Below are 68,898 nucleotides of genomic sequence, written 5' to 3' on the forward strand. Positions count from 1 at the left end.
CTCCAATCAGCTTATCAAAGCCACCCTTCAAGTTATCTGGAAGGCTCCCTGGGATGCTCTCCATCTCTCTTGGATCCCCACTGATGTTTTAGCAACTATATAGCTTATTTCCTGGTTAATCACTCTTAATAGGCTCTTCTCTTGAACTGGGATACCCCCTTCATTCCTGCCCTTCCTTCTTCATATGTCTGTACCAAATTTCCTTCTCTGGGAAACCTCTTCTAATTCTTCATTTCTGAACCTTCCAGACCCTTCCTGTCCTCAGGCACAGTCTGGCTGTTTGGGTGCTGGTATGAGTCCCATGTTCTCCATTAGCTTGGGACTCCTGGGCAGGTTCTTTTCCTGCACCCAGGACAGGGATTTGCAGCTCAGCTTGTGCCTAGGGGCTTTGATGGGGACTGGAGGATGAAAATATCTCCCTACTTCTCCCATCCCTTGGCTCCCACCCCATCCGTGGGCCCGCCAGAGCATTGAGGCTAGAGATTTCTTCTTCCTCTCAAGCTCTGTAGGGAGCCAGGATTGTGGGAATTTAATGCCAAGTCCTGGAGGGACTTAGAGGATCACTTTCTCCACTCACCCCCAACAACCACCTCAGCTTCTGTGGCGTTTCTCCTGTTACCTTGTCCTTTTTCAGGTGCAGCTGGTGACCTGGGTCAATGCCAAACACCACAGTCTTGGCCACAGAAAATCACACTATTCATCTTCCTGGTTTAGGGGGAAGGCCAGCCTTTTTCCCAGATCCATGGATTTCTCCATCAAAATTACAGAAGGAAGTTTTATACCGTTGTGTGAAGACGTAGTGGAGTGGATGAGAACATGGCCTTAGAGCCAGAATTCCTGGGCTTGAATCCCAGTATTGCCATTTAGAAGTGATGAGAGATTGACCAATTTACTTCACCTCTCTATGCTTCAGTTTTCTCATCTGAAAAAAGGGAGTAATATTGCAGAGAAATTGGAACTCTATTGCATTGTGGGTGGGAATGTAAAATGGTGCAGTCACTGTGGAAAGCAATATGATGATTCAACAAAAAGTTAAATATAGAATTATCACATGATCTGTCAATTTCACTTCCACATATATACACAAGGAGAGTGAAAACAGGGTCTCAAACAGATGTGTGTACACAAACGTTCATATCAGCATTATTCACAATAGCCAAAGGGTGGAAACAACCCAAGTGTCCATCAACAGACGAATGGATAAACAAGATGTAGTACATTGACACAATAGGATAAGAAAGGTTCCATTCCTTCAGCCATAAAAAGAATGAAGTTCTGAGGCATACTGCAATGTGGAAGAACTTTGAAATAAGCAGGATGCATAAGGACAAATACTGTATGATGTCATTTATAAGAGATGTCTAGAAATAGCAAAGCTGCAGAGACAGAAATAGATTAGAGGTTACTAGGGGATGTGGACCAGGTGGAAGAGGGGATGTATGTTTGGTGGATATGAAGTGTGTGTAAATTAACAAAACGGGATTAAAAATAATCCCTACCTCTTAGGGCTATGTGGGGATTGTGTTATTCAGGACCCTAGAAGGAAACAAAATTCATCCAAGATAGTTGAAATAAATACTAATGAAGGGATTACTTGTAAAGGTGTGGGCAGGACTGATGGAGCAGACAAAGGATGGACAGGCCAGAGACTAGCACCAGCAGGAAGCTGGTACCCCCTTAGAGCTGGGTTGACCAACTGTCACAGTGCTGAGGGTTCCTTCCAGGATGTGGGGCTTTCAGTGCTAAAACTGGAACAGTCCTGGAAAAATCAGGATAAGTTGGCTACCCTATGAGGAGCTGAAAAGAGAAGAGGAAGAAGTGGGATTACTAGATTCTCGAGCTGCGGGAATTGTGGAGGAGGGCTCCTGGGAAAAAGCTGTAATCCTGGAGGGATGCAGCCACCACCAGAGACGTGATGTTGAAGCAGGGACGGAGTGGGAGAGAAACACTGAACCTCTCTGTCTCCCCCCACTCTGAGCTCCTTCCCAACTGGAAGCCAGAGAGCAAGGGAGCAGTGCACAGGGGCCAGCCTCCCAGGGCCCAGAGCAGGGCAGAGGAGAGCAGGGAATGGATCTGGTGGGAAGGTGGCAAACGGAGTCCAACCAGCATGGAGGTTAAACAGGTTATTGCACATGAAGTGCTTAGGCTCCTTTCTGTCACGTGGCAAGTGCTCAGGGAATGCTGGCTATGACCATAATTATTATTAAGTCAGAAAGCCCTACCGCTCTCTGGGGGGTCCCCGAGGACAACGACTGTGTGTCTTCCACCCCTGCATCTTTCCTATGGCTCAGCACCCAGCCTGGTCCACAGGAGGTGCTCAGTTGACATTTGCTGAAGGAGCGATCAGCTGCCTCGCCTCCTTCCTTCTGCAGCAGCGGCGGCATGCAGTCCCCTCTGCGCTTGTGTCCTGCCAGCAGGGAGGGGACTCTGGGCGGGTGACGGTCTCCAGAGATGGAGGCCACTGGTAACAAGGAGCAGCAGGTAGCGGTTCAGGGGAGGGCAAGAAGGGAGGAAGTAGCCTCTCCTGGGGCTGCGGAAGGAAAGCCTGAGCTTGGGTGTCCTCTCTGAGGGTAGACTGGAGGTAAAGGGCTGGAAGAGGCAAACAGGCCTCCCACGCCTGGTGTCTGGGCTAGGACTCGTGAGCTGTCTGCTGGGTGGAACGGAGGCTGTTTCCGTGAGCTCCGTGGGCTCTGTGAGCGTGGGGCCGGGGCTGCCCGTGTGCTCTCACCGGCTCCCAGCACAATGTGTGGCACAGAGTGTGCTGGGTAAATATGTGTAAACAGCTTGGAGGAGTGAATGCCAGCCTCTGGGGTGGGGTAAGATTTGTGTTTTCAGCCTGAGCCCCACTCCCACAGGATGACATCACTCCCTTCCCTGTGGGGCCCGCAGCCACATCCTGGAGCCCAAGCCCCACTCAGAACCAGCTCCACTTCCCACGCTGCGTGGGGAGAGATAGGGAGGTTGAGAAAGTAGCCACAGCCTCAGGGAAAGGAGATAAAGATCAGAGGGAAGTGAAGGCTCAGGCCCAGGATCTCAAGCCATGGCTTTTCCAAAGCACCTGGATGGCAGTCTCTGCTCCCAGGCAGAGGAAATGAGGCCCAGGATATGGAGGGTTGCTTGAGGACACACAGCTCCATGGGGATTCCTCTCCCAGCCGGGCTCCAACAAATCCCCCAGTAGCCTAACTCCAAGCAGGGGGAAAATCTCTCAGGCCTTAGGGATTAATTCCAGGAGTGTCCCTCACCCCCAACCCTTGTGGGAGCCAGTTCAACTTCTTCAGGCAACTAGGAGCCTCTAATACCCTTCTAGTGGCCCTAAAAAGATCCCTGGGACTCAGGGCCTGGTGTGTGCTCTCTGGCTGCCTGCATTCCCCAGCAGTGGGGACGGTGGGGTGGGAGGAGGCCAGGGCTCCTGCTCTGTGGTGCCCGCTCCTCTCTGTTGGGACCCCGGGAGATTACTGGCTGACAGTGGCAGCTCCAGGCCTGGCTGCAGTGTAAGCAGCACAGCCACTGCCATCTCTGCTTCTTTCCTTGGGCAAGTCTCCCAGCCTCTCTGGGTCTGTTTTCTCACTGCAGAGTGAAGAGGGGAAGAGGCAGTCTCCCAAGTGGCTCCACCATCACTCCCTCACCCCTAACGTTTTGAGTCTTTGCTTGGGACTGCATTAGGTCCTAGCAGCTGGGAGGTGGGTAGGGTGTGCTGAGTACTATGGGAGGTATTTAAGGAGCCCTGACCCCTTCTTTTTTTTTTTTTTTTTTTGAATTTTTTTTTTAATCTTCATTTTATTGAGATATATTCACATACCAAGCAGTCATACGAAACAAATCGTACTTTCGATTGTTTACAGTACCATTACATAGTGGTACATTCATCACCCAAATCAATCCCTGACACCTTCATTAGCACACACACAAAAATAACAAGAATAATAATTAGAGTGAAAAAGAGCAATTGAAGTAAAAAAGAACACTGGGTACCTTTGTCTGTTTGTTTCCTTCCCCTATTTTTCTACTCATCCATCCATAAACTAGACAAAGTGGAGTGTGGCCTGACCCCTTCTTTTGAAAATTTTTATTTTAACTTTTGATTGTGGTAACAGATACACAACTTGAAATTTTCCATTTTAACCACTTTCAAGTGTACAATTGAGTCATAGCCATTACCTTCACAATATTGTGCTACCACCACCAATATTCATTATCCTGACTTTTTCATCACCTCAAAGCCCGGGGGGCTTTGGCAGCCGGAGCCTCTGTAACTCTGGGGGCAGCAAGAGCATTTTGCTCAGGGTGGCTGGAGGGGCCTCCTTGGTGGGCTCTGGGAGGTTTCGACCTTGGAGGTGGGCCCATAGGGGGTAAACAATAATCTCCCACCTGTCTCTATAAAATTTGCTTCTTTGAGATCTTTCTTATAAGCTGGCCCCCTCTGAATCAAGCATTCTGGCTCCTCATGGGCAGGGAAGTTGGTCATAATGGGGGTGCTACCTGGGCCTCTGGGGGCTTTTTTTGCACACACCCCTCTTGGATCTGTACCTAGTTCCAGCCAGTATGGGATGATTCCTCCCTTCTAGCCCCCTCCAAAGTTTCTGGCCCCTTCTGAGGAGGCTCTGCCAGGGGGGAGCCCCTGCATCTCCTCTGCCCCCAGAAGGTGTGCTTTGTCCCCCAGCTTTGGGGCACAGCTAGAGGAGCCTGGGCCTTCTCTTACCTTCCCATCAAGGGTCCAGTCCCCACGGTGGGGCGGAGACCCTCTTTCTGTCCTTGCCGCCTCCTTGCCCAGCACAGGGTCTCCACTAGGCTGTCCGTCAGTGTAGGACCGAGAACAGACAGCCACTCTGTTACCTGTGTTCCCCACCCTGGAGGTAGTGGGACCCCACCTGGGCAGTGCTCCTGGAGGGTGGGACTGGAGCAGGCCTGGGCACTCTCTCCAGCAGCCCCTTGACAAGCGTGCCTTCCCTTAACCCCTGCACAGCCCTGGCCCTGGGGCCTTGGCTTAGGACAGGAGCCTGGGACAAACCCCACAGAAGAGACCCCGATTGACTGTGGCTACCAGGGCTGGGTGGGAGGAGACCACGTCAGCCACTGGGCGTGGGGGTGGCCGTGTGAGCCCTTATCATCTCGTTCCAAGTGAGGAGAGCCTGAGGGGGCAGAAGGTGGCATCCTGTCCCTGACAGTCCCAGCTCAGCTCCAGAGATCACAGGTGATAACTAGGAGCAGCTCCTCCCTCCTGCTGGGCCCACAGGGCCCCTCCCCCTCCTCCTGGGGCAATGGAGCAGGAGTGTCTGTGGAGCCCAGGGGCTGGCCCACTTGGGAAAAGATAAAAAACCCGGTCAGGGGCCAGCAGCTCCCAGCTCTCCCCGCCTCTCTCCTGTCTCCCGGCAGCCATGAGGTCCTCTATGACTCGGCGGACCTATTCCACCAAAGAGGGCTTCAGCTCCAACTCTGCTAGTGGAGGGGGCGGGACCCGCACCCACACCAGCTTCAGCTCAGTGATGGTGTCCCAGGGTGGAGGCAGTGGTGGGGGGCTCCTCTGCGGCCCCAGGGTGGGCGGCTTTGGCAGCCAGAGCCTCTATAACTTGGGGGGCAGCAAGAACATCTCGGTCAGCATGGCCAGGGGGCCCTCTCTGAGGCAGGCTCCGGGAGGCTTCGGCCTTGGTGGTGGAGTCTATATGGGCCTGGGGGCTGCCAGGCAGACGTTTAGGCCCACCTGCCCTGCTGGTGGGATCCAGGAGGTCACTGTTAACCAGAGCCTGATGACCCCCCTCAACGTGGAGATCGACCCGGAGATCCAGAGGGTGCGCACCCAGGAGCGGGAAGAGATCAAGACCCTCAACAACAAGTTTGCCTCATTCATCGACAAGGTGGGCTGAGGTGGAAGGGGTCAGGGAGGGGCCTCTTGGCGGAGAAGCAGGGCCTTGAGGCCAGTGGTGGTCTGGACAGAGGCTGCTCTGGCCTTGTGTGTCCTGCAGTGGGGATTTGATGGAATGACTTTTGAGCTCTCCTGGCCTGAGCCTGGGATGCCAAGAAGTGGGCGGCAGGAGATGGTCTTTCGGTCTTTAATGCAGTCGCCCAGGCAGATCTGGATTCTCCTCATGATCCTACCGGCCAAGTCCACCTTGACCATGGTGTAGCCTTTCTTTGCACAATAGCCTTATATCACAATTAAATAATGGATTGTCCTTGTTGTTCTTAGTGGGGTGGTCCTATTTACTCCTGTCATTTTACAGCTAGTACAAATATGGCTCCAGAATTGAACACGTGATCCCAGGCTGAGCATGTGGAGTGCTGGGTCTGTCCCCCGTTCTCTTAGCCTCGGAGGAGGCCCACGGGGCCAAGATGTGATCAGGACCCAGTTGGGGGGCTCCCGGGGAGGGTTCCCTCTTTGCTTCTCCTATTCCTCCTTTTCCTCCTCCCTGTTAGCACCAGGAAGCTCAGTTTGGGTGGACAAACTGTGCAGACGGGACAGCCCTGATGTTGTCCCTTGCCTCCCTGATGACTAGGGCAGCTCTTGTGCTGTTCTTTGGCAGTTTGTGGTCCACTCTGCTGGCACTGTCCACCTTGACCCTGAGACCCCAGCAGGGGGACCATGATGATGATGATCCTGGAGGGTGACATACCTTGGCTCAGCTTTTCCCAAAGGACAACCACATCCCCTCTCTCCCCACAGTGAGTCAGCATAGGGGTTATCATGCCCATTTTTAAGAAAAGGACATGGAGGTCTAGAGAGATCAAGAGATTTGCCCAGGATCGCACAGGTGCTTGGACAGAGGTGGGACTGGGACAGGTTGCTGGACCCCAGTGGAGGGTGGGACCTGAAGCTCTGGAGGTGTGTGGGCCTTCCCGTCATCTGCCCTGGGCACCAAGAGGTCTGGCGACTGCTGACAGCAGGTGCAACAGGTGCAACTGGGGCAAGGTGACTGTGGGCCCGGGGGGCTGTGGGGGTGGGAGCCTGCAGAGGCTGGCGGCAGAGGGTGAGGCAAGCTCTCCCACCCACCCTCCTCACCCTCTCCCCTGGTGACTTCTGGTTCTTTTGTGGGACTGTCCCAGAGGTCACGCAAACAGAAACCTCTTAGAAGCTCTCAGCACCAAGGCCTGGGGGCTGGGGGCCCTGAGAGATTGTCTGGCACAGAGTCTCCGGAGCTCCCGTTAAACCTGCGCCACTTGCTCCCTTCTGAATCTACAGAGGTTATGTTTGGGCAGTAGTATTTTACAAAATATATAATTTTTTTTTAGAAAAAATCTCAAATTTGCAGAAAAGTTGCAATAGTACAACATACTCCTGCATACTTTTCCATTGAGATTTCACTAATTAACATTTTGCCACATTTGCTTTCTTTCTCTCTGTGTCTCTCTCTCTCTGTGTATATGTATGTACATATATGCGTATGTGTGTAAATAAATAAATAAACACATTTGTATTTTTAGCTGATGCTTCCAATGCAGAGCTAGGCTTCAGAAACATTGATGGAGTCCAATGTCCCCAAGACGTGGAGACAGGGAGACCCGGAGAGAAGTGACTTGAATGGCTGAGCTGGGGCTTTTATGTTTATTAAATCTTTAGAGTCTGTCAAATGAGACTATCTTCCAGCAAAGCTGGGTCCCTGCAGGAAGGTGTAGGCCCTGCCCTGGGCCTGGGACGCCCGTTTGTGATTGGCGGCGAGGCTGTGGGCCCCTGTCTCTGGCCCCTCTTGTGGCTGGGGGCTGGTGCCAGCCCACCCTTCTTGCTCTGGCCCAGGTGCGGTTCCTGGAGCAGCAGAACCAGGTGCTGGAGACCAAGTGGGTGCTGCTGCAGGAGCAGGGCCAGAACTCAGGTGTCACCAGGAACAACGTGGAGCCCCTCTTTCAGACCTTCCTGGGCAGCCTGCAGGGGCAGCTGGACAACCTCCAGAGTCAGAAGGCAAGGCTGGACTTGGAGCTGAGGGACATGCAGGAGCTCAACGAGGACTTCAAGAAGAAGTGAGGGGCACTGTCAGGCTGGTGCCATGTGGGCGAAGGGAGGGGACAGTGTGAGAAACCTCCTTGGAGAGGGACAGCTCATTCCCTGGGTCCCGGGAGCCACCTGGGTGTGTGTGTGTGTGTGCACAGACAGACCTGGGTCCCTCAGGGGCTCAGGTCCAGGGCTCACTGCCTCCCCGAGAATTGTCATGTTTGTTTGTATTTGCTCATAATTTACAATAAACTTCATTGTAGAAAATGTGAGCATTCATAAAATTAGAAAGGCTAGCATAATGTTTGCATCACTCAGCTTTGATAATCAACTCATAGCCCATCTATGAGTTATTTTATCTATACCTCTGTCCACTCCTTCACTTTCCTTCTTATTGTGAAGCACAGCTCAGCCAGCAGGTCATTTCATTCACAAATATTTTACTGGATATTCGTAAACTTCATCTGAATATCTTGTCTTAATAAGTTATGCACAAAGAATCATAATTATACCAAACACTTTAAAAACAACAATTCCATAATATAATCAAATATCTGGTCAGTTTTGACTTTCTACTTGTTCTATGAAAGTCATGAATTTTAAAAAAATTTGTTTGAATCAAGATCCAAATAGGGTTCACATGTTATTATTGGTTGACATGTCTATTTAGAAATGTAAGGCCTAGTTTTTCATAACTTTCCCCATAAATTGACATTGGCAATTTCTAAACCTTCAGGTCTCAGTAAAAGCAGTTGGAGAGGAGTGACTTGGCATTCTGTTGTTGCAAGCAAATGCCAAGGTAAACCACTGTCAGCACATCTTCACCTGTTCTATAAAGCCTCCTCAGGGCTCTGATCCAAAGGGATGGCTGCTCTCGATTGCTGTACTATTGCACAAATTCTGTGCCCATTTCCTCCAAAGGGGTCAGGGAGGAGAGAATATTTAGATAAAGACAGTATCCCAAGTTCCTTCACTGACTGGTTGTATCAAAAAGCTGCTTCCCAAAGGCGTTCTTGGACAACGTGGGCTTCCCTAAAGCTGAGCTGTCAGAACTGAGTCTTCTCTACGTAACAGGTACGAGGATGAAATCAACAAACGCACTGCTGCGGAGAACGAGTTTGTGGTGCTCAAGAAGGTGAGCAGGGAGGCGGGGAGTGGGGGAGATGGTCCTTTGACTGTTGGATGTCGGGCTGATGTGAGAGGAATGAGAACCCCGGGGGCTGAGCCTCGCTGTCTCCCTCGCCCCCAGGATGTGGATGCTGCATACATCACCCAGGCGGACTTGCGCGGCAAGATAAGCATCTTGTCAGAGGAGGTGGACTTCCGGAGGCATCTCTATGATATGGTGAGATGACTAATGGATGGGGATAATTTTCATACATTTGTGTACAATTGAGGTCTGATCTAAACTCACCAAAGAAAGTGAATTGGTAGAAGATGGAACTTTAACCCCTTTCTTAATAATAGCTTCCCCACTGCAGCTGGCCCTGATGCTGGAAGAGAGAGGCCCTCCACTCTCGTTCCCTTACCTGCCTTTCACGGCATCGTTAAACTCCTGCTGAGGGGTGAAAGCAGATGGTCCTGGAAACATAGGGAGGGTCCAAGAACATCACAATGGTCTATAAATATCAGTGTGGTCTAGAGGAAGCCATTGGTCTTTGTCACTTGATTCCCTGGCTCCAGTCTGGGCTCTGCCTCTCTGCTTGGTAGCCTTGGGTGGTTACTTCTCTTCTCTAAGCCTCTTTCCTCATTTGAAAAGTGAATAGTGGTGCAGGTTGTTCACTGGTGGAGCAGAGAGTGGGGCTGGATCTGGCCCTCCCTCAGCTGCCCAGACCAGGCGCAGCTGCCTCTGCCTGGAGGGGTGCCTTATCTCAGTTGTACACCGCCCCCCCCCCTCAATGTAGGTGAGTGGTGGCCCCACCTGCCTTGCAGGGTGTCCTGAGGATTAAGGGGACAGCGTGTGTGCTAGCACAGGGCCTGGCATCTATCTCAAGTGTGGTTAGGTGCACAGTCCCTTTCTCTGTATTTAATCTTTTGGATGCTTGCCAGTCCACAAAAAGAAATGAAGTCTGCAAAAATGGGGGTCCCATTTTACAGTGGTGGAGACCCGGGTCTTTCCTTGCAGCTGTGGGCTTCCTTCTAGGGCTGGAGGCTGGAGAAGAGTTCCGGCCTCCTGACACCATCTGTGAGGGCTCTGTCCTCCATCTGTCTGTGGCTTTCCTGGGGCCTGGAGCAGGGACGCTGGCAGCAGCTCTAAGTGTTTCTGCAGGAGCTGAGCCAAGTGCAGACCCACGTGTCTGACACCAACGTGGTCCTCTCCATGAACAACAATCGCTGCCTGGACCTGAACAGCATCATCGCCGAGGTCAAGGCCCAGTACGAGGAGATTGCCCAGAGGAGCCGGACTGAGGCCGAGGCCCTGTACCAGAGCAAGGTGGGAAGGATGACCGGCTCAGTTGTGTGGCTGGGGCTGGACGCAGACCTTCCTCCACGTGAGAGGCCTGGGCCCCGTGGGCCGCTTGGAGGCCTGGGGGTGAGACACACCAGCCTACAAAGGGGTCTCCAGCCGAGAGGGAGGGCTCGGGGGCCGTGGTTACGCATGTGGGCTGGGGATTGTCTGACAGTTCACAGCCACTGCTTTGGCCTCCAGTACGAGGAGCTGCAGGTGACGGCTGGGAAGCATGGAGACAACCTGCGGAACACCAAGAATAGTATTGCTGAGCTTTCCCGCACTGTCCAGAGGCTGCAGGGTGAGGCAGATGCGGCCAGGAAGCAGGTGGGCCTTGGGCCGGGGACCTGGGGTTTGGCGGGGGTCGGGGGTGGGGGTGGTGGAGGGCCTCTCACTGTCATCCTCAGGGACAGGACCTGCTCTTCTCCTGATGGATGGGACACATTCAGCTCCTCAATGGAGCTGCATCATCAAGCTCAGCACCCTCCTTTAACAGAGGAGGAAACTGAGGCCCAGAAAGGGGAAGGGACTTGTTTAAGGTTACAAAACATGTTAGTGGTAGAGCTGGTGGTAAATCCTCTTCCAAGGAGACTGGACTTATCTCCAGGAGGTCAGACCAGGAGGACAAAGGCTCAAGGGTCCAGGTCACAGCTGTTGACTTCATCTAGGGTATGGCTAAAATGTGTGTCCTCCTCCCCAGATCAGAGTGATGCATTTGATTAACGATGAGCTTGTTGACTTATTTTTAATTTTTTTAAATTTTTTAAACATTTTTTATTGTGAAATATAACATATAGACAGAAAAGCAATACATTTCAAAACACAGTTTAACAGGTAGTTCTAGAGCAAATTTCAAACTATTGTATGGGTTTCAGTTCCACAATTTTAGGTATTTCCTTCTGAAACTAAAAAGAAATATCTATATAATGAGTCAGTCAAAATCATTTGTTAAATCCTAACTTCTCAGTTACAACTCCTTCCCCTCATTTGATCATTTTCTCAGTCTTCAGGGATATTTGGGCAGTGACCATTCTAACTTCTTCATGTTGAGAAGGGTTGTTGACATTATGGGGCAGGGGAATGCAACTGGTTGATGTTCTGGGAGAGACTAGTAACTCTGGGTTTCTGGGTTTCTGGGCTTATCTGGTATAGGGACTATTTGGAGGTTTTAAGTTTCTGGAAAATAAACTTAATAAGAAAAACTTTTATAGCATCTTAGATAGATCCCTGGGTTTTCTTTAGGAATATTGTTGGTTGGGGCTTGACATACCGTGGCAATCTGCAATATCTGGCTGAAGCTTTCATGAGAGTAACATCCAGAATGACCTCTCAACTCTATTTGAAATCTCTTATCCACTGGAACCTTATTTTGTAACATTTCTTTTCCCCCTTTTGGTCAAGAAGGCATTGTCAATCCCACAATGCCAGGGCCAGGCTCATCCCTGGGAGTCATGTCCCATGTTGCTAGAGTGACTACATTCCTGAAAGTCATGTTGCATTATTTTTATTTTTATTTTTTTAGTATTATCACATGTTTTTATATATATATATATATATATATATATATATATATATATGTTTATATATATATATATATATATAATTAAATTCAGTTTTATTGAAATACATTCACACACCATACAATCATCCATGATATACAATCCACTATCCACAGTATGATAACATAGTTATGCGTTCATCACCACAATCTATCTCTGAACATTTTCCTTACATCAGAAAGAACCAGAACAAGAATAAAAAATAAAAGTGAAAAAAGAACACCCAAATCATCCCCCCATCCCACCCCATTTGTCCTTTAGTTTTTATCCCCATTCTTCCACTCATCCATACACTAGATAAAGGGGGTGTGATCCACAAGGTCTTCACAATCACACGGTCACCCCTTGTAATCTACATTATTATATAATTGTCTTCAGGAGTCCAGACTGCTGGGTTGGAGTTTGGTAGTTTCAGGTATTTACTTCCAGCTATTCCAATACATTAAAGCCTAACAGGTGTTATCTATATAGTGCATAAGAATGTCCACCAGAGTGGCCTCTCGACTCCATTTGGAATCTTTCAGCCACTGAAATTATTTCGTCTCATTTTGCATCCCCCTTTTGGTCAAGAAGATACTCTCAGTCCCATGATGCTGGGTCTACATTCATCCCCGGGAGTCATACTCTGCATTGCCAGAGAGATTTACACCCCTGGGAGTCGGGTCCCACGTAGGGGGGAGGGCAGTGAGTTCACCTGTCGAGATGGCTCAGTTAGAGAGAGAGAGGGCCACATCTGAGCAACAAAGAGGTACTCAGGGGGAGACTCTTAGGCACCATTACATACACCTTTAGACTCTCCTTTGTGGTAATGAGCTTCATAGGGCAAGTCCCATGCTCGAGGGCTCAGCACATCAAACCGCCAGTCCCAATGTTTGTGACAACATCAACACCAGTCCAGGTGAGGATGTCCAACACATCCACACCTTCCCCCAGATCCTCGGGGCTGGAGAGGGGGAGGCTGTAAATATATTTTTTATTATCTGCCCAAATTACTCTAGGATGTGTCACTATTTCACTCCAGCCTATACTAACCTACTGTATCTCACTTCCTATTCAAAGTTCCATGTTGCATTATTTTTAAAAATCACTTCTGAGGTGCTGGGCTGAGCTGCAGTGAGAGGGATAGTGGTTAGACTTCAGTAAGGACCTTCCCAGTGGTGCTACATGACCCTGCTTGTGTAATAGTGTCTCCTTTCCCAGATGGTTATTTCTCCTTTCCTTCTTTCCCAGTTGGTTGGGGGAAGGGGTTGGGAGTGGCGGTGCCTGGCTTGAGGACAGAGACTTGGCTGGGATGACCCTGAAAGGTGTTACCAACACTTTTCACAACCTGGGCAGTGCCAGAAGCTGCAGACAGCCATTGTGGAAGCAGAGCAGCATGGGGAGCTGGCGCTCAAGGATGCTCAGAGGAAGCTTGGGGACCTGGATGTGGCTCTGCAGCAGGCCAAGGAGGAGCTGGCCCGGATAGTGCGTGACTACCAGGACCTGATGAACACCAAGCTGGCCCTGGACATAGAGATTGTCACCTACCGCAAGCTGCTGGAGGGCGAGGAGAGCAGGTGGGTGGCCCCCCCCCTGCCCTGGTTCACAGCCTTCTGGCCTGGGTGAGTGCCTGAGTAGTCTGTTCTGGAATGGGGGGCAGCGGGGTGAAGTGAGGAACCCAGGGAACTCCCAACTCAGCACCTGCAGGACAGCCTCCTGCTTGTGTTTGCTGCACCTGCCTCTGCTCCCTCATCTCCTTGGTTCACACAACTGTCCCTCTGTTAGTCCTTATGGTGGCTGGCAACCCGTCAGGGCCATGTGGGTGATCCCCCCTTCCAACACGGATTCTACCACCAGTGGAAGCTTTGAAAAAAAAAATTATCCCATCTGTGTTCAGGCAAGGCAAGAAATGGAGAGGAAGTTACCTTAGCCGGAAACTGGGTGACTCCGTTTGGGCTGGGGTTTTGTTTCCAAGTGGGCTGCTGTCTGGGGGCCCCCGGGGAGAGCTGCAGAAGGGACAGGGAGAAGCAGCGAGGTGGCACCGCAGGGTGGCACGGCCAGCCGGCAGCTCTGCCTCGTCTGCACCACTGGCTGCAGGACCTGGGGGAAGGGCCACGAGTGCCAGTGTAGCCACACACACACACACTTTTCTCCTGGTCTTGCCACCTGGGCCTTAACTCTTGCGAGTTGACCCATGGAGGGAGGGAGAGGGTTTTCACTTGGGTTCTGACTCCTCTCCTGGCCTTTCTATCTCCCCTAGGATGTCTGGAGAATGTCCAAGTTCTGTCAGCATTTGTGAGTATTTTATTGTCCAGTTCCCACCCCACTCCCAGCCTGGCCCATCCTCTGTTCGGTTCATTCCATCTGTTCTGGGCCTAAAGCACACTTGCTTCCATCTGAACCCCTGGAGACAGGTTCAGGGGTGCCCAGAGCTTCTGTGTCCATTTGCCTTGGCTCCACCACTTGATTTCATTCCCCTCCCTCACTGATTTCTGGGTGCCACCTGGCCCTCTCGCTGCACGGTTGCTGTGGCTAACCCGGACCCTTTGCCTTGCAGCTGTGACCGGCAACTCCACCACCACGTGCAGAGGCGGCGCGGCCGGCTTCGGGGGTGGCCTCTCCCTGGGCGGGGGTGGTGGGGGCATCACGGGTGGATTCATCTCCAATGTGGTTTACAACCCTGTCAAGGGAGGGCCCGCCTCTGGGGGCACCTCCGTCCTGCGGAAGACCACCAAGGTCAAGACATCCAGCTGGAAATATTAGCCCCTGAGCCTTGCAAGCCAGGGTCCCTGCGATCCTTGCCCAGCCCCACTCACCCCACCCACCCTCCTTCTGAGCAGGGACAGCCTAGAGGACCATGGAGCAAGGGAATTTACACACCACACTATTTGCATGTGATTTTCATTTGGGGAAGGGCTCAAACCTATCCAGGTTTTTTCCTTGGTTCTGTGATTGGGGCGGGAGGAGAGGTCAGAGCCACCAGTTTGAGTGATGCGTTTGGGTGATTTGGGGGTGCCCTGTTGACCACTGAGAGGAGGCTGGGTTTCCCAGTCCAGCTCAGCTCCCCTTACCTCCTCTGCTGGTTTGCAAAGGCCCCTACTCCCCCCCAGTCTCCCTCCAGACCTGCCCCTCTCTGAAACCACCCACGCCCCCCTCCCCTGTTTGCGCCTGGGATGTGTCCCAATAAACAGCAACTACAGCTTGCTGTCGGTGGCTCCAAATCTGTCCTGCTCTGAAGTTGCGTCGACTGGTGAATTCCCTGATGCTTGAAGCAGCAACCACCAACCACTGGCACAACTGCACGCTCACTCTGTCCCAGCCCCCATGCTAACCAAGCACATTAGTGCAGTGCCCACTCTAGGACGTGGGTATCCCTCTCCCTCACATAGCACACAAGAGGACGCAGCCTCCGAGGCAAGGCACAAGCTGCTCCAGGCAGGACCCAGCTACTGAGGTGCTGCCCATCACCCAGCCCTTCCTTGACCCCTACCCAGCCCTCTGCCACCTCTGGGTAGGGCAGGTGGCACGACTGATTCAATGGGGAGATCCTGGGTTTCAGAACTAGGCAGACTTGGGTTTAAATCCCAGATCTGCCTCTTGCTAGTTGGGTGACCTTGGGAAAGTTCCTCAACCTCTCTGAGCCTTTGAAAAAAGCAGATTTGTGATGAGAACATGTGTAAAGCATCCGGTTTATGAGAAGTGGTGCCCCTCGCTCCCCCCACCATGGCTTCTGGTTCTTTCTCTCTCAGCTCCAATATACACATTTGTTTTTAAAAATTTTAATAGTCTGTAGTTTAATTTAGGGTTCACTGTGTTGTGCAGTTCCATGGATTTTTTAAAGAATTATTTTTATTACCATATGCAAACCTAAACTTTCCCCTTTTAACCACATTCAGGTATATAATTCAGTGTGGTGAATTATATTCACAATGTTGTGCTACCATCATCACCATCCATTACCAAAATTTTCCATTGTCCCAAATAGAAACTCTGCATTTTAAGCCTTAATGCCTCATTCCCTAAACATTTTAATTGGATTTTGTGGTTCACAAATACATGACTTTGCCGGTGACCTTTATGGCAGCTCCAGAATTTAGTTGAGGGTGTGTTATCTCCCCATTTTACAGGGGAGGTAATTAAGGCTCACAGAAGTTAAATCTCATGTCCATCGCTGTTGAGTTTGGTTAGGAGCAAGTTAGTGGCATTCCGGACTGCCAACGTCAAGCCCTCTGTCCTTTTTCCGTAAGAGCTGCCCCTGTCCCACCCCTGTCTCTACCACTCACAAATCCTACCCATTCTTCCTCCATTGTATTTCTCAGAGTCACTTTTGTCCTCTTCCTTTCCATAGCTCCCACCCTGAGCCTGGACCTCACGCCTCACCCTACACCCAATTCATTCCCCAATGGCTGATCTCCCTCTTGGCCCCCTCGTGCACCCCAAATCCTGCCCCCAAATCTATTTGCCTAGATCAAGCCACCATCATGGCCCTCCCTTCCTTGGCAACCTCAAGGTGGCTGTTGGCATGGACCCTCTGGTGGCTGTTGGCATGGACCCTCCTCTGTATCCACTCCATTCCTTTAGCTGGCTACTCAGTCCTCCTCAGAAGAACCCAGAAAACCCTGTGAAAGCTTCTACCAGGGTTATGGGGGTGCCAGAAAGGGGATTAAAAAAATCATTGTGACAATAGATACACAACTTAGAATTTCCCATTTTTAACCACTTCCAGGTATACGGTTCAGCAGTATTGGTTACATTCACAATTGTTGTGCTATCATCACCCCCATCCAGTACCAAACCTTTTTCAACACCCCAACAGAAACTCTGTAGCCATTAAGCAATAACTCCCTGTTCCCCACCCCTTGTAACCTATAATCTACTTTCTGTCTCTACGAATGTGCATATTCTGGATATTGAGCCAAACCCTAAACCATGGCTTAGGAACACAAAGGCCTAGCACTTAGCAAAATCAGCTCTACCTCACCAACCTGGGTGGTCCTCAGCTTTGCGAGTCAATCACACTTATAGAGTGAGGCCTCTCTTCTCAGGCATCGATGTGGGACACCTTATAGGAATGATAGCCAGGTGCATGCTGTCAAACCTTCAACTGACTTCTTCATGCCAACCTCATTTTGCAGAGGAGGAAACTGAGGCCCAGAGTAGTTAAATAACTTGCTTAAGGTCACACAGCTAGTAAGTACCAGGGCTGGGCTTGGAATCCAAGCAGTGTGCTTCCAGATCCCAAGTTCATGACTAGTTTCTATACAACAGGGGATATGCTGTTTGCAGAGAAAAAGAATTAGAGAAGTAGGGGGTGCCAGAGTTGGAAGGTACATCATTTTATAGTTAAGAAAGCTGGTGCTCAGACAGAGGAAGGACTTGCCTGAAAGCTTATGGCAAAGTTAAAAAATATATATCAATTTTATTGAAATTAGATTTAGGTCTTAAAAACTGGGAAATAGAGACAGTTGAATCATTAAAACACAAAGATTACATGATGGGCCAGGAGGACCCACCGGCAATAACGTGTTTCTTAGAAATACTTGCTGAAGGCTGGGAATGGTCTAGACTGAGGAGTTTCCAGGCTGAGTGCCTGGAGTCTGAGGACCCCAGGGGCTGCTTTAAGGGTCAGAGGGGAGGTCAGAGGGTGGGAGGGCTCATGGCCCCCTCCTCTGAGCCAGTCAGAGCCCCTCTCCTGTTACCTGTTTTACAAAAGGGGCTAGGCATTTGTCTTTGATTGTAATGATGGCTTTGCTGCTAAACTTTGGGAAACCCCTGTGGCACTACCTACCTCTTCTCCTCTACCCCCACCTGTGTTCCTAAGGAGTCCTTGCCCTCTCACTGCCTTTGATGGCCCCTTTCTTGAAATGCTGATCAGCCCTTTTCTGCAGAATCACTGATCCCCAAGTTGGCTGTCTCCCCAAAGAGTGACTCAGGCCTACTGGGGTGGCCAAGGCTGGGGTGACGGAACCGGACGAGGGCATGGACCTGGCCAGGGAGGCCAGGAGTGTTTTCCCATAGCATGCACCAGGTTTGGGGCCGAGGGTGAAAGAAGATCTTGGAATCTCCATAATCCCAGGGCTAAATGCGAGCACTTGCCTCACCCATCCAGAAAGCCCTAAGCAAACACGCCCTCCCTCCATTGCTCCACACCCTCAGCAGCTCATTCATCAGTCTTTGACAAGGTCAGAGAACAGCTGCCAAAAGAGGAAGGGTCACGGAGGACAATAGTGAAGCTGCAGGGGGGACGGGGGCTAGCTTTTAGCTGTTGCTGCCAGCCAGTCAGTCACCTTGTCTAATCCCTTGCCTCTGGCCCAGATGGGTGGGAGAGATCTTTCCTACTTGCAGGGTAAGAAACTCTCCTCTTTGCCTTTCTTACCTTAGGGTGTAAAAGTGCTCTTGCATAATAAGTTCTTCTGTATGTCTACCTTCAGTTTCTCATGCTACAATTTGAGGATTTTGTGAACTTCTGGCAATTTTGATTTAATAATGAGGCCACAGGATGTGGCTCTAGATAGAACATTCTTCTCTTCGTTTTGGATTTATTACAGGATTGGTAATGAAATTAATTTGGATTTATTTAATTGGAGGACATAGAGTTGGCCCCCCAGGACGCTGTAATACCTTACTGGGTCCTTGTAAAGGACAGAGTCATACAAATCAAACAATCAATCATGTGATGAAATCAAGGGCAGAAAGGAGCTGAGCTGCTTGCTAGCCAAGATCCTGTTGCTCTTCTGTGGACTGTAAACTGTGGGTCTGTATAAGTTGCCATGTATTTTTTTCCCCTGCAGGTTCTATGTGGGGCAGAATCACCAAGATAAGGCATTGTGGTGTAGAGATTAACGCCACAAACTTTGAAATCTGGTATCCTACCTCCACCATTTCCTGGCTGTGTGATCTTGGGCAGGTCACACAACCCCTCTGAGCCTCAGTGTCTGCACCTCTAAAATGGGAATAGCAACACCTCTTTGGCAGGAGCTATTATAAGATAAGCACCTAGTTCCAAGTCCAGCACTTAGAGACTCCGTAACGGTAGTTCTAACTAGGAGTCCTTTCTACCCAAAAAGCACTGCCGACTTTCCCTCATTTTGCTTTATGTCTCAGGGATGGCATAAGCCTCAATTAAAAGTTATCCTTACAGAGAAGTACCTCAATCATAGCCTTCATGGTTTGGGTGTACTGCAGGCCCAAAATAAGGTAGATTATATGTTATGCATTATTCCCCAGAAAACATACAACCCCTTCCACCCTCACTTGCTTTTTGTTTCAGGCACCAGACACAAGTGAATATACCATCCACTCTGGTACAATGTACCCCATAATTTTCTCCTAGTCTTGGAGTATTACAGCCACGGAATACAAGACACAGTGAAAATGTCACCAACCACCTTGGTCTTCAACTCTGCTGATGCAAACCCTCCTCCTAAGCCACACATGTGAGGCAGCCAGGGGTCTGAGCTTGGCTCACGCTGAGATCCTAGTGACCCCTCCATCTCCTCACGGGCTGGAAACTAGACCATTGGACCTTGGCACCCCAAGGGGGGACTCGTCAGTCTCCTCTGCTCTGGCAGCTGCAGCCCCGCTCCGTGAGCCCAGACCTGGAGCAGCTCCTGCCTTCCTTCCCAGCGGTGTCCCACTCCTGGGCTCCAGGGTGCCAATCAGTAGATGCTGGCATGCCAGCATCCTCCAGGGTCCGTTTGGGCCTGCACAGTGAGCTCAGTCAGGAGTGGAGTTCAATCAATTCTGGCTGGGTCTGCTACACGAATTAGACAAACTGATGTGTTCCAGGCCGATGGCACAGGTGAGCGGCCAGAGGTTCCAGAGTCTTTGGGTCCAGATTGATCTGGGTTCAAGTCCCGGCTCCACCACACACTGCTCTGTGACCCTGGGAGCTACTTAACCTCTCTCTCTGAGCATCCGGGTCATCATTTGTCAGCAGGGTTAATGAAACCGATGGCCTAAGGCTTTTAGGAAGATTAAGTGAGAAAATGTATGTAAAGCCTGGCACAAGTTGGCGCTCAATTAATGTTTGTGGGATGGACGAGTGAATGCTCAACCCTCCCCCTTCCATGAGATGGTCTTGACTCTAGAACACTGATCTACACTAGGTTGGCTGACCCATCCCTCGGGCTTTCTCCCATGGACCTCTGCTAGAGCCTGGAGGCCCTCCTGTCCTCACTGCTATAGCCCCTCACCCACTCTCCATTTACTTGGAGGCCTCCTGGGCAGGGACAGGGGGAACTCAGCAGAGGCCCAGGTAGATGGGGCAAGAGGGAGGGGTGCAGGTCGCAGGTAGGCCTGAGAAGGTGGGAGGGGGAGAGGAGACGAGGGTGGAGGTGGGGAGAGAGAAGAAGCTGGCTGGGGGGAGCAGCCCTGGCCAGGCCGGCCTTCTATGTGGCCCTGTCCTTGAGGATGGCTGACGGATCCACTGACGGCTCCCTTCTTGCCCCAGGGTCTCTGCCCTCTCTCTCTACCCTGAGGGAGCAGTTCATTTTTGCTGCAGCCAGCTTCCATTCAGTCAGGGTCAGTTCAAGCCAGTGGGAATTATCCAGGCCCTGGTCACAGCTATTCCTCAGACTTAAGTTCATCTCTAAAATTGAGAGTTCCTGCCTGGACACCTGAGTGAGGCCAGGAGAGGCAGGGGTGGGGGGTGGGGGGGTGGGGGTGGTGCAAATTCACCTAATTTCTCCTTGTAAGTGGCAATGCCAAAGCCTGGGTGGGATGACAATGATGTCTTTGACATACTAAGTGCCAGGTACTGTAGGTCTCTTGTCGCATTATCTGTGAGGCAGGTGTCTCCAGTTTATAGATGGGAGAAGGGGTTAGAGAGGTTATGTGACCTGCCCAAGCCTGCACAGATAGTAAGTGGCAACAGGTGGGATTTGAACACAGCTCTGTCTCCTACCTTAGGATTCAAAACTAGGATTTTGCATTTATCTTGCCCTGAGAAGGGGCCCATAGGTCTCCCCTGACTGCCAAAGGAGTCCCCAGCACCAAAGAAGCCATGAGCTCCTGCCCTGAATGGTGGGGCAGTTATGGACAAGCGGGGTTGCTAAGCAAACAGCTGGGAGGCAAATGGAGCAGCAGGGTACACACAATTAGGACCCAGCCTGGAGAACACTAATCTGAAATTGTGCAAACACAGACCTGACATGAGGCCTGAGAGTGAGCACAAGTCCAGAGGGCCCAAGAATCAGGGTTTTATCAGGGAAGGGTTTTTGCCTTCCTGTTTAGAGGGTCTCTTACTTCTGTCAGCACCTAGCTCCATGCCTGCACATTGTAGGTTTTTTCTTTCTAATCTTTTTTTTTTAATTATTAGAGAAGTTGTGGTTTTATGAAAAAATCATGCATAAATTACAGAGTTCCCATATATCATCTTACTATTAACATCTTGTATTAGTGGGTACATTTGTTGCAACTGATGAAAGCATATTTTGAGAGTTGAAATATTAATTATTGTCCATGGTTAGGTGGTTGGTTCTTGACAATTGTCAAACTGAGATGAGTCTTGATCTAGGTTGGAAAGGCTGTAAGAATGGAACATGGAAGATTTCCCCTTTTGCCTATGTATGTGGGGTTAATTGTGATTCTGGGGGAATACTGATGATAATAAACATACACAGAACTTCTGACAGTTCACAAACACTTCATGAATCATTATCTCACTGTATCCTGAGAGGTGGTAAAGGCAAATAATTGTATTATTTCCAATTTATGGATGAAGCAACTGAGCCTAAGAGAGTGGCTTGCTCAAGGAGTGCAGAGCTGGTAAGTGGCAGGCTGTGCACTTGAACCTAGGGGTGAGGTGAAAGAACAGGTGATGGGTTTTCTGGTCTGGAGCAAGGAGGCTGCCATGAGGCTAGTGAGATGGAAGTACATTGTGTGTGTGTGTGTGTGTGTGTGTGTGTGTGTGTGTGTGTGCTGGTGGGGGAGAGAGGCTGGAGGGCTGGGCCCAGGCAGGAGCCTCTGATCCAGGAGGCTCTGGGACGCTGGTTCAGTTTCCCTGGAGGCGAGTGTGATGGGATCCAGTAGCCTGTGCCCTCTGAATGACTTCTGTAGGTGTGTTTAGTGACATGCTCAGCTGGTGTGAGAAGGATGGGCCTGTGCCAAAGGCCAAGCCCAGATGTTTTGGATTTTTCCCTTTATGCCCCTGTAACCAAGCCCTACTGCTTCAGCACATAAAAGAGACCCAGGCTGAAGGCTCCAGCATTCACTGGCCCGGCCCCTCTTGCATCTCTCTGATAACTCCGAGCCCGCTCTCCTCTCTCCAGCCATGATTGCCAAACAGCAGGGTGTCCGAGGCGCGTCCCGGGGCTTTAGCAGTGGCTCGGCCATCCTGGGCAGGGGCAGGAAGACTGCCTTCAGCTCAGTCTCCATGTCTGGGGGTGCAGGCCGCTGTTCCTCCGGGGGCTTTGGCAGCAGGAGCCTCTACAGTCTTGGGGGGAACAAGAGCATCTCCATCAGTGTGGCTGGGTGCCGGCAAGGCGCTGGCTTTGGGGGTGCTGGAGGTTTTGGGGCTGGCACCTTTGGCACTGGTTTTGGTGCTGGCGGCTTTGGCGGTGCATTTGGGGGCTCCTTCAATGGTTGGGGTGGTTCTGGTTTCCCTGTCTGCCCTGCTGGGGGAATCCAGGAGGTCACCATCAACCAGAGCCTGCTGACCCCAGTCCATGTGGAGATTGACACTGAGATCCAGAAGGTCCGGACTGCGGAATGGGAGCAGATCAAGGCCCTCAACAACAAGTTTGCCTCCTTCATTGACAAGGTGAGCCGTCCTCCCCTTGGCCAGAGAGGGTGGTAGAAGCCAGAGATAGACATCGGGGATTTCAGATGGAGCCCGCCAGGGACACTGGACAAGCCACTGAAGGTCTAAGGGCTTCAGTTTTCCAGCTGTAAAAGCGGAATCATTACTCTGAATCTTTCTCTTTTGTTCCATGGCTGTTAGGGTGCTCAAAGCAGTTAAATGCTTGGAGTTCCCTGGACATGCCATGTGATACTGGGCAAATCATTCAACTTTTCTGGCTCCAGATACCCTAGCTGTACAGCAGTGATCACTATTTCTCTGCTTTTTTTCTCAGAATTTATTTTTGGGAATAACACAGTCAGCTCCATTAGCAATTTGACTAATGGTGCTTCAGTATTGGAGCAGAAGAAAAATCAAGCTGGTTTTCCAAATGAGAGAGGGTCTGAGTCCAGTGATAGCTTTTAGAGTCATCTCTTTCATCCTTCTGGCTCTGGACAAAATTGCTCTTTTCTGGGTCAGTTTGAAAAGAGGAGAAGCTGGGTCTCTTCTTTTAATTAATTAATTAATTAATTAATTTGCATCTGGATTATAATTTTATTAAATTCCATACAGTGAACTAAAATTTTTTTTTGTAGCCCAACTTCCGTCTTCATGCAAAGTCTAGAAATTCAAGTCCTTTGATCTCAATTACAGCCAAGTATTCTGCGTGACTGTGAGCAGATCAGCCCCAGAGAGCTGAGTTCTGCAAAGATTAATGACTGGCTTGATGAGTGTGGCACAGGCAGTCAAAGCTGCCCTGGCTCTCTAAGTCTTCTTAAATGCAAAGATTAATGACTGGCTTGATGAGTGTGGCACAGGCAGTCAAAGCTGCCCTGGCTCTCTAAGTCTTCTTAAATGCCTGGGACAAGAACAAACAATCTTGGAGCAGATTGAGTGGGAATGTTTGCTCTTCTTGCTACTTTGAATAAACCCATGGTAATGTAAAGAGCCTCTGTTGTGACTCTAAGACATTCAGATTTGAAAGCGAGGCTAAGTTTTGGTCCTTCCTTATCTCAGCCCACCTTTTGGATTCAACCTGTGATCAGGAGCCTTTACCTGCTTTCCTTTCAGTTCTGAAGCACATAGACTGGAAATGCATGCAAGCTGCTACCTTGGCTTATAGGGCCAGCTTTTCTCCCTGAGGGAGGGAAAGTTCAAAGGGAAGTCCCCTTGAAGGAAGATGTTCAGTGGAGACTCAGATTATGCCCAGGTTCTTGTTCTTAAATATCTCTACTCAGTTGTACACAGGTTTACAGGGACACACTAGATCCGTTTATAAGTAAGCTTATTTAAAAATATCTTCAGTGAATGTATCTTTCCCTTTGCTTTGGGTCAGGATCACTTTGAATGCAACAGTCCCCAGAATGTGGCTGTTACTTATAATTTTATCTTATTATCTCATTATTTCACAGAAGTTCAATGTTCTTCTCAAGCAGCTCACCCTGGGGCCCTTGGATCCCTGTGGTTGGGGAGTTGTTCTTGGAGCAACTGTCAGGCTCTGCCGCTCTGGCTGTGCTCTGTTCTCCCCACCCCATGTGGCCTCTTTGCTGCTATGGTCTCAGGAGCAGGACTGCCACGTTGACCCCAGTGAAAGGTGCCCTGGAATGGAAACATAGAGGCTCTACCCCGCTGGTGCTAGGGCCTGCTTGGCAAGGATTGGCTGGATTGGGGTTGGCCTTGCCCAGTCCTTCTGCCAAAGCTTCAGCCCCTCATCAGTTGGCTGGTGCCTTTTTCAACACAGGTGCGGTTCTTAGAGCAACAGAACAAGGTCCTGGAGACCAAATGGAACTTCCTCCAGCAGCAGACGACCACCACATCCAGCAAAAATCTTGAGCCCTTCTTCGAGTCCTTCATTAATATCTTGAGGAGGCAGCTGGATGGCTTGGTCAATGACAAGGGGCGCCTGCAGTCTGAGCTGAAGATTATGCAGGACAGCGTGGAGGACTACAAGAAAAAGTACATGGGGAGGAGGGAAGGGATGCCACCCAGCACGCACATCTGCCTGGCCATGCCCCAGGCTCCTGGGCCCCTCTCCGTGGTTTATATTCTTAGGCTCTGAAGAGATCCTAAAAGGGTCAGGAAGGCGCTCTAGTTTATTCTCCTGCATCCACATCGTTACATTTTAATGGGGTGAGGTCTAGGAAACACAGGATGCCCCAAACAGTTAATTAGTTATAGATTCAGGGAGCTGGGTTTGTCATATAAAAACAAGATCAGACACCAAGCAGATGACAAGCAGTATAGCATGGTCAGAAGACTACGGGGTGTAGAGACAGGTGTACCTGGTTTGAATACTGATTCTTCTACTTACCAGCTCTGTGACCTTTGTTAAACTGCTTAACTTCTCTGCATTTCAGTTTTCTTCATCTTTAAAATGGGATAATATTTCTACCTTACATGTAGGAATTATATGACATTAAATGAGATAGAAAAAGCCAGTAGTATAGTGCCAGACGTATAGTGATCACCTAACACATAGCAGCTCTTTTTATGCTCACTATAGGATGGAGTTAAGAAAATACCACCCTGCTCTTTCAAGTCACTCTCATACCAAATGCACGGAATTGGAGTGATGGCAACAGTTTATAAAGTTTAATCTGCTAAATGGCCAAAAGAACAGCCCTTCTGTGGAAATGAAATCCACTAGATCACTGCTGGTTCTTCTCCTTACATCTTGTCTCCGTAAAACATTCTTTTTCAAGTTTGTTTTTCATATCTCTGAATAAACCAGAGCCTAGACTGGTACCTTGTACATGGTAGTTACTCAATAAATGGAGGTTGAATGAATATCTGTATGAACATGGAAAAAGGTAGCCAATGACCTGGGTATTTCCAAGAAGCTACATATTTAGAAAACAAGCAGCAGAGATCTGAGAAACACTAGTTCACTGTGGGGCTTTTGTCTCTTCCTACCTGTCCCACCCCCCAGGTATGAAGACGAGATCAACAAACGCACAGCTGCTGAGAATGACTTTGTGGTCCTCAAGAAGGTAAGAGTTGGAGGAGGGTAGGAAACTGCATTCAGGGTGCCCCTTCCTTTTGGGAGTGGTTGGATTGTGGGTTTGGTCCGTCTCTACCTCACTCTGCCTCACTCGGTGCTCTCCAGGTCTATGCAGCCAAAGGAAGTGGGTGACTGAACCAGGTTCTAAAGAATTAAGGTTGAGAAGAAAGCCCACCTGGATAATTAATCTCCAGGTCTGCAAGTGGATTTAGGGGCAGAGTATATCAAATGATTGGCCCCTCACCACCTCAACAGATACTGAGTAGCCTTTCCTAAATGCTGCTAAGAACACCTTTAGGTGTCGCTTAATGCCCCTGCCCCCCATTGTAATTCGTGCACCCTATCACCTACCTTCTCTCCTCCTCTGCAGGATGTGGACGCTGCCTACATGAACAAGGTGGAGCTGGAGGCCAGAGTAGAGGGCTTGATTGCTGAGATCAACTTCCTGAGGACCCTTTATGAGGCGGTGAGGACTCCTCTCCCCTCCTCTCCAGGAAAGGGAATCCCCATCTGTGAGGCAGCTGGTTGGATTTCACGGTTCTTTGAAAGGACTCCAGCTCCCTCACTTCAGGGCAGTGGGCTTTAAGCAAGGTCATGGATAGCAAGGGTTGAAGTGAGAGATTCAACTGGGAGGTTCTCAGAACCAGATGTTGTCTTAGAACAAGTGATTAGATCTAAAGATGGCATGGCGTAGTCATTGCTGTCTGACATTCCTCTGGTTAAATGGATCCATGCCATTCCCTTTCAGTCAGCATGTTGAGCACTCACTGTATTAGACATGGAGAGTCTTATGGTTTCCAGCGAGCAGTAAAGACTGCAAGTGTTGCTCGCCTGTCCTGAGAAGTCATCAACTACTTGGTTCCTATGTAGAAATATACTCCTCCTCCCCCCACCCCTATACTCTGGGAAAGCCAATTCTTCTTGCATCTGAGCTTTGTAGTATGGCTGTTTCAAGGACAACAGCAGATTTCTGGTGACAGAGGAACACTTTCCTGGGGATCTGATGGGAGACTTTTGCCTTATAGGAGCTGTCCCAGATGCAGACTCAGGTCAGCGACACGTCTGTGGTCCTCTCCATGGACAACAACCGTAGCTTGGACCTGGACAGCATCATCGCCGAGGTCAGGGCCCAGTACGAGGAAATTACTCAGAAGAGCAAGGCCGAGGCTGAGGCCCTGTACCAGACCAAGGTGGGTATTGGGGATCTCTTAGGGGAATGGCTTGCAGGATTCTGCTTTAATGTCTGAAAGTATGCTACCGTTAACTTGAGACCAAGAGAAGAAGTCAGAAATGAACTGATTTTTCTAGACATCACCAATCCTGGCCTGATTTGGGATTACTTGATGTTTGTATTATCATGTCACCTGTAGCCATTCTTGCTGAGAATGGACTCAAACACCTCTAACCCCCAGTCCCCTGTTTCTCCTTGGGTGTTAGGTCCAGCAGCTGCAGACATCTGTTAACCAACATGGTGACAACCTGAAGAACACCAAGAGTGAGATATTAGAGCTCAATAGGGTGATCCAGAGGCTAAGGGCTGAGATTGAGAACGTCAAGAAGCAGGTAAGTGTCATCCTCTTTCAGCCAAAGTATAGGGCCAGAGACCTAAAGCCAGATGTCTCCAAAGTAGACATCCCAGTAAATAAGGTTTCTTAGCTCTTCTTTATTGGGTTTTGCTCATCTTCATCTGATTGGTCTGGTGGGGGAATTGGTGGGCTTTGGTTGGTGTCAATGAAACGCATAAGAATCATGGAAGGTGGAAAGAAGGACAGCACAGAATCCTGACATCTTAACCCAAGGAAAGCTGGCTTGGGAGAGGAGACAGGGTAGAGGCCTTGAGGCAGGATACTGATGACTGCCTGTTCAACACCCTTGTGTGCAGCTTGAGACCCTGCAGGCATCTGTGGCTGATGCCGAGCATCGTGGGGAACTGGCCCTTAAAGATGCCAGTAGCAAGCAGATGGAGCTGGAGGCTGCCCTGAAGCAGGCCAAGGAGCAGCTGGCCCAGATGCTGCGTGAGTACCAGGAGCTGATGAACGTGAAGCTGGCCCTGGACGTGGAGATCGCCACCTACCGCAAGCTGCTGGAGGGCGAGGAGTGCAGGTGAGGGGAGCAGGAGGGCAGGGTGGGAGCACTAGGGACAGAGAGGTCCCATGAGTTTGCACCTCTTCTGGGCCACTTGTTTCAGTGCTAGATTGGTGCATTACAAACCAGGAAAGTGTAGACACCAGGTTCACACTCAGGACTTAACATTTGGCTCTTTAAGGATAGGATAAGATTTTCTGAAAGGGAATGAGAAGAGGTGGCTGATGGAAATCAGAATCCTTGTGAACATAGTAAGCACACATAGTAGGTACTTGGCATGTGCTTATTGAGGGCAGCGTAGCTCTGGGCTCTGCTGTACCTCATCACTCGTTCTCTCCCCCACAGGATGTCTGGAGAATGCCAGAGTGCTGTGGGCATCTGTAAGTACCTTCCGCCCACACCATGGCCATTTGTTCCCCCTGGTTTGGGCAGGGCCTCCTGGCTGTCAGCACTGTTGGAATAACCCATGTCTTTTGCCTTTCCCACAGCCGTGGTCGGTGGTGGCATCAGTGCTGGAGGCATCAGCGGAGGACTAGGCAGCTGCTCCAAATTTGGCCTGGGCGGTGGCTTGGGTTCTGGTGCCGGAAGTAGCTTTGGGTTTGATGGCGGTTTCTGTATCAATTCTGGAGGCAAGATCATCTGTACCACTAACATGTCCAAGAAATCCTATCGGTAGAGGATATATGGTCCCCACAGCACCCCCAAGCCCAGCTGGGCCCAGCCCTGGTGTCTCTGTGCTTCTTTCAGCCCTGTCTGCACCCTCTGTCTCTGGGACTCATCTTACCAGTGTCACCTCTACTTCCTCCTGGGGATTCTCTGCTCCCAGGGTGATCTTCTCTTCTGGGGCTTGGACTCTGCCCTCTTGGGGTATGGCAGTTCTTTTCAGTTCAGGCCTTGTGACCCACCTGGATTGGGAGAGGTGTCATTTGACCTTTCACCTCCCATGGACAGAGGAGATAAATAAAAATAAATGACCAGGAGCCTCATCTCCAGAAATATCAGGGTCACGCATGTCCCCTCCCAGACCAACACCATCTCTAGCCAGATCCTGGATATCTGTCAATGTTAGGACCAAACTCATTCTCCATCATCTGGCAGCAACTGGCCCTGCAAGGTCGGGACAAGAAACACTAAGTGTCCCATCAACTTTCTCATCCCCAACTCCATCTTCTGGTGTATCTTCAATAAAATGCTTGTGTCATTCATTTTTGAGCAATTGTCTTTGTTCTCTGGGAAGAAATCTGTGTACCCAGATAATTCAGGCAAGAGTGGACTCTGGGGCCTGAAGGATGTGTTGATACAGATCAAGGCCATCGGGTAATTTCTCAGATCTCCACTTCTAAGGTGTCCAGATTATTGAGGGAGAAGTGCAGTGTTTGGAGCCTGAAGACTGCCTATAGAGCAATAGTCACCAGAAGACTTGCAATCCTCTTGGCGTACAGACTCAAGAGACAACCGACAATGAGAAAGAGTGCCTGCCGGAGGGCAATCCCCAGGCAGCACCCTCTCAGTGGAGGGCCTGGAGTGCACCTGGACGAAAGGACTCTAAGTCTGAAGATGTAGGGGTATCTGACAGTAACGAGAAGGCAGTCTAGGGTCTTCGCTGAATATAGGACAAGAGGTGGAGCAACTCATGGGGAATGTTTATACTCAGTGTCTAGCAAGGCCTCCCTCTTTTCATGAAACTCCATGCATGGGGCTAAATTCCACTGGACAAATGAGGCTTTCAGGAACCTGTTCCAAGAATCAACCAGGTCATGATTGTTGGATGGAGGAGTGAAGGAATGCCATTCTCATGGAGCTTTCATGCTTTGCTCACTTCCCATCTCCTCAGTGTTCCTGGGATTATGTCTAGGCTGCTGTCCCTGAGTGGTGGAGAAATGGGGGAGGGGAGGCAGGTCTTCCAGAGCAGTGGGAGGTGAAGCTGTCTGATTTTGGTTGGTGAAATGTAAAATGAGGGAAAGGATAGTCAGATTGGACCAATCCCAAGACACCCTGAGCCGCATAATCTCCCTGTTTCCAGAGAAAGCTTGCGCAGCTTTCTGTCCCAATCCCTCCCACTGCAGATGCAGTATACACTTTCCCTTGTTCATCCATTTGGTGACTCCCATTCTTGATTGTCAGAGAGATCCTTCTGACTCCAGTCCCTCCAGTGCAGTGCCCAGGGGAGAAAGCAGGGCATACCGTTTGCCCAAGGAAAGTTCCTGCCCAAAGGGCCTTCATGCAGACCCCAAAGTCTGGCTCAAGGTTGCCTCACCTCTGGGGAAGCCAGGGCAGAGCAGCAAAGGGTTAATCTCAGGAGCTTGCTCTCCTTTTCTCAGGAGCAGAAGCTCCCTGGGCTGGAAGGCCCTGTCCTCCAGGAGCCCAGTCCTACTCTCCCCATTGTCAAGGTGCTCATTGCCCCATGGGTCAGAGCAGGAAGTCCTTGCAGCCACATCAGGTAGCCTTGACTTGTTCCCACCACTGCACTTCTGGGAAGAATGCTGACTTGGTTCTTTTCTGAGTTTTTGCAGAGAAGAGGAGTAGTCAAAGGTTCTCAAAGTTCACCTATCAGAAGTGTGTAGGTTGTGATGGGCCACAACAAAAGGCAAGCTGGCTGGCTAAGGCATTTCTCAGCAACGCCCTGCTAGGTCTCCCCAGAGGCCTCTTCTGTTGAAGGGGATGATCTGTACAGCAGTCAGGCTGTAGAGGGTTTGTGTGTGTGTGTGTGTGTGTATGTGTGTGTCTTAGAATAAACATGCTTGTATTTGTAGGCCCATGGCTGTATGCGTGTCTTTGTGCTTTTTTTAAAAATTTACATAAGAAGACTCCAGTTTTACATAAAAGAAGACAACAATGCATGTTGGCTTCTATTTCCAGAATAATCCAGGGGAGTGGATCTTGGCTATGACACACAGGCTTAGAGCTGGCTGGCTAATCAAAAGGGATTATTTGGTGAGGAGAAATCCACTTCTGAGATAATAGGCACCACCCTTCTCACAGATCCTTTGAATTGGATCCTGGCCAGCTCTCTCTGTTCAGGGAACCTATGGTGACACAGGTTGCATTACTTCCCCTTTCAGAGTCCTAATGCCTCACCCCCCTTTTTCCCTCAATGCTCTATCTCTAGGTATAATGAAGTCATTTCTCACATCTTATGGGTCCGACTGTGGATAGCAAATCTTTAACTCAATTTATTTGGTCCATCTGCCCTGATCCCTACTTCCAAGCCCTTGGCTTGCAGCCCTGGCAGGAGAGGCTCCCTTGGTTTGGCTCAGACTCTCAGGTCCCAAGTGGCCACCACATTTGCATGGGTCCCTTCCCCTTCACCAAGATCCCCTGCTCTGGGCCCAGCCATCTCAGTTCTAGAAAATCCTTGCCAACACTACTGAAGTCTCCCTATCTTGTTAGTAAAACGAAAGGATATAGCCAAGAGAGGTTTATTTAGTGCTGTCCCACTGTGTGATTTTGGTTTAGCTCCCTGTTGGGTTGCAGAGGACCCCAGAACAAGGCACGCCCACTACCATGTCTCAGGTGGATGGTCAGAGTTTAGTGAGAAGGAAAGAATTGAGGGAGTTGTGCCCCCTTCCCTGATCCCCAGGGCAATAGTAATCCAGGGACAAGAGGAAGGAGCAGGCTGAGGGGAAGAAGCCATTTTAACACCTGCTCCAACTTTTTGCTCTGTGGGCCTGAACAGGCATCACTTTATCCCTTGGAGAGGAGGCTGGCAGTGGAGGACCATGGTCATGAAGAGTCTTGGTGGTGGTGAGCACCCAGGTCTCAGGTCCATTAATGTCCATGGTTTCCTTGTTGGCTTTGGGTGAAGGTAAAATTGTTCTACACCTGAAGTTGTTTTACTTAAAGTGTTGTGGAGTGATTCTCAAGAATATGAAGGAAAAGAATGTTGAGAGGCTGGATACGCTAAGAAGAGGTTTCCTGGGGAAAGGGTTTTTCATTGCCATTTGCCAATCACCCATCCACCATCCACCCATCTACCCATCTACCCATCACCCATCCACACACCTGTCCACCCACTCACTCATTCATTTACCCAAGAACTGTCAGTCTTTGAATTTTGAAGGTCAGGGAACATGCTTTATTCATTTTTATATTCCAGGGCCACTGTGCCTGCCATATAGTAGATGTTTTTCAATGAATGGACAAACATTTATTGAGTGCCTACTTTGTGCTAGGCAAGGTGTATCTAAATACAAATAAGAGTCAGACTCTAATTTCAAGGAGTTTTAAATTTAGATGATAATGTATAGATAAAAACATGCACACAAATAACTTGATAACCAGATAGAAAAAGAAATGCCCTTGGGAGTTAAAACAAAGGCTGTGGGGGTTGAGAGGAAGGTGAGATGCCTTCTAGTTTTGGGCGAGGGGGTTGGCCATTGCAGGAGGCTTCCTGCAGGAGGTGGTACTTAGGAGGGGTATAGAAGGACAGGTAGAGCCTGGGTGCTAGAAATGGGGCCTGGAGTGGGGGTGGTGCTCTCCCAAAAGAAAGGACTCTTATCTCCTCTAAGAGGAAGTCCTTCCTTCTGGAAGACTTTCAGAAGTGTCTCCCCTCACCCCGGCGCCCCTGTTGGACCACCCTATTGTGCTGTCTCCTGTCGGCTTCCTCGGGCTGGGTTCTGATTGCACACCTTTCCCTGTTCAGGGTCCTGTGGGGCTGCAGTGTTTCCTCCAATAGCCCGGGAACTCTTCCCGCTGTGAATCTACTGGCTCAGGGCTCAGCAGGTCAACTAGAGAGTATTTGCTGAGCACCTACTTTGTATCATGCCCCACGCTAGGCCTGGGAGATATAAAGATTATGACATTGTCCTCACCCTTGAGGAGGACAGAGTCTAATGTATGTGTTCACGAGAGGGAGGGGGGTTTGGAGGTGCCACCCACCCAAGACACATTAAATATAGATCCTCCAGCCTTTCAGGAGAGTGTTAACGGCAGTGATAGATATAAACATTGGGGCTTTGGAAACACAGGGGAGAAGCATTTATTTGCTTAGCCTAGGAATTCAGGGGACACTTCCTGGAGTAGCTGACACCTGAGATAAGTCTTGAAGCCTGAGAAGGAGTCAGTCAGGTGAAAGGGGCACGAACCTGGAGTCGGGGTGAGGGTGCCGGAGAGAAGGCTGCGAAGAGTAAAGGCAGGGAGAATGAACCAAAGCAGTTCAGCAACACTCAAGATTAAAGGCAGGGAACGGTGGGAGAGGAAGCCGGAGAGGTAGGTCGGGGCCAGGGCTCTGGAGGATCATTGTTTGGCCCATTGTCCAACTTGTTTGGGGCCAGAGTTTTGTCTTCAAAGAACTAGACAAGCTCAGACCGAGGTGTGTCTGAGAGAACAAGCTCGAAACGAGCTGGGGAGGAGACTCTGCCAGCTGCTTTTGGGGTGTGGCCTTTCAGCCCGCAATGACTTCTGGACTCATATCTGGGAACTGCCACATCTGCACTTCATTCCACTTCCACATAGCACTAACGCTGAGCCTTGCAACTGCTCTGCCTCCTTTTCCACTCTTGTGTACTGTAAGGAAATGTTTGCAGGGGCTGAGTTTTTTTTTTTTTTTTTCGGTCATTTTTTTTGCCTCTTGGCAGAATCATCTCTCATCTACCACAATGTTAATTCATTCCTTCAACATTTATTGAGCACCTTCCATTTGTTAGAGGTTCTGAGTCTGCTATTTCTGAATCTCTTTAGGTTAATTAAAAATATTCCAGTCACCTTCTTTCCTACCATGATCAAACCCTCTTCTTTAAGTCCAACTGGCTTCCCTCAAATTCCTCAGTGGAGAGAGTAAGACCCATGCTTTTCAAATCATTACACAGAAAGACAAGTTTAAATCTCTTTTTAGGTTTCTCTTCTCCCGGTTAAAAGATCACAATCATTTTTCCTTCCCCCTTTTATCTTTTGTTTCGAGCAGCCTATTCAATGACTTGCTAAGCTCTTTTGGGATTCTATCAGTGGGACAAACACAGATGTAAGCGGTCAGCTCTTGTCATGTGGATGAATCTTACACAAATAAAGGCTTCTTCCAGGCAAACCATGTTTCCAGGTTTACTGTCGTGTTCATCTTCTCTGTAAGTGCTTGGTGGATGCCATTCTTTCTATCGACTCTCACAGCAGGACGTGGAAGGTAAGACTAGGGGGCTGGTTTCCCTCCTGGAAGCTGCCTCCGGAAGGTGGAGCAGGTCTTCACCCCGACCGTCTATTCTCCACACGGCAGCCACGTTGATCCTTCTAAAAGCCAGAGCACCTCTCGCCTTTGCTTAAAACCCTACAATGGGTTCCCCTCTCACCCCGAGTAAAAGCCGGCCCTACTCAGCCCCCACCGGGCCCTGAGTGATCCGTCTCCTAGCTGCCTCCTGCCTCATCTCGCAGGCCTCTCCCTTTTCCTTGCCGGGCGTCAGCCACACTGGACCCCTTGCTGTACCTCACACACTCCCCACACTCCTGCCTCGGGGTCTTCGGGCTTGTGGTTCCCTCTGCCTGGCAGACCCTTTACCCAGGGGTCTGTGTGTCTGGCTCCTTCATTGCATTCAGAATTTCTGCTCAGGACTGCCTAGACTGCTCTTTCTGCAATAGCACCCTCGTCATGTCTACCCCCCTTTTTGGCTGCTTTTCATTCATAGCACTTCTCGCTGCCTGGCAAATCATATATTTATTTCTTTGTTGTCTTCCCCACCCGGGAATGTGAGCTCTACAAGAGCAGGGACTTCATCTGCTTTGCTCACTAGTGCACTCCCAGTGCCTAGAACAGTGCTTGGTATACAGTAAGTGCTCAGTGAGTGCACTGCATGAATGGACAGAGGCAGGGCAGGCAGAGCAGGCTGATGTTTTGCATCTATGGAAGAAGAAAGACATTAAGGACATGATGAAGGAAATGGAGTGCTTGGGTTGCCACAGGAGCCATTAATGCATGGTATCAACCAGAGATTCTCCCAGAGCAGGGAAGAGGCCCTATTCTCATGTTAGGACAGAAGCACCTTCCAAAGTGACACAAAGTGGTAAATACAAAATAAGAGCTAGCCTTAACTGAGTCCTAACTCTGCTTAAGTGCCATTCTTTTTTTAAAAATTTTTATTTAATTTTATTGAGATTATTCACATACCATACAATCATCCAAAGAATACAATCAATTGTTCACGGTACATTATAGAGTTGTGTATTCATCACCACAATTAATTTTTTTTCAAGTTTAGAACATTTTCCTTACTCCTTAATTACCATTCTAAGTGTGTACCATGTACTATTTAATTAAGTTCTTGCAACAGCCGTGGAAGATAAAGCTTCTATCATTTCCCCTTTACAGAGGAGGAAATTTAGGCTGGGGGAGGTTCAGTGACTTGCCCAAGATCATACAGTTATTAAGAGGTAGAATCAGGATTCAAATGCAGGACTGCTTGACTTCAAAACCCATATCTTACCCCCAGGCATGTTTGACACCAGCTACAAGCTAAAAAAGGGACTAGAGTGTTAACCTGTATTGAAGGCAGCCCAGAGTCCACATCACAGAGAGTAAGGGTCCTCCTACAGGTTTTGGTGCACATTAAATCACCTCCTGGTAGTCTATCCTAGCTAGGCATCACAATTTAACAAAGCAAGCAGAGTGGGTTCACAGAAGAGTCCTAGAAACCATGAGGGCTGGGAGCAGCAACGGAATACATTTAACCTGGGGAGAAGTTTCTGGGAACTCAACAGTATTTTCCAATATGGGAAGGGTTGTCATATGGGAGGTGGTGAAGTTTGTGGATATTACAATGCAAGGCCAAATGACAGCAATCCATTGCAGTTCAGTTCACATCCACTGAAGGAATGCCAGGGCGAGACGCTGAGGGCTACGAAGGCAAGGAAGACAGATAGTGACTGCACTCAGAGGGTTACAATCCCATGGGAATCCCAACTCGGTACAGAAAGCACTCTCTAAAGGGCAGAGCTATCCAGCAGGGCAAGGGGCCTGTTCGCCCTGATTTGAGACCTACGGCTGGAAGTCCCCCTACTAGGGTGGCTGGTATATTATCACAAGGGTTTTGAGAATCTAGATATGTGCAAATGTCTGTAGATTGAATAAATGCTTTGCTTTTCACATATATGTACTGCCATCTTCCGAATGTATGTGATTAAAAAAATGCAATCTTCTTTAAAAGGACTGCTAAATTCATAGAAATGTAAGTCCTCAAAGGAAACTGAAAGTGTAAGTTCTGGCACGTGTGAGCGTCAATGCAAGTTTTGGATGTTCAAAGGGGCCTTCGGACCCAGAGAGGGGTGGTGCTGTGGTGATGGTGGACAGGTGCGGGAGTCCACTGCTAACCCCAAATTCACTGATGCCATGAAGAGGAGGGAGGCTTCCACTGGATCAGAAGGTGTTAAAGCTAGATCCAAGGAGACCTCCCGCAGGCCAGAGTAGTGCTTTGCTGGCCTGGGCAAGTCAAACGATTTGATGAATTGCCTTCCATGGGGATCCTAAAGAGTAGGAGAGGCCAGGTGGGTGTCTGCCTCGGGGGGAGAGGAGTGGACTGGACAACCTCCTGGCTGCAGCATCCTGTGCTTCTGATTTTACACATTGCAACCCAGTGACTCATTCTTTTCTCCAGGCAGAAAGTACTTAGGACACTTTGCTAAAAAGCTTCGAATAATCCTGGTGAGTGCTGGCCAAAACTCCATTTCCTCAAAGCATTTATCAGCTCCCCCAAGTTTGGAGGGCTGGACCCAATCATCAAGAATTTCAGCTCACTGGTTCCCTCCTCCCTTTCCATCGCTGCCATCACTTATGACTCTCTAATCAAATTGACGTTCGAGTCCTGCTCATGTTCTCCCCAATCTTGTTTTGCTTCCTGTCCCGTCATGGACCAGGCCATGTCTTCTCTGTTACCCTGACCTCAGAATAAGTATGTATTATGTCCTTCTTTATACTCCTCCTACCTTATGCTGGGGAGGTTCCAGATCTAGGACTAGCTGATGGCAATGGTGATTGTGACGTTGCTTCTCAAAGCTTCTTCTCCAAGTTAATTCCCTCCAAAGGAATGGCAAACATGGCTCTAAATCAGTGGGCTCTGGCAATGGCTGGTGTCTCCCCCCGTGGGAGCAGCAAGGTACCCTGATCCACTATGGGTTCAAGAATTCCTGGAGACCCTAGAGACCCACTGCCCTGGACTTCAGACTGCCACACATGGCCATCCAGCAACCTCATTTTTGTCTGGCACAAAAGGCAGGCCCTCCACCTTGTTCTCATCGTGTTCTCAGCATCTCTCCCCCAATCCCTCTCTGCTCCAGCCAAGCCTATCTCCTCATCAGATTGGGCAGGGCTCATACTTGCAAATATCAGATCCAATCTGTCAAATGTAAACAGAACATAGCTTACTGTTGCTCATGAAATCTCTGGGTGCTCTGGACCCTGCAACCGTGTTCAGCCACATCTGGTAAAAACATTGTGGTCTCTGCTGCTTTGGTCTATCATGCTTGGGGCTGGGTGACAGAGCTCCACCACTGCCTGCAAAGAACAGATATCCTCATCACTGGGCTCTCCAGAATGATCAACTCCTCTGCCACAGCCACCTCCTTACACTGTCCACACCAGAATCCAAGTCTCAGAAGGGTGCATCTCAGTGGAAGACTCTAGGTCACAGGTCTGGACCCTAGCTGCAAAGGAGTCTGGGAATGTGTTTTCTGGCTTTTACCTTTAGGAAGGTGGGGATCACAATGTGGGAAGTTTGCCAAATGTACTCAGTGATGCTGGGTATCCCAAAATGACAAAGTCCACCATGGTCTCCACTCCTTGAACCCAACCATGCTTATTTTCAAAGCTGAACCTTGGCTCCTGAACACCTAGGCTGGAATACCTTTCTCTCTGTTCAAATCCTGCTCTCCCTAAAAGGTTCAGCTTATGCTTCTTCATGAAGCCTTCCTATATGATTCCATTTTTTACTGCTGTTTTGATACTTCATATTTTCACAACTTTCCTTTTCCTAGAAGATAGTCATGATCCAAAAAGCTGCTGCCTCTGAACTAAAGCTTGGGGTAGAAGAGGAACTCAGGAGGCAGATTTGCCATAGTTCTGGGTTTTGTTTCCAGGGACGGAGTGGAAGAGGTCATACATATGTATGTATATATCTATATATATATGTGTATATGTATCTATATATGTATATGTATAAATGTGTATATCCATGCATGTGAACATATATCTATATATGTGCATATCTATATATGCATATAGATGTACATATATATACAGTTTTACATGGTCTTGTATTGTTTGGCCTGTCTAGATTGTGAGCTCTTTGAAAACCACTCTACTTCTCTCTACCACACAGCAACCTACAGAGTTGATTGCCCAGTAAATATTCTTTGTATTTGTTCACTGATTTCTCCTTTTTGGACTGGAGCCAAGGCCTGCTCCCCCACACCCTGAGTTGTGGAGTTGCTGTTTTCTGTATAGAAGTAACACAAAGCTGTGCTCATATTCCCTGTGGAGCCTCAATGGACACTTTGCAAATGGAATCATCGCTTTATTGGATTGATTCTTTTGACAGGTAGGAAAGCTGAAATTCTCAGTGTGTTGTATTCACTGACTTGCAAACAAAAATAGTCTTGTTCATGACTGAATCTCGAGTTTCCTGTTCCCTGGGACTTGGGTTAAAACCAGAGAAATGTCAAAATGCAGAGAGTGAGAAAGACAGCCTTTGAGAAGTGCCAAGATGTGCAATAGCATATAGTCTCTGAGAAATTAGCAAGATGAACACTTGGCCCATTGAATTGTTTCAGTCTCATCAAAGTGCTTGGTGCTAACTTCCTTTTACTCAGAAGATAGTCATGATCCAAAAAGCTGCTGCCTCTGAACTCAAGCTTGGGGTAGAGGGAGAACTGAGGAGGCAGATTTGCCATAGTTCTGGGTTTTGTTTCCAGGGATGGAGTGGGAGAAGTCATCACTTTGTCCCCAAACCCAGCCCAGAGCTGGGCACATAGGGGGCACTCAATAACCGTGCGCTGATCATGGAATGAATTCTGTCAGCCCTTCTCATAGGAAGTCACAGCAGTCGTTAAGAACTCTCCTCGAATCCTAGGGTGGGCTCACTCTCTCCACCACCCAGAGAACCAGAACCTCTCCCAGCCCACCTTCTACTCCATCCTTCCCAGAGCCCAGAGAGTAACCCAGCTCTGGCAGATCCTTGGGGCAGGCTGGCAGGCAGACTGACAGCTGCTGAGCACCTGACACAGTTGATGATGCCTTCTGGGTCCTGTGAGACAAAGCTAGGAGGTGGTCATGCCCAAGCATGGGCCACGCCAGGCACCACCCCCTTGCCAGGTTAGTCTGCCACCTTAGCACTTTACCATTTCAGATTATTTTCAAGGTGTGTTTAGTAGCCTGGAACAAACTATTGCCTCAGAGGCAAACCCAACCCATAATATTTGGGATTAATTATCTCTTTTGTTTGAGCCCAACAACCTCCACAGATGTATATAAAGGGATTTGTTCTGCAGAATTCTTCAGTCCCCTTCCCTCTTCCTCTGACTCTTGGTGTCCCTGCTTCTCTCACATTTTCCCTTTCACCAAATTTTCTCACCATGAACAGACAAGTCTCCAAGAAGTCCTTCAGTGGAGGGAGCCAGGGCTTCTCTGGCCGCTCTGCCGTGGTCTCTGGCAGCAGCAGGATAAGCTGTGTGGCCCGCTCTCGGGGAGCCAGCGGAGGGGCCTGTGGGTTCCGGAGCGGAGGTGGTGGCTTTGGCAGCCAGAGCCTCTACAACCTGGGTGGCTACAAGAGCATCTCCATGAGCGTGGCGGCCGGTGGCTCAAGGGCTGGTGGCTTTGGTGGAGGACGTAGCATCTGTGGCAGTGGCTTTGGAGGTGGCTACGGAGGTGGCTATGGAGGTGGCTTTGGTGGTGGCTTTGGGGGTGGTAGAGGAATTGGAGGTGGCTTTGGAGGAGCTGGTGGCTTTGGAGGAGCTGGTGGCTTTGGTGGCCCTGGTGGCTTTGGTGGTCCTGGTGGTTTTGGCCCAGGTGGCTTCCCAGGTGGAATCCAGGAAGTGACTATCAACCAGAGCCTCCTACAGCCCCTCAATGTGGAGATTGACCCCCAGATTGGGCAAGTAAAGGCCCAGGAGCGGGAGCAGATCAAGACCCTCAACAACAAGTTTGCTTCCTTCATTGACAAGGTAAGGAAGGGGCTCACTGGGTCTTTGAGTTTGACATGCAGATGTAATCAGTCTTGGAGGGGCCAGTTTGGAGTGGGGAGGGATTATGTAGAAGGCTAGGGTCTGGGATGATATTCAGGGCTGATGACCTTGTCCACATGGCCAAATGAGTGAGGGGATAGAAAGACAATGGCCCCTTATTTGGGTAAGAGCATCACCAAGTCCTGCTTTTCTGAATCTGCTCAAATCTCCCACCTGTTGCCTTATCTAGGCCCAGTCTGCAAAACCAGAAGCCCTGTGCTGAGCTGAGCTGAGCTGAAGCTGGGGTTGTAAGGGCCACAGCCACTGGCAGAGAAGGGTCTGACCTAGAACTGGGGGATACTCAAATGTGAGCTGTCCTCTGAGGCTTTCCAGGTGGCCCTTTTCACTACATGTCATGGTGTAAAGGAGGCTGATGCCCTGGAGAAGGGATTAAAGAGGTTTAAATGGAACCTTAATACCAAAGGGGCTATTGAGAAGTTGGTCACTCACTTCACACCCTGAATCAACCTCGTCAGGAAGAGAAGGGTGCCAGGTGACCTTCCCCAGGCGAGGATATCTCACAGTGGGCTGTCTCTCTTGGGGCTCAAAAGAAGTGTCATGCTGGATCATGGCATTTCAATGAGTATCAGGTCCCAGTGATTCATATCCTTTGAAGGACTGGACTTTCAGAGGAGCCCTAGCTGGAGATACTGCTGCTGAGGTTTATGCATATTTTTGCAGTGCACACTACATTTTTGGAAGTTCAGATACAGTTATGAAGTGCCCAGGAACACTGAGGAGTGTTCTTTACAATTCTGCTTCCAAGCAGGGGATCCTTTCAGTTCCCCTTGCCCATCTTTCTTCCTTTTGCAACTCTCCAAACCATGCTGCATCTTTAGTGCCTTGGATTGATGCACCTATCTGACGATAATCTCTCCAGCGATAGGAGGAGCCTGTCTTTGGGCTAGGGAACCAGGAGATACAGATACTCAGTTCTACCCGAGTTAAGACCCCAACCCTCCTCTGCTACAAGTGTTGCCTGATGTTGCTTTCCCCAATGCATGGCAGGTGCGGTTTCTGGAGCAACAGAACAAGGTCCTGGAGACCAAGTGGAGCCTCCTCCAGCAGCAGGGCACAAATTCAGTCACAGGCCCTAACAACCTCGAACCCCTTTTTGAGAACTACATCAACTTCCTGCGGAGCCAACTGGACAGTATTGTTGGGGAGAGAAGCCGCCTGGACACAGAGCTGAGGAACATGCAGGACGTGGTGGAGGACTTCAAGAAGAAGTGAGCGAGGGGCGTGGAGTGGGAGGGTGCCATGGTCACTGTCTCAGAGGCCCAGCCCTCACTGCATTCCTCCTGACCACCGGGCAATGGTGTTGTCTGGCCTATTTTCCTCTCCATATATTCATGGAGGAAAGTTTGGTTTGTAAAGTTCCCTCCTCACCTTCCTTCTCCAAGCACAGCCCTTGACAAATAAAATTGTGTCAAGAGGGACGAGTTTTGAGTTGAGGAAGCACTTCCTCCTGAACCAGTTTGGAGGGGCTTGGGGAGGATCCTGGTTCCAGGATCTGAGGCGTCTGGGCCAACTCATGGTAGAGGTCTGGTTTGCCTGGGACTGAGGGGTTTCCTGGGAGGTGTGACTTTCACTGCTAAAACAAAGACAATTTCCCTGGGCAGCAAACTGGGATGGTTCATAATACTACTAATACTACATAATACTACTAATAGGAAGTAGTAAAGAGGATGTGATCATCTAAGAGGGGTGGGATAGGCACAGGGTAGGAGAGATGAATGCTCAGGCTTTCAATGAACAGTGGTGTTAATGACCACCTCAAAACCCAAACTCAGCTATTTCATTTTACCTTTCACAGATATGAGGATGAAATTAATAAACGTACAGCAGCTGAGAACGAATTTGTAACCCTGAAGAAGGTAAGGGCTGTGTGTGAGGTTCCATGTTATCATAGTTTTCCAGTGGGGTTGGGGAAATCTCTTCTTACTTCACTGCCACAGAACTGCCAATTTTGGGTGGTTGGAGGAATAAGCAGAAACCAGGTGCATCTTAGCCTAAAATGATCCCTAAAAGAACCAGTTCATTTATCCTTAGCTTTGAAGGAGGACTGAGCCAAAACCATCCCAATGAGATGAGACTCTCTCCTTTACAGAGAGAGAGGTCTGGGCTGAGGAACCATCATCAGCACTGGTCTTTTCTGACTCCTCGGTGCAGTTGTGGTTTGTTTTCTGGTCCTTGGTGGAATAAGGCCTTTATGCATCTGTCTTTCTCTCAGGATGTGGATGCTGCTTACATGAACAATGTGGAGCTTCAGGCCAAAGTGGATACCCTGATAGGTGAAATCAACTTCCTGAGGACCTTATATGAAGCGGTGAGGAGGTTTCCTACTTCCAGAGCTAACTAGGGGACAGAGGGAGGGTGAGATGTTTTCAGATTTGAGGCTGAAGCATTTTGGTATCTAGATGATCTGGGATGAACTGAGAGAGGAGGTCCCTTGGGAGTTCTGCAGAATTGGCTGCAGATATGGGGCTCTCTGAGTGGTTGGGGGCAGAGTGGGGACAGATGCATATTCAGAGCTTAGAATCAGTGACTGGGACTACTGGTCAGGAGTCTTGTGGGGCCTCTGTGTGCTTGTCGCAGAGGCCCTGAGACTGAACAGGCCCCCTGTGTGTTGGCAGGAGCTGTCCCAGATGCAGACTCAGGTGTCTGACACCAACGTGGTCCTCTCCATGGACAACAACCGCTGTCTGGACCTGGACAGCATCATCGCCGAGGTCAAGGCCCAGTATGAGGACATCGCCCAGAGGAGCAAGGCCGAGGCTGAGGCCCTGTATCAGACCAAGGTGGGTGTTGGGCACCACTCAGGGGATCTACTGTGGGTCTTGGGTGGCTGTGGCCTGAGGGGCTGCTGAGTGGTCCATGGATAGACCTCTCTTCATTCTATACTTTAAAGACATCCCTTTCATAGTCCGTCATTCAGTTGCAGAAAGTCCTGCCTGCCTTCTGGGGGGAGCTGGTTCCGCTGTCTCTTGCCAGGCCACATGGGGTAGACTCCAGCCAGGCTGAATAATGTCACCAAGTTTGCTCAGGGACTGCAGGGTGGGAGAATCTTCTACTGCAACAACCTAGGTGTTCCCTTCCTGCTTCCTTGCAGGTGTCCTTGCTGAAACATAATTCAATGTCATTTTAACAAATATTTACTAAGCACCTCAAGGTTTGGCAGGTGATGTTGAGGCTCTAGAAGCAAGTCAGGTAAAGTTGTAATAAAATTCCATGTGCTGTTCTGTTCTCCAGTTGGGAGAGCTGCAGACCACGGCTGGCAGGCACGGTGATGACCTGAGGAGCACCAAGAGCGAGATCATGGAGCTCAACAGGATGATCCAGAGGCTGCGGACGGAGATCGAGAACATCAAGAAGCAGGTGGGATGGTGATGGACATTGGGGCCTGGGCAGCCTGGTGAGGGGTGGAGGCCAGGATGTCAGGAATCCTAGCCTGGAATGGGCTTCCAGAGGTGACGCAGGCAGCATCCACCTCCAGGGAATTTGAAGACTAAGTGAGTCTAGATGGCTGGTTAATCCACAGGGACATATCTCCACGGATGGAGACAAGATGGAGGTGCTAGGGGAGGGGTGACGTTGCCTAAGTTTAAGATGCTTACTGTGGGATAGTCCATTCTCAGACTCAGAGAGCCTGTGACATTCTTACTACCCTCCCCCTTCTCTTACCTCCCCCCGCCCCAGAATGCCAACCTACAGACAGCCATTGCAGATGCTGAGCAGCGTGGGGAGATGGCCCTCAAGGATGCCCGGGACAAGCTGAATGAGCTGGAGGTCGCCCTGCAGAAGGCCAAGGATGACCTGGCCCGGATGCTGCGTGACTACCAGGACCTAATGAACACCAAGCTGGCCCTGGACGTGGAGATCGCCACCTACCGCAAGCTGCTGGAGGGCGAGGAGTGCAGGTGGGCCTCCAATCCCATCTTCTCCCATCCCCTGACTCAACGTCAAATGCTGAGGCCAGCTAAGTGACCAAGTAAATTGGAGTGGAGGTTTCTTAGGACAGTCAGGTCCCTACCTTCCACAGGCCTTGCAGAAAATAACTTGCCTTTACTGGCCCTCTCCCTCCATAGATAGCCGAAGTACACGTGCAGCCCATGTTCTCCACCCATAGAAGGGTGGAGAAAGGTTACTGACCTGCTGGGCTTCTGAATTCAGTTCTTGTTGTGGCTCATCACCTTGATCCATGAACTTGTTGGAGATTTGCTTTGTGACAGAACCATCCTTTTCTTGCTTTCTCAAACAGAATGTCTGGAGAGTGCCAGAATGCTGTGAGCATCTGTAAGTAGCCAAAGTAACTGTGACGATGAGAGTTGATTCTCAATTATCTGTGCTAATCCAGGGTGGTAGCAAATAATTATTTTTATGAACGTTGGAGGGTTTTTCAGGAATAGGGTGGGGGGTGGTAGTGGTGGTGGCATCAGATGGGGAATATCCAATTGGGATATGTTAAGGGAAGGAGAAATTCAGACCTGATAATTTCCAAGGGCGACATCAAGAGTTGGCCATCTGTAGAAGAAACCATTGGCCAATTCATAATGCCCTAACACAATGGAAGTGAATAACGGTCATCCCATGCAAAGCTGCCTTGGTCTCCTCCCAGTTATCCTGGGCCCAGTGAGTCACTATTACAATACAGTGACATGGGAGCTGGGGCACTGATCGCTGTACTGTCCTCTCCCCCTGCAGCCGTGGTCAGCAGCAGCAGCACCACCTCTGCCTCGGCAGGTGGTTATGGAGGCGGATACGGCGGTGGCTTCGGAGTGGGAGGTGGTGCAGGCAGCGGCTTTGGCCTGGGAGGTGGTAGCGGATTCGGCTGCGGCAGTGGTTTCGGTGGCGGCAGCGGCTTTGGCTCTGGCTCCGGGGGTCGCTGTGGGATCAGCAGCGGAGGATTCAGCATCGGCAGTAACCGGGGCGGCAGCTCCAGCAGCGTCAAGTTCTCCCAGTCCTCCCAGCGCCGCTAAAGATAAATGGCACGCTCCGCATCGCAGCCACCCCAGCGCCTCCCCTCCCCATCGCCCCTCTCCGCACGACATCAGCAACCCCCGGGGCAAGCGGCTCTTTGGAGCTAGAAGGCTGGGGGTCTCTCGCTCCTCCATCCAGGTCCCTGGCCAAACCCAGCCACGAGAATTTCAGGCTCTTCTCTCCGTGGCTCATCTGAGATTGCCCAGGTGTGGCCTTCCGCTGCCCTTGGGGTCCTCTCCCTGGGTGGGATGGTCACCTTAGTTCTGATGTACATAACATGCTGCTCCCTCTGTCCCTCCGTTCTGTCGCCAATAAAGTGCATTGCGTTTCACACCGGGCCTCTGAGTTTTCTCTGCTTCTCTTGTCATCTCCCTGGTCTCCTTGCCTTTCACCTTTGTCACATGGCTCTGCGGCCACAGAGGGCTGGAGCACTAGTCCTCTGAAACCAGGGCAGCGGTCCCTACGGCTGTTATATGGAATCTAAATGGGCAAGTTCTGGCTGTTCATTTACTCTTTGACCACGGTGGCAGGGTCCCTCCACGAGGCCGTGTGGCTTCACAGTTCTCAAGGAGGAAGACTGGGCTAGGCAGGTGTCTGTCTTCTCCCTGCCCTCTCTGATTTGGGGGAGTCTAAGTGGGTCTTGGGGTGCTGAGGGGCTTAGAGAATTTCTTCTCATGCTGCCAGCCCCCACTCCTGCTGGCATGCTGAAATCCTTTCCCCATCAAGGCCCGCTGGGGAAAGTGGGAGCTGCTAGAACCCCAGAAGCACTGCGAGATTCCCTGAGAGTGGCCCATTTCAAAGTCTGGGCCAGTCCATCGAGAAACACTACAGTAAGGGGTTCCATGTCCACTGAATCTTAGTCTTCTCTCTTTGGAGCACACAGAGTTTCTGATAAGCCCTGTAGCAAAGAAAACCTGTTATCTTTCTTTAGCCCAGCATTTTCCACAAAGGATCCCCCTCCAGGTAAATAGCTATTAATATCCCTCAAAAACACCCTGCACTGAGCATTGCCCTAGTGTGCTCTGGGCTGCCAGTTGTGCACCCCCACCATGGGAGGTGCTGGCTGGTAGAGGGGCCTCTGCCCTGGCATCAGGAAGCCCTGATGAACTGTTAACTGGCCAGGAGAACAGGAGGTCACAGGCTGGACTCAGGCTCAAGGAGTCCACGACCTTCATCTGTAAGGAGCAGCCAGAGGCTGGGAGAGGAGCAGCACTTAAGGCCACACGCCGTGCACAACTGAACCAAGTGTTCTGAGCTCCGAACTCGTTCCACTTGCCCCCCGGAATCCGAGGCTGAAGCTACTCTGCTGCCCGGGAACCCAGAGAACACACAGGCGGTGGGACTGAAACATATAGCCAGGCAGGCCAGGCCAGGGAAGCAATATTTTCCATCCTAGGCCAAAGAGGAATTTATTTCAGGGAACGGGAATGACAGTTAAACAAACAGAAACAGCAGCAGAAGGTTGAAGAGATTCAGTATGGAAATTCACTATGGAATTGCCTGTTCCATTCTGATCCTCCAGGAAGGCTTTTTGAAGAAGGTGGAATGTAGTAGCTGTTGCCTCAATTTTGGGCAGAAAGGTGACTTTTCGGGTTGGCATCCCTCTATGGAAAAGAGGTTGGTAGATGGGTGGTGAGACTCGGTGCTGACCAGCCTAGAAGGTTGGCCCTATGAGCAGGTGCCTGGCTTATTATGGGGCAGCTGCTTCACCCTGGACCAAGCGTTCATTAATTCCTTCCTTCATTTATTCAACCAATATTCATTAAGCATTTACTCTCTGTCATGTGCTGGGTTAAATGGTAGAGATACATTAGTGAGCAGAAATCAGACATTGCCCCTGCTTTCATTCTAATATGGCAGCTCAACAAAAGCCAAGTAAACACACAAATGAATACAATAATCTCAAGTTGTGACTGGTGTATGGAGAGAAAAGCAGAACAAATTGCAGTGGGGAACTGACAGGACTTGCTCATGGAATGGATGCAAGGGGTAGGAGAGAGGGGAGATTCAGCCATGAAACCCAGATTCCTGGTGTGAGCGTGGGTGGCTGTGGTGCCATTGACCTAGGTGGGCAGAGGGATGGGAGGATGGATGGGTCTGAGGAGGAACTTCAAGAGCTCTTCTTTAGACAAGCGTGAACTGCTCACGAGACAGCCAGATGGAGATGCCCAGACTACAGTTGGAGATGTGAGTGTGGCATCAGAGGGGAGGCCCATCAGGGCTGGAGAGTCACCTTTGGACACTCTCAGCATAAGGATTGTCAGGGTAGTTTGTAAAGCCACAGAAACTGATGATCTCAAAGAAAGAGGGAGAGAGAGCCAGGATGAGCCCCAGGGAAGCCAGGTATTTAGAGTCACAGATTGGAGGACAGTCAGCCAGGCAGTAGAGCCTGGTATAAGCTTTCAGAGTGCCTCCACTGGAGAAGCCAAGGAGTTTCTAGATTGGCTCCCAGGAAAGCCCAGAGCAGGCCCGGCCTTCCTGGGGACACTGCTCTCAAGTCCCCCATTCAAACAGTGGCCTCTTTTCCTTTGCTGCTCCTCTGTGGACTCGAACCTATGCCCACCGGCCCTTGTTCAGCATGCGGGGGCTCCCGGGAGACCACCACTCCCTAGTAGCCTCTAGTGGCTGGGGTCAGTCCGTGCAGCTTCTCAAAGGACAGAGTAGCCAAGGGTGGACTGGCATTCATTGTCATTCCTGGTGGAGGCTTCATTGTCTAGAAGGGATGGCCAGGACGGGTGACCTTGACGCCAGGACCCGAGACTGAAGGAGGAGTTAGCTCCATGCTAAGGGGGACGCTGGTCCCAGCCCTGTCCTGATTGTTTCTAATCCAGGCTGAAAACACCCCCCAGGAAGCTTTATCTGATTCTGAGTGCAACTTGCCTCCTTTCGCCTCAGCACTTACCTAATTTCTTTGTAAAATTACATGTTGATTTTTTGAGTGCTCTTAAGTTTCTGGGCTTGGGTTTGTTTTCTTGTACTTGACCAGACTTTTCATTCTCCGAGTAGGGAGGAAGTTGGTGCTCTGCCGACCATCCTTTTCCAACCCTCTAAGGCACGTTGTGTGTCCACAGTGGGGAACTCACAGATGTCGAATGATGCCAACTTCTATGTCTGGGGCCTTAAACCAGGACTTGGGGGTCATTGGTTAAGGGCTAAATACTTCTTTTTTCCCTCTCTGCTTAGTTCCATATCTCTCTTCTTGGGTATGGAATGGTACATCCTCCAGTTATGACACGGAGCAACCATGTCCTCTATCCATTCCTCTTTGCCATGTACCGTGAATGCCCCACCCCACCCCCCAACTGAAAAGTATGCTCAAAACAGCACCATCCTGTTGTAAGAGCTTGTCAGCTCACCGGTTCACACTTCCCTTGACATTAAGGAGACCAAGGTGTGTTTTCGATTTCAGGTTATTTCCTTCTATCTCCGCCTGGAACACACGCTACAGGCCAGAGCATGTATCAACAGTGGTGGTGACACATTCACCAAAAGCGCAGTTAAGGAAACCAGACGCTTGTTTCCCAGAAGAATCTGAAAGAAATTAAGCACTTGCCAGTGGTGGTCAGGGTTTGCATATAAAGCTTTGTATAATTTGTAGGTTAATCTCTACTGTGCCTCTTTGTTTTCCCTGCAGCTGGGTGGGTTTTTTTTATTTTAGCCAACCATCAGAAATTTCATCTTCTGGGATTTGGGCTGCCTCGTTTCCCTGCCTTTTAAGCGTGTTGGTCCAGGTCTATTCTCTCTCTGCTGACAAAGACCAGAAATGAGGACACTTTGCAATAATCTTGGGACGACTGGGAAAAACTCACTCAATCAAGTTCTGAAAATACTTCTTTACATATTGTAACTCTATTTTATCTGTACCACTCTGCCTCCCATCCCCTCTGGCGTGAAAACTGCACAAGGCACATCTCTGTTTTGCCTAAGATCAATCTAATCACCGCCAACTCTGCTGGCCCAGGCTGAAGGCTGAAGGTGGGTTGAAAGAGGTGTGGTGGGGCAATCTGACACCCCGGACTCCACAGTGACTGAATGGTGACAGCTCCGCCGACCCCTGGAAAAGATGGGGGCAGGAAAGGATGGCTCTAGATGGCATGAAAGCAGTGTTCTCAGCTGGTGTTATTGTCCCCCTCCCCACCCCCAGGGACATTTGCAATATCTGGAGACATTTTTGGTTGTCACAACTGTAGGGTACTGAAGTCCTCTAGTGAGTAGACACCAGGGATGCTGCTAAACGTCCTACAATGCACAGGACTATCCCCTGTGACAAAGAATAATCTAGCCCAAAATGTTAATATTGCCACTGTTGAGAAATGCTGCACCAAAGCAAGAGGTCCCCTCTCCTTAGAAAAGCACCGTCAGCTAGAGTGATAATGGTTAGAGCTGAGTGAGTATAAAGTGTATAGACTCTTCTGAATTTGAGAAAGGCATAAAATTTTAAGTTTTTTGGTTTGTTTTGAAATAGAAACGCTCTTTTATTCTGTGCGAAGATATAAGAAACAACCTTGTGGTTGTGATAATGTGGCCTTCTGCGGGTATGTTCCAGACCTATGCTATTGACTTGTGCAGTGCTTGAGGTTCTGGTATAAACCAGGCTGTTTTATGCCCTTATGCCTTTGCTAATCTGCACCTTCCACCCGAAAGCCCTTACTCGTCCTTGAAGATCACTCAGGCACTGCCTCCTGAAGGCTTTCTTGGACGCTACATGGCACGGAACATCTGTCTGCTGTGCTCCCATGGCACTTGCTTTCCCCTTTTTATCACATGCCACATTGTATTAAAATGACTAGTTTTTGTATCCGTGTCCCCCACTAGAATGGAAGGTACTCGAAGGGACAGATGTGCCCCCCAGTGCCCAGCACTGAACCTGGCACACGGCAGGCAGGCACCGTGAACTTCCCTGAGCTAACGATGTGTTTGAAAAGGGCAGGGTAGACTCTCAAAGCCTATTGCTGTCCTGACAAATTTAACACAAACAACATGATTAATTAACTTTTGTTCGGTGTTTCCTGGTGCAAGTTACAGATGGGGCATTTTGCACTTGTCATCTCATTTAATCCTTACAACCATCACAGGAGTCAGGTGGTAATTATCCTCATTTTCCAGACGAGGAAACCAGGGTGTACAGAGGCAGAGCAGCTTGCCTGGCATCTCACCGCCGGGAAGTGGCAGCTCTGGGCCTCAAATCCAAAGCCTACACTTGTAACCAAAGTGCTCTGCTGCCAAGAGGGGTCTGTTGACTTCTCAGCCTCCAGGATGTCCTCTCTTTTACCGGCACCCTTGGCACCCTTGGGGGTGTGGAAGGTCCACCTGCTCCTCTGGAGAATTCCGATCTCTAGAGGGAGAAGCCCGAGGGATTGATGGGCGGGAATACCTTGGTAACCATGGCTGCTTCTTCTCTTTGATGCCAAAGAGGAATTCATAAGGTTTAAAACTATTTCATTAACATAGGTGGAGGCTTCAAGACAGACATATTCATCACATTCCATGGGTGGTTTCTTTAAATGTCAAAATGAGCTTTTCACTTGAGGGTGTAATTAACTTGCAGAAGCACCCCCTGCCCCACCGCTGCACCCCCCCCACCAAAAAAAAAAAAAAAAAGTCCATGAATTTATGGCAGACTTCAGAGTTAGAAAGTCTGATTAAAATTCCAGTCAAGTTAACCTCACTAAACCTCAGTGTCCTCATCTGTACCATGTGATTGACGATTCTGACCTTGGAGAGTTTCTCTGGCAGTTAGAAAGGATACTTGTAAAAAACCAAATTTAGGGTTTGTTATACGGCACTTAGTCAATGGGAGCTATTTTGATATTCTGATCACTGATAGGCAGTAGGAGGCCTGATCTTTACCAAAGTACCATTGATAAAGATTTCAAAGAGAAATTATTTTCACTAAAATACAGTCCCCTCAATTCTGAGAAGTATGCAGCAGTGTGATAAACGTTGGTTGATGGATTGCATTATTGATGAGCCCCTGTGCTGGGAACCTTGCTTGCCCAGGCAGGGAAGAGTGGCTTTTATGTAATTCCCAAAACAGATGCTATGATGTCTTGCAACTTTATGTGAAAATGATCATGAACTTCAATGCTGCATTGACCCTAAACTGATCTACCCCTTCAAACTCCCTCCTTCAGCCTCCAAACTCATACCTCCAGGAGGGCCTTGGACATGGGCATCATCACGACAGGGCCACCGGGCGTGGGGCACCTGCTGTGCACTGAGGGCCTTCTGACATGACCTCCTCCAGTCCTCACTGCAATCCTATGAGGGAGCTATGGCCATCCCCAAGTAGCAGACAGAAAACTAAGACCCAGAGGGTAAAGGGACTTGCCCAAAGCCGTGCAACTGAAGAACTGGGATTGGAACACAGGCCTGTCTAACTCCAAAGTGTCTATGCTTTCCACCTCTCCCAGCTGCAAGGGAAGCTATGGAGGAGGGGCTGTCATTGGAGTTCCAGAACATCTAGCACGCCAATGACAAGGATGAGGTCCCCATCCCATGGCGCTTCCTGAGGGGAAGCTCTTCTTGAATTAGCAGTACACTGATGGCTTTTAGGAAGACCCAGCCGGATCCACAGCTGGGAAGAAATATATCTTGATGGTAGAGTCAGACCTCAGGGCAAGTGCTTTCTCTCCACGGTTCAGGGAAGTCTTCTTGACCTTGACTTTACACTCAGACTCCCATGGTTGGTCTACCTCCACATTCTCATCCATCTTGATGGGAAATTGGACTAGTGTTTCCCCAAGTGTATTTGACAGAATGTTAATAGGGGTTAAGACAAAAGGTTTTGTTGTTAAGTATGTTTGGGCAGCTCTGATTAAGTAAATGAAAAGGGTTCTTTTCTGCAGGACTTCTTAATTTGAGAATGAACTTTATTAAAACCCTGAGAGAGACACAGAATTTGCATTTCCCAAATTTATTTGGTCCCAGAACCCTTTTATCAAGGCCATGCTGAGGCACAGACTACTGCCCTGGACAAGCCCTGGGTGAGATCCAAGTATGAGACAAGAATTTAGTAGTATTTTAATCAAGAATATTTTAATCAAGTCTAGAGATAAGACCAAATTTAGAATAAATTGTGCTTACTATCAGCTAAGACTTAGTAACAAAGGGACCTGATTGTACTTATTGAGCTTTAGCTATAAAGGGAGTGTATTAGTCAGGGATCTCTAGGGAAACAGAATCATTAGGAGATATCTGCAAAATTGAGCTTTTATGAAAGTGTCTCACACAACTGTGGGGATGCGCGAGTCCAAATTCCATAACACAGGCAGCGAGCTCACAACTCTGATGAAGGTCTTCAATGAACTCCCCAGGAAGGGCTGACTGGCTGAAGAAGTGAAGGTTCTTTCTCTTCTCCCTTAAAAGTCATCAACTGATTGGTTAAATCCACCTGATTGAATTCTCTCATGTGGAAGACATGCCTTTCATTGATGTAATCACTCAGAGATGCAGTCAATTAATTTACGATTTAATAAACCAGCCTTCTGGTTTATTTACTAGCTGCAAATGTCCTTGCAGTAATGGTTAGGCCAGTGCTTGCTTGACCAGACACCTGGGCATCATCACCTGGCCAAGTTGACACATGAACCTAACCATCACAGTGAGCTTGTTCTAAACGGCAATACATTTTACTGTTCATTTTTAAATAAAATTATTTCAGTAGTGAGATGTTTTAATTTTAATATGATAAAAAGGAGGAAAGAGTGCTGATACTGAGCCGGGAGGAGCACACTCAGAATGATTGTTCATTTTCCTTGTTTTGAGAATGAATGAACAATTAACTTGAAAATTGAATTTGCAAATCTATATGTATAAAGGAGCAGCAATTATCACCCTTCCCCTCAGCAGCTCCTGGGTAGAGAGGGCTGTCTGCTCACTTTGACCCAGTGGTGATTCTGTCTAAGGGTTCATCCTTCCACTCACAATTACGTTAGAGGCAACTCTTAAGTGTTCTCACTGCAGTTTGAACACTGGAGCACAATTTGGTTAGAGGGAATAACTCTGCTTGGTGACAATTTTCCCGATTTTAAAATGGGGAAATGAGGATCTAGAGAGGTCAGCCACCTGGCAAACTTTACCCAGAAGGTTCCAGCAGGGGAGAGAGTAGAACTGAGACAGCCCCCGTAGATACCACCACTCTTAAAGATTCTGCAGTGGATAAAAGGAATATTTCTGAGGATGGCAATTCTGGCTTTGGTCAATTGCTGAGCAAACAACCTTGCCCTGCTAAATAAGCGCTGCTTTGGCAGGCTTGGGAGACATGGATTAGGGGAACCCAACCCAGAACTGTGATTTGTGCTCTGCCCATCTCTCTCTCTATCACTCTTCCCCAGCCTATGCCAGCCACACTTAGGAAGCTGCCACCTGCTGCCCCAGAGCTGGAGCCAAGGGAGGGAAAGGAAATGGGAGACACTGATGTCTGATCTGGCTGCTTTGGGCTCTCACCTGGGGCTTCAGATCAGCCTGGCTCAGCTTTCTTTTCAGGAAGGACATTTGATCTTCTGCCTTTAAAGGAATTACAAAGAATATGAGCAAAGTCTTGCCAGGAGGGATTGGCATCCAATTGATGGGTGGAGTAAATATGTCATAGAAGAATCCAAAACAGGAGCCCCTTTGTGGATTACCTATAGATGGATAATTATTCAAAAACGTCAGACATTTATTGCTGGACACTATGTATTTTAATCTCAAGAACAATCCTGCAGGGTAGAGTAGAAGCCTCATTTTACAAATAAGGAAAGAGAGGCTTGAAGAAGTCAAGTACTCTGTCCAAGGTTACTGCATAGTGACAGGTAGATGTGGGATTTGAACCCTGGTCTTCTAAAGTCCACGAAGACAGGTTTTCTGTTAGCCCACAGCTACCTTGTGCGGCATTTCATAATTTCCAAAGGACTTTCACTTCTATTGCATCCTGCGTGGCTCAGCACAAACACTGAGCTGGGAAGGGACTTGACAGATAAGAACACAGACTTAGGTATTAAATCATAACCCCCATGGGTCTGTCTCAGTGGGAGTCTCTATCTTGCTCTATATACTACCCTGGGTTGGCCTCCTTACTCTCCACTCATATTTGACTTCCTCTTCCTACCATTCTCCGATGAGTTTCCCAGGGGTGCAAAGTCATCCTGGGAAGAGCCAGGATTCCCTTCCCCTATGTCCGGTAGTAGAATACTGGCAGTAGTAGCTAAACATACAGCACCTACTGTATGCCAAGCCCTGTTCTAAGCATCTTATCTTCACTTATTTCACGCTCACAATAACCTCATGGATTGCCTGGTATTATTATCCCCAGTTTACAGTTGAAGAAACTGAGACATAAAAGTTAAGTAACTTGCCAAGTTCAAATAGCTAGTGAGTGGTAGAGCTGGGCTTCTAACCCAGATAGATTGGCTCCAGACACCTGGCAGAATAGACAACTGAGAATGAGTTCTAGAGTCCTGGAAATTGCTGACCTTAAGGTTCTCCAGGGTCATTCAGACCAGTCCTCTGCTCTCATTTGGCTTGTTGGGAAACCATCCCAGAGAGATGGAGGGCTTGCTGCCTTTGACTGGAGTCCTGGAGGTCTGCCAACCACCCATTTCTCTGGGAGTCTAGAATCAATCCCTCCTGCTTCTGTCATAGCTTGTGAGGTCCTGTATGTGGAAGACAACCTGAGAATTCACTTTTGCCATGTGTGGTGTGGTTGGGTACGGAGGTGGGTGTTGCAAGGGGATGGGGGATGGTTGAGCTCTCAGGAGTCAGAGCAGTTATGTATCTGTGTCCTTGCCCTCCATTCCTTCATACCGTAGGCTCAGATGGAACATCCCTTGGCAGGACCCAGGCCTCCCAAACTTCCGGAACCATAAGGATTACATGGGAGGTGATGGGGGCTTGTTAAAAATATAAACACTCATGCCCTTCCCCTGGAGTTTTTTATTCCTTAGGATTGTGGTAGGACCTGGGGCTGCATATTTATATTCTTAGACACCAATTATCAATCATTAAAACATGCTTGTGGTGTGCTTATCTTATATTAGAGGCTGGAGACTTAGGTTGAGTAAAACTCAGCCCCTTCTCTTGAGGAGCTCAGAATGTAGAGGAGATATACTGACAAGTAAACAGGTAAGTACAATTCTTTATGTCAGGGCATGAAGGGAAAACTCAAGGGTGTGGTGGGAAAATAGGGAAGGGTATCTAACCCAAACAAGTGGTAGTGGTGGGAAGAGATCCTAAGGGCACCAGATCTGAACTGGGAACTGGATGCAGCACACATTCCCCCACTCCCATCCTAAGAGGAATGGGGTCCTTGAGCTGACTCAACCAGCCTGCTGTGGGGGGGTCCTCCATTCTGTCCCCTCTTGCTTCTGGATCCAAACATCACTTGCTCTCAGTGCAGGATGGTGGGTAGAGGGTCTTGGTCTGGGACCCCTCCCCAGCACATGTCCCCTCTCCCCTCTGACTCCCCAAGATGTATACTTGTTTGCTCCATATCTTGACCCTCCCCTTTTTCCATGGGTCAGCCATTTGCTCTCCACTTTCGTTCCTTTCCCATAAGCAGCTTTTCCCAGCTCGAACTACAGGCCTGCTTAGGTGGATGCCTTTGGGAGGGGCTGAGGAGGTGGTAAAGTGGACCCTGTGAGGTCAATGCACACCCCTCCAGCCCTCCTTCCACCTCACCGCACTCCAGGCCCTCCTCTTGACACGTCTCTGAAGCGGTGGCCATAGGGGACATGCCATCGAGAGGCCATGCCGGTGGTGGGAGAAACAGCTCAAGTCCCCTGCCTGAGTCCCTGGGCATATTGGCACTGCAGGGAGTGACCCAGCCCACCTGGAAGAGGTTACCCATTCTTCACGCCCTGTGTCATGGGGCTTAGCGGCTTCTAATCCCCTTGTGTCTAAACCCAACCCATCCTGCTGTACCAGGCACTGCTTGGGTTCCCTTAGACCCTTGAAGAAATCACGTGAAAGGAGGGAGGAGAGCTCCAGTCTTTTGTCAACTGAGGCAAGTTTGGGTGATTAAGTTAAGAAAGCAAAGCCATTTGGTTCAGAGGATTATCTTAGAGGTGTGTTGGGAATTTAGAAGTAACTTATTGCCTGGGAGGCAAACCAAACCCAAGATGACTCTCAGCTAATTGCTTGCGTCTTCTTCTATCAAGCCAAACTTCTTGGTATATAAAGACCAGTCTCCTCCGTCGTCCCTATCCTCTGCCTTCATCCCTCTCAGCTCTTGCTACGTGATCTCTAGCTCACCCTCAAGCTCTCTCACCATGAACAGACAAGTCTCCAAGAAGTCCTTCAGTGGAGGGAGCCACGGCTTCTCTGGCCGCTCTGCCGTGGTCTCTGGCAGCAGCAGGATGAGCTGTGTGGCCCGCTCTCGGGGAGCCAGCGGAGGGGCCTGTGGGTTCCGGAGCGGAGGTGGTGGCTTTGGCAGCCAGAGCCTCTACAACCTGGGAGGCTACAAGAGCATCTCCATGGGCGTGGCGGCCGGTGGCTCCAGGGCTGGTGGCTTTGGTGGAAGACGTAGCATCTGTGGCAGTGGCTTTGGAGGTGGCTATGGAGGTGGCTTTGGTGGTGGTTTTGGTGGTGGCTTTGGGGGTGGCAGAGGAGTAGGAGGTGGCTTCGGAGGAGCTGGTGGTTTTGGTGGTATTGGTGGCTTCGGTGGGCCTGGTGGTTTTGGTGGCCCTGGTGGCTTCAGTGTTCCTGGTGGCTTCGGTGGTCCTGGTGGCTTTGGCCCAGGTGGCTTCCCAGGTGGAATCCAGGAAGTGACTATCAACCAGAGCCTCCTACAGCCCCTCAATGTGGAGATTGACCCCCAGATTGGGCAAGTAAAGGCTCAAGAGCGGGAGCAGATCAAGGCCCTTAACAACAAGTTTGCTTCCTTCATTGACAAGGTGAGGAGGGCAAAGCCCAGGGTTGTCATGGAGGGTTTGGACTGTCCAGGGAGTTGGTGTAAGGAGATGCCGGTGGGATCTGTCAGGCTTGGAGGTGGGAGTGTCTAGTTCTTATCTTGATTCTGCTTTGCCCCTGTGGGACAGTGAGGATGTCTCTCTTCCTCTTCAGGCCCTGTTTTCCTAGCTGTGAAATGGGGGACAGATTTCTACTCCATATTTGTTGCTAGGGATAGGACCAAGACAAATGATATTTGGATCCAAATGGACATTTAGCTGTTTTGAAGAATGGGTCCTTAGCCATGAAATTATTACAATTAACTTACAATTACCTCGAGAAGCAACTGCTGGGTAATTCAAACTAGCTGGTAATCAAACTTGCATTAGCACGAGTCCTGGGAATGCCTCTCACTGATGAGTATTGGCAGCAGGCTTGTGTCATATGCTCCAGCTGAGACGGAATTGAGCTGCCTTGTTGGGGAGAGAGGGATTGGGCTGGGTCAGCAGGGGATAAGCCTATGACTTGAAGCTAACGCTGGGTTAGTTGCATATCGAGTAATTGAAAGGGGGGGTCTTCATATGTGAAATCACTAAGAGAAAATTAGACCCATTTCACTATTTTCATTGCCTTTATGAAGGTGAAAAAGCTTACACTTAAAAAATAATTAGAAATAACTTTATTGATGCTGACCTCCTTTAATCATATTCTGAAGGCTTCTAATAGACCTAGGGCAGAACAGGGCTTGACTCTGAGCTTTGTCACTTGGTAGCCATGTGACTCTGGGCAACTTACTTAAACTCGCTGAGCCTCAGTTTTCTTGATTAGAAAATGGGTACAAGAGCCCATCTTTTAAAGATGGTTGTCAGGACTAAATGAGACAGAATATGTGAAAATAGTGGGTTTAGAGTAAGCACTCAACAAATTCTAATTCTTCCCTTTCTAAATCCTCATACTTGTCAAATTCCAAAAAACAGAGGCTATTGCAATATTGAAGCACTGGGTCCATTTGCCATGTTTCAGAGCCCCTTGGGAGGGATGCCCCCTCCGCCACCCAACTCAAGAGGCTGACCCTTTTTCTTGCCTCCCCTGGTGCAGGTGCGGTTTTTGGAGCAGCAGAACAAGGTCTTGGAAACCAAGTGGGAACTGCTCCAGCAGCAGCCCACGGGCTCCGGCTCCAACAACCTGGAGCCCTTGTTTGAATCCTACATCAGTGTCCTACGCAGGCAGTTGGATTCCCTTCTGGCGGAAAGGGGAAACCTGAATAATGAGCTGAAGATCGTGGGAGACCTGGTAGAAGACTTCAAAAAGAAGTGAGGGCCCCACAAGGGCAGTTTCCCCTCCTGGGGGATTAGCACGAGGGCTTGGCTTCAATTTGGGATTTCAACCACTCCTTCGGTCAATACTCTTGGATAAATTTATTGAGTGAAGTAGGACTGAGAAGGAGGGGGTGAGGCTCCTTGGTGGCTGGTTATTATGCTTTTTTCAGGTCCTGGCTCCCTCCTACACCGGCTCACACTGACAAGAGTCCTTCCAGAGTTTAAAGCCCTTTAGGGTGGGGAGCCCTCCACACTTTACCGTACATGGGAATTACCTTGCAGGCTTATGAAAATGCATGTTCCCATGACCGTGTCCTAGATATTCTGAATCAGTAGGTGCAGCACAGTTTCCAGGAATCTGAAGGTTTGATTGCTCCCAGGGATTCTAGGCAGATAACTTCAATTTGTAAAGTCCTCTTTCAATGTTTCCCCCTTTCTGCAACTACACCTGGCCTCCTCTTGCATGCTCAGAGTTGTAGTTCACACTCTCTGAGGTTGGCAAGGGGTAAACTGGGTCTCTCGAGGTGGGGAGAGAGTGCCCGTCATCTCCAGGGGTTAGGACCCAAGGGGATTGGCAGACCTGCTCTGGGGAGCCCCCCCCCCCAATTCAATTGCACAAATCCTGGTGGGCACCCACTCCGTGGCAGGCTGCCTGCTGGGCACTGGGAATCCAGGGGCAACTCAGATTCACATTTCTTAGAATGCAGCTTTTCTCCTAAAATCATTTTAATTCTTCAATCTTTATGGATTTCAAACTCTTCGTGGGAGATTTTAGTCATTAACAGGCAGAAACTTAGTCTTGATGCTTTTAGAAGACATGAGTTCATCCTTATCCCAAATTCCTATGAGAAATAACTGTCACAAAGGAAAAGAGACACAGAGAAAAGACAGGCAGAAACACCAGATCTGAGCAAATCTCTCCCAGGATCCTATGTGCCCACTTTGTGCTTTGTGAAGTCAAAGAGCACAGGCTAGAGATTGGGCTCCTTGAGGTCTCCCCCCACCCCTGCCTGCCTGTCACCCAGACTTGGAGGGAGGAGAGCAAGGCGGTGCCCCGAGCTCTGAAAGGTCCTCAGGAAGGACCAGCTACATAATTTGCAGAATCCAGTGCAAAATGAAAATGCAGGGCTCTTGTTAAAAACTTATTAAGAATTCCATTAAACCGAGAGTGAGGCCCTGCTGAACACCTTTGAAGCTGGGCCTGTTTTTGGGAGAGGAGATTCTACCCAAGTGCTTTCCTTCACTTCTGAAATGTCACTGATGGCATGTGTGCCTCTTTCTCTTCCAGGTATGAAGATGAGATCAACAAACGCACTGCAGCAGAGAACGAGTTTGTGGGGCTCAAGAAGGTAGGTGAGCTCCCTTCCTGGGACCTGCCCCCATGGAGAGCTGTTCTGGGCACAATAATCCTGTGCTCTGTGTGGGTTTCCTGACAATTTTTCAAGAGGTGTTTGCTGAAGGGATCTGCTCTGAATATGTTGCTGGTGGGGACTTAAAAATGTTACATGACTAATGAGATGATGAGTGATGTGAACTAATAAAGAGCATTGTATATCTAGCACTAAAAAAAGAAAATACAGGTTTTCAGCCTGGATGTTATAGATAATAACAAGCAACAAATATTCATAGCTTGTTTAAACCGGCCATTATAAAGACTCCTATTAGGAAGTAGGTTTTCTGGTACTCTATAACCAGAGTCACATTTTCAGGAAATATGATTTTTCTGCCCTAGAAATAGATGCTTACTTTGTGTCGGGCTAATATGGTTTGTATTTTGTTAAAGCATTGGGATTTGATTGGTCAAAGCAATTAAAAGACAGAAAATCACTTTGATTTTCTTTTAAAAGGAAAGGGAGGGAGAGGAGTCACACTTGGGAGGCAGATACAGGCATGGGGTGGTTGGGGGGGTGGCAGAGAGGAGAGGTGAGGGCTTAGCAAAGACACACTGGGGGAGGGGAGGAGAGGGTCATTGCCTCGTCTGACCTTCCTCTGCAGGATGTGGATGCCGCTTACATGAACAAAGTGGAACTGCAGGCCCGTGTGGACAGCCTGGCAGATGAAATAAACTTCCTGAGGAACTTCTATGATATGGTGATTCCTTTGTTGGCCAACTTCTAGAGCCTTCCTACCTGCATCTTCCCAAGCATAACTTTAGGGGACAGTTATGCGGCAGGCTGCCCACCCAGCAAACAACAGGCCTCAGGACTCAGCTCCACCCACCCACGAAATGCTGGCTTAGCTCCTCCAGCCTTCACCGCCCTGGCCCACAGTCCTCTAGGGGCAAACCGAGGGAAACCCACAGAGTAGACCCAGAGGCTGATGCTTCCAGGCTGACAACCTGGTTATATTTACGCATTCCTTTAGCCTGTAGTTGTCTGGCTTCCCTTAGGCTGCAGCCAGACCTGAAATGCAAGTTTAGTTTTCTCACTGTCCCACTCCTGGCCCCATCCTTGGGTGTCTCGGCTGGTAGAGGATTCTTGGACTTTTTGATTATCCTCCTCCCCTGGGGCCAGGGGCATGTGAGAGTGGGCATTCGCGTTCCCTGTAGGAGCTGTCCCAGATGCAGACTCAGGTGTCTGACACCAACGTGGTCCTCTCCATGGACAACAACCGCTGCCTGGACCTGGACAGCATCATTGCCGAGGTCAAAGCCCAGTACGAGGAGATCGCCCAGAGGAGCAAGGCCGAGGCCGAGGCCCTGTACCAGACCAAGGTGGGTGCTGGGCACCACTCGGGGATCTATTGTGGCCTGAGGGACTGCTGGGTGGCCCGTGGGTAGACCAAGACATCCCTCTCTAATGGCCAGTTGTTCAGATGCAGAAAGTTCTGCCTGCCTCCTGGGGGGAGCTGGTTCCACTGCCCCCTGCCAGGCCACATGGGATGGACTCCAGCCAGGCTGAATAATGTCACCAAGTTTGCTCAGGCACTGCAGAGTGGGAAAATCTTCTACTGCAACAATCTAGGTGTTCCCTTCCTGCTGCCTTGCGGGTGTCCTTGCTGAAACACAATTCAATGGCATTTTAACAAAGGTTTGGCAGGTGATGTTGGGTCTATAGAACCAAGTCAGGTAAAGTCGCCCTTCTGTTCTCCAGTTGGGAGAGCTGCAGACCACGGCCGGCAGGCACGGTGATGACCTGAGGAGCACCAAGAGCGAGATAATGGAGCTCAATAGGATGATCCAGAGGCTGCGGGCAGAGATCGAGAACCTCAAGAAGCAGGTGGGTCCAGGACTAATGGAGAGGCTCTGGGGGTCTTCTGGACTCTGGGAGAAGGTGGAACAATAGCCTCTGCCACATGCTTTCTCCATTCTTTCATGGTGTCACATGTGGGAGAGCAGAATCTCTGGGAACCTCCATTCTCCCAGATGTTTCTCCTGGAGGCTGGGCTTCCTGCAGGGCTGCCTAAGGAGAGCTGGTTGTCCATTCTGGTTTGCCCAACAAATCTTGCAGCTGCAGTGGTGGCCTTAAATTATTCAACTCTCACACTCTTCACAAAGCATCCTATTGCTGATTTGTATCATTGGAATGAAGTGATTAGGCAAAGGAGATTTTAACAGTTTTTCAAAAAAGATCAGAGACTTACCAGACCATTTCTACCTTATCAGCCTAGGAAAGCAAAGCAGTGTTCCTTTCCTTGATGAGATATGAACTAACTTTAACGGGTCAAAGATGAATGAGCCAATTGCAAAATCGATTCCTGTTTTCTGAGCATGCTCTACTGAGATTTCTAAGCAAGGGGAGGAAGCAATGCTGGATGGGGAAGAGATCTCCTGTCAGGAAGACCATGTGCTTGCTTGCTGGTCACCATGCTAATCGGGTCTCTACCTGCCGCTGCCCCAGAATGCCAACCTGCAGACAGCCATCGCGGAAGCCGAGCAGCGTGGGGAGATGGCCCTTAAGGACGCCCGGGACAAGCTGAATGAGCTGGAGGCCGCTCTGCAGAAGGCCAAGGACGACCTGGCCCGGATGCTGCGTGACTACCAGGACCTGATGAACACCAAGCTGGCCCTGGACGTGGAGATCGCCACCTACCGCAAGCTGCTGGAGGGCGAGGAGTGCAGGTGAGGGGCAGTGGGGTCAGCATTCTCCAGATAAGATTTTAGAGTAACTTTTGATAATGAAGAGTGAGGGCAAGTTGACAAGGAGAGAACAACTCAGACAGAGGGTGAGGAGTCTCTTGAAAAGAGAGAGTTAAGGATTCAAGCCCCACTATCTTTTGCCAACTGAGATCATCCACATCTCATCATTATAATGGACATCAATATTGAATTACATACTTCTATTGATCCTCACTATGTGCAAGGTGCTAGGAAAATGTTTTGGAGCTATGACAAAAGTTATAAACCTGTGCCATCCACCGAACTTTCTGAGACAATGAAAATATTCTATATCTCTGCTTGAGATGTGGTCAGTGTGTGTGAAGAACCAAGCTTTTAATTTAATTAACTTAAATAGCTACATGTGGTTAGTGGCTACTATATTGGACAGCTCAGTATAGAATCCTGCCACCCCTCCCACCCCTGGGGCTGAGTCCATCTGGGCATGTGGTCGATACCCACATACTCTTGGAAGATAACACAATATCAAGCAGCAGATGAAGGCTTAGTGAGTGGATTTCAAATGCCAAAGGAGTGCCAAGAACTGGGGGATCTCTCAGAGCAACCCATGTTCAGAGCCTCTATCCTCAGGCAACTCCCAATCAGAAGAAGGAAGCAGAACCCAAGTAAGAGATGAAAATTTAAGGAATTTTGGTGGGTTTCTATGGAAAGGTGAGGTTAAGTGAATTAAGAATCATGGATGAGGAGGGAGTGGTCAGTGCCAGGGGGTCCACATTGGTGAGGTACACAGACACATTCCACACATGCTTGGCTGTGTGAATGTGCCTGTTCTGTGGACAAGATCAAGGCACAGGAAGATGGGCAGCATGAGCAGGACATTTTCAAAACCATGTGTTGAATATCAGCCCCTCTCCTATTTTACCCACCTTGAACAATCCCTATCACCACCACCCTGGGAAGGCTCATTGGTGAGGATTTCTTCTTTCTGGAAGAGGAAAATTGGGAATAAAAAAAATTTGGGACTGAGTGGAGAAGGAAGGTCAGGGCATACTAAGGTGCAAAGATCATTTCAGCAGGGGAGGAGAAGTGAGGATGGGCTCTCAAGTCGGGGTTGGTAGACAGAGTAGCTTGTTGGGAGTGGAAGGTCTTTGGAGCTGAGGGGAAGAAGGCAGGAAGATGGAGGGATGGAGTGTGGTTGGTGGAGGTGCTGGAAGTCTCAACCACTGAAGCAGCCCCCTTTCCTGGGGAGATCTGGTCATGGAAATGGACTTGGAATTGCCTTTCCTTCTCCAGGAGCTTGGCCCCTACTAGGGCAAATGGGAGGATGTGGCTCCCAAGGTTACGTACCCTCAGTTCTTTGACTATGGACTCATTGCTGAAATAATTCACTTCTCTCTTTTTAGGATGTCTGGGGAGTGTCAGAGTGCTGTGAGCATTTGTAAGTAGCCCATTCAAAAACCTTCCCCCTGGGTTGTAAAAGGGGAAGCTAGAAGCATCCTCATTTCTTGACCTTCTGGCAGGAGGTCCTGACCCACCCACAGGAGGCCAGGTCAACAGACAGCTCCTAGGGTCTCAGGCCATGGCCACACACTCTGCCCCTAGTGTAAGCTGGCAACCTCTCAGCCCAAAGCTAAAACCGGTGGTCTTGAGAGTTCCTAGTTTGGAGAACCAGAAATTTCTGTGGATACTTCTGGCTTATGTTCTTGGGAAAGGACCCAGAGGGCCAGGCTCACTCTCATTGTTTCCAAACTGAGGCCTTAGAGGGGTTGAGTGTCTTTCTTTAAGTCATGCAGTCAACCAGGGTAGAATTGGGGACGAGATCTAAGCCCCCAGCTTCCCCAGCCTCAGCCTGAACTGAGTGTCTGTCCCCCCTGCAGCGGTGTTCAGCAACATCACCAGCACAAGCAGCAGCTCTGGTGGCAGCCGTGGAGGCTTTGGAGTGGTTGGTGGCAGCAGCATTGGCTACAGAGGCAGCAGCAGCAGAGGCGGCAGCAGTGGCTATGGGGGAGTCAGTGGCACTAGCAGCAGTGGCTATGGAGGGGTCAGCGGCAGTAGCAGCAGAGGCTATGGAGGAGTCAGTGGCAGTAGCAGCAGTGGCTATGGAGGCATCAGCGGCAGCAGCAGTGGGGGCCGGGTCAGCAGCGGGGGCTACCAGAGTGGCATCAGCGGGAGCAGGCTTGGCAGTGGAGGCAGCAGCTCCGTGAGCCAAAGTGGATTCAGCTCCAGCTCTGGTGGCATCCAGACCTCTGGAGGAGGTGGCTACAAGTCTGGAAGTGGAGGCAGCACCAGCATCCGCTTCTCCCAGACCACCAGCTCCAGCCAGCAAAGCTCCAAGTGATCCTCCAGGCAAAATCTACAGCCCACTTTTTCCCCGCTCAGTACCTCTCACTCTCTGCCTGGCATCTACAAACCCACAGCTCAACCTCTCTTTTCCTCAATTTCTCTGGAGAAGGGGCTGAGCTCCTGGCTCCTCTGTCCCAAAGACCTTCCTGGGCGAGGGAGATCCAGCTGCTAGTCTGGGATGACGATGACCTTGATGAGCCCCTGTGATGACCCCTGACTTTGGACGGTATCACCAGAGCCCAAACAAGTCTTGGTCTTTCCAGTCTGGCTTGTCTTCGTTCTATACCATCTTCCTCTCCCACTGGAAGGTGATGGTCTGAAGCCAGCATGTCCCAGCTCTGCCAGAGGAGTGCAGTGCTGTGGGGGTCAGTGCTGGAAGGTGGGATGGCCAAAATCTCAGACTGGTGGTTTCCAGGGCTCCCAATCCACATCTTATCCTGACTCACCTCTGTCCCCTGAATTCACTGAGCTGTGGGTCCTCTTTGGTGAAGAGCATGTTGCACTTTCTTTTCTCAATAAATTGCACTGTATTTCACACCCTGGTGTTTGGGTTTCATTCAAGAAGTCAGCAGAATAAACCAAGGCCTAAGAGTGGAGGGAAATGGGGTAGGGCTTCTGCCAGTTCGGTAATGGGTATAAAGGGAACTGAATAGTCTTGGCTTTTCCTTTACCATTTTATTGGGTTCTTGTGATAGTTCTGTCCAAGTGTAGTTACAGAGTTTACATGGGGACCCCAAGGAAGTATCTCATCCACCATCCTACCTCTGGGCAGGCCTCCAAGATCCAGTCTTGGAAGAAGAAGGTCCTGCAGTTCATCAAGGGAATACATTCCACTGGGAATCTTTGCTCCTTTGGTGGCTCCTTTGCTCCAGCTCCACCCCAGCTAGGCACAGAGCAAATTCTCATTCTGTAAACACAGATCCCGGGGTTTGAAGGGTCAATCCATAACACCCCTCTTCCCTGCCCAGCTTCTGAACCAATTAAAAATAAGACAAAAGAATAAGGCAAATGGAAAACCAAAATACTGCCTTCATTACCAACAAAGCAGATAATGTGGCTTGTATCTTGGGTGAAATGGGTTTCCTATTACAGAACCTCAGGATTAGCCAGATTTCCCACCTGGGCAGAGGCAGCACGGGGCCACCATGACCTTCCCTACAGGTCAGACCCCTCATGGTGGATAAGGAAGAACACAGGCTTGCTCTGGGCCACCACATCCCAAGTGATGAAGGGGTGGCACTGAGGATGCCCACTTCTTCCTTCCAGACTCACTAACAAGGTAAGAGAGAGGCCCCAGAGGAGTGTTACACTAGCTCACTCCAGGTGGATGTAAAATTAGGAATGGGGAAGATGCCTTCCTATCTTTATACCAGCAGTTCCCAGCTATTCTCAGAAAGCTGAAACTCAAACCCAGGGGTGACAGGGATAATGAGGCAGCTACTAAGATTTTGTTAGGGATACTAGGGGCTTCAGCAGATGTGACAATTAGGGTATTCTCCTTTCCTCATACCCCAAGCCAATCCCATCTGGTAAAATATTGGTTTGTGAGTCACTGTAAGTCATGTATTACCCTTACTTCTCAGGGCTGAACTAATGAGAGAGCACCTGTACATTTGTCTGACGGCTCAAGGAGGGCTCTAGGGCCTGGCTTCCATGTTCTTGAGCCCAAGATGGGCCTGTCCCCTTGTAGCTCACCCCATCTGATCTCCAAAGTATAGCGGCTCTGGTCTCAAGGCTTGGAGGAGACATTTTGAAGTTCCAACACTGGAGAATTCAGTAGATCCTTGCAGTTCCTTTCAAGGCCTTTAGGCAGGAGATGGCCCCCTTCCGTACCTGCCTCTGGCACAGCTCTGCGTGGCTCTAATATACTTTGGGAGTGGGGGAAGGCAGTTCCACATTGCTGTTCTCACTGGCCTGCTAGAGACAGTGCAAGAAACGCCACCACCCTCCAGGAAACTTCCCAGGACCTCAGCTCCTTGGGTTGCCTTACTTACCGGAAAGAGGTTGAACTGTCTTTGACTTAACTAGCTTCTCATGAGACTGGACTGGCAGGGTTTGGGGATGGCTGCTTTAGGTTCTTTCTCCATCTGGGCCACGTGTATGGAAAGCTTAGTCCTGGAGGCTGTCTCTGGACTCTGCACAGGGTGTGGGCCACTCAGTGAAAGTTTGATGGTCAACTGAATGAATGAATGGACATGAATAAAGAGAGAGGGACACCCCTAGTCTGAAAGGAAAATGGGATAGGTCACACACCAAGGCAGGACTGAGCTGAAAGTAGACAGTGAGGGTCTGGCACCCCCTTGTGAACCATTTGAGCATGGGGAGGGCTACTGAGGGAGGTGGCCAAAAACTGAAGGAAACTTGGAATTGGGGGAGGGATTGATCAAGAAAGACATGTTGGAGAGGAAGCCTGGAGCCAGCTGGGGAAGGAAAGAGAGTCTGGACAACACTGAAGAAGGGCAAGGGGACAGAAGTTCAGCCATCCAGACCAAATCCCAGAATACTAGGACTCACATCACATTCCATGTTCTTGGCATAGACTGGTACTAAGCCATGTACAAGTGGAAAGAGGGCAATCTCCAGGGTGAAGGCACCTGCCGGGTGGAATATTTGACATCCTCTTGCCTCAGTGTGGTCTCTCAGAAGCCCCTGGGAGAGGCGTCTCCTCTGGCAGAAGTACTAGGAGAATACAAGAAGGAGTTTCAGGAGAAGCAGAGGTCTGTAGAGGGTCAGGTAATTATCTTTTTGGTTCATTAACTATTAGGCGTTAATGAAGACCCACAGAACAGAGTCAGACTTTCTGAGATGCATTCTCCTGTTTTCATAGTGGAAGTCTCTCCCTGCCTCTTGGGTCCTGGATGTCCTCAAGGCCATTGCTTGCCAGAGAGGGCTCCAGGATCAGTGCCGACGACTGTCCTGGAAAGCTGGTATGGAAAGTGATTTGCACAAGATGGTCACCACTAAACCCCCGCTTAAGTCCAGTCCCTGGCCTTCTTTTTCTGCTCTGTAATCCAGAAACATTTCTGTAAATGCCAGAAAATCAATAAATGTGAGCAGTGTGTCAAATATTCATTGGCCACTTCATCTTTATGGTGCCTTAAGGCTTTGGTGGAAGCCACCACATTGAATCTGGGAATCTGCTCCAGCAGCTGTTCTTCAATATACTTGTCTACCTAAGAAAGGTATTCATTAAAAATAGGTGGGCTCCAGAGAACCTCTTTTGTTGCTCAGATGTGACCTCTCTAAGTCAACTCGGCAGGTAAACTCACTGCCCTCCCCCACTACGTGGGACTTGACTCCCAGGGGTGGAAATCTCCCTGGCAATGCGGGACATGACTCCCCAGGATGAGCCTGGACCCAGCATCGTGGGATTGAGAAAGCCTTCTTTACCAGAAGGGGGAAGAGAAATGAAAAAAGTAAAGTTTCAGTGGGTGAGCAATTTCAAATTGAGTCAAGAGGTCACTCTGGAGGGCATCCTTATGCATTATATAGATATCCCTTTTTAGTTTTTAGTGTATTAGAATAGATAGAAGTAAATACCTGAAAGTGTTGAACTCCACTCCAGTAGTCTCGATTCTTGAAAACGATCATATAACTACATAGCTTATATGGTGTGACCATGTGACTGTGAAAACCTAGTGGTCATACTCCCTTTCTCCAGTGTATTTACATATGGGCAGAAAAATGGGGACAAAAAAAGTAAATGAATAATGGGGTGGGGGCGATGGGAGAGATGGGATGTTTCAGGTGTTCTTTTTTACTTTTATTTTTTTGGAGTAATGGAAATGTTCAAAAATTGTGGTGATGAATGCACAACTACATGATAGTACTGTGAACAATTGATTGTACACTTTGGATGATTGTATGGTATGTGATTATTTCTCAATAAAATTGTGGAAAAAAAAAACAGGCATGTGGGTGACTGTATTCTCTTCTGTGTCCTCAAACTCCTGGTAGTATTTGTCCATGAAATTTCTCTGCAGAACCTGGAATTTACCATCCATGATAATGTCCTCTATATATCCAACAACAGCATCAAATTCTGCACCCCAGGCAGAAGAGATGGACACCACTAAGCTCCCTTCCCCTAAGGTGTTTGTCATTTCTGCCCCAGCACCTGTCCTTCCTGGGGGAGCCGTCCGCTGGCCTCCTACCCGCCAGCAAGCCGAGCCCCACATCTGCTCTGCCCGCCAGAGCCCAGCTGCCCAGGCAGCGGCCAGCACACCTCCCAGCCACGTGCCTCCCGGCCTCCACGCCAGCCAGGCGGCTCTGCACGTGGTCTCCAGGACTGACCGCTGGTCACCATGCCCTGCCTCTCATCAGCATGGTCAAAATTGTCATTCTTAATGACTGCAGAATATTCCAT

The 68,898-nt window shown here is 49.5% G+C and overlaps 4 protein-coding genes and 1 pseudogene across 6 annotated transcripts; 4 read left to right on the top strand and 1 right to left on the bottom strand.

Moving 5' to 3' along the window:
• Positions 1–5,377: 5,377 nt before the first annotated feature.
• Positions 5,378–14,670, top strand: KRT79 (keratin 79). The gene is made up of 9 exons (XM_037845798.1): positions 5,378–5,854; positions 7,729–7,949; positions 8,995–9,055; positions 9,170–9,265; positions 10,190–10,354; positions 10,571–10,696; positions 13,264–13,484; positions 14,168–14,202; positions 14,465–14,670. Exons 1-9 carry the CDS (start codon positions 5,378–5,380, stop codon positions 14,668–14,670), a joined length of 1,608 nt encoding a protein of 535 aa, XP_037701726.1.
• Positions 14,671–22,098: 7,428 nt separating this feature from the next.
• Positions 22,099–28,978, top strand: KRT4 (keratin 4). Its single transcript, XM_037845224.1, has 9 exons — positions 22,099–22,669; positions 24,429–24,643; positions 25,617–25,677; positions 26,059–26,154; positions 26,714–26,878; positions 27,126–27,251; positions 27,571–27,791; positions 28,119–28,153; positions 28,262–28,978. Exons 1-9 carry the CDS (start codon positions 22,181–22,183, stop codon positions 28,447–28,449), a joined length of 1,596 nt encoding a protein of 531 aa, XP_037701152.1. The 5' UTR covers positions 22,099–22,180; the 3' UTR covers positions 28,450–28,978.
• A 10,339-nt stretch (positions 28,979–39,317) lies between these two features.
• On the top strand, positions 39,318–44,944 carry KRT3 (keratin 3). The gene is made up of 9 exons (XM_037845223.1): positions 39,318–39,905; positions 40,974–41,194; positions 41,782–41,842; positions 42,199–42,294; positions 42,602–42,766; positions 43,218–43,343; positions 43,665–43,885; positions 44,227–44,261; positions 44,670–44,944. Exons 1-9 carry the CDS (start codon positions 39,318–39,320, stop codon positions 44,942–44,944), a joined length of 1,788 nt encoding a protein of 595 aa, XP_037701151.1.
• An 11,250-nt stretch (positions 44,945–56,194) lies between these two features.
• Positions 56,195–65,049, top strand: LOC119541361 (keratin, type II cytoskeletal 2 oral-like). 3 transcript variants are annotated; one of them, XM_037845222.1, is made up of 10 exons: positions 56,195–56,818; positions 57,912–58,126; positions 59,421–59,481; positions 60,128–60,223; positions 60,681–60,845; positions 61,225–61,350; positions 61,972–62,192; positions 63,593–63,627; positions 64,067–64,186; positions 64,253–65,049. In XM_037845222.1, the coding sequence occupies exons 1-10, from the start codon at positions 56,195–56,197 to the stop codon at positions 64,525–64,527; spliced, it is 1,938 nt and encodes a 645-aa protein (XP_037701150.1). In that variant the 3' UTR covers positions 64,528–65,049. The 3 variants fall into 3 exon arrangements, with proteins under 3 accessions (XP_037701150.1, XP_037701149.1, XP_037701147.1); XM_037845221.1 differs by having other exon boundaries at positions 64,067–64,114; positions 64,175–65,049; XM_037845219.1 differs by having other exon boundaries at positions 64,067–65,049.
• Positions 65,050–67,430: 2,381 nt separating this feature from the next.
• LOC119542780 lies at positions 67,431–68,635 on the bottom strand (annotated as a pseudogene).
• Between the last annotated feature and the right edge of the window lie 263 nt (positions 68,636–68,898).

The sequence above is a fragment of the Choloepus didactylus genome, chromosome 8 (genome assembly GCF_015220235.1).
Source record: "Choloepus didactylus isolate mChoDid1 chromosome 8, mChoDid1.pri, whole genome shotgun sequence".
Classification (NCBI taxonomy): domain Eukaryota; kingdom Metazoa; phylum Chordata; class Mammalia; order Pilosa; family Megalonychidae; genus Choloepus; species Choloepus didactylus.

Excerpts from the sequence above, each read along its gene's own strand:
- KRT79 (XM_037845798.1), top strand. The coding sequence starts at position 5,378 with ATGAGGTCCTCTATGACTCGGCGGACCTATTCCACCAAAGAGGGCTTC. Across the intron at positions 9,266-10,189 it reads GGAGGCATCTCTATGATATG|GAGCTGAGCCAAGTGCAGAC; the intron begins GTGAGATGACTA and ends GTGTTTCTGCAG. Across the intron at positions 10,355-10,570 it reads AGGCCCTGTACCAGAGCAAG|TACGAGGAGCTGCAGGTGAC; the intron begins GTGGGAAGGATG and ends TTTGGCCTCCAG.
- KRT4 (XM_037845224.1), top strand. The coding sequence starts at position 22,181 with ATGATTGCCAAACAGCAGGGTGTCCGAGGCGCGTCCCGGGGCTTTAGC. Across the intron at positions 25,678-26,058 it reads ACTTTGTGGTCCTCAAGAAG|GATGTGGACGCTGCCTACAT; the intron begins GTAAGAGTTGGA and ends CCTCCTCTGCAG. Across the intron at positions 28,154-28,261 it reads CCAGAGTGCTGTGGGCATCT|CCGTGGTCGGTGGTGGCATC; the intron begins GTAAGTACCTTC and ends CCTTTCCCACAG.
- KRT3 (XM_037845223.1), top strand. The coding sequence starts at position 39,318 with ATGAACAGACAAGTCTCCAAGAAGTCCTTCAGTGGAGGGAGCCAGGGC. Across the intron at positions 41,195-41,781 it reads GTGGAGGACTTCAAGAAGAA|ATATGAGGATGAAATTAATA; the intron begins GTGAGCGAGGGG and ends TACCTTTCACAG. Across the intron at positions 43,344-43,664 it reads TCGAGAACATCAAGAAGCAG|AATGCCAACCTACAGACAGC; the intron begins GTGGGATGGTGA and ends CCCCCGCCCCAG.
- LOC119541361 (XM_037845219.1), top strand. The coding sequence starts at position 56,195 with ATGAACAGACAAGTCTCCAAGAAGTCCTTCAGTGGAGGGAGCCACGGC. Across the intron at positions 56,819-57,911 it reads TTGCTTCCTTCATTGACAAG|GTGCGGTTTTTGGAGCAGCA; the intron begins GTGAGGAGGGCA and ends CCCCTGGTGCAG. Across the intron at positions 60,224-60,680 it reads TGAGGAACTTCTATGATATG|GAGCTGTCCCAGATGCAGAC; the intron begins GTGATTCCTTTG and ends CGTTCCCTGTAG.